The 69,940-nt window shown below is 47.5% G+C and overlaps 5 protein-coding genes, 1 long non-coding RNA gene and 1 other non-coding gene across 10 annotated transcripts; 3 read left to right on the forward strand and 4 right to left on the reverse strand.

The window, feature by feature from the left end:
• Positions 1 to 18,288: 18,288 nt before the first annotated feature.
• LOC120687746 lies at positions 18,289 to 19,778 on the forward strand. The gene has a single exon (XM_039969776.1). It carries the CDS (start codon positions 18,717 to 18,719, stop codon positions 19,545 to 19,547), a length of 831 nt encoding a protein of 276 aa, XP_039825710.1. The 5' UTR covers positions 18,289 to 18,716; the 3' UTR covers positions 19,548 to 19,778.
• Positions 19,779 to 22,539: 2,761 nt separating this feature from the next.
• Positions 22,540 to 30,406, reverse strand: LOC120687745. 2 transcript variants are annotated; one of them, XM_039969775.1, is made up of 10 exons: positions 30,148 to 30,406; positions 27,327 to 27,512; positions 27,028 to 27,120; positions 26,653 to 26,835; positions 26,444 to 26,546; positions 26,162 to 26,347; positions 24,724 to 25,775; positions 23,504 to 24,444; positions 22,914 to 22,992; positions 22,540 to 22,849 (listed from the first exon to the last, which is right to left on the reverse strand). In XM_039969775.1, the coding sequence occupies exons 1-9, from the start codon at positions 30,346 to 30,348 to the stop codon at positions 22,926 to 22,928; spliced, it is 3,012 nt and encodes a 1,003-aa protein (XP_039825709.1). In that variant the 5' UTR covers positions 30,349 to 30,406; the 3' UTR covers positions 22,540 to 22,849; positions 22,914 to 22,925. The 2 variants fall into 2 exon arrangements, with proteins under 2 accessions (XP_039825709.1, XP_039825708.1); XM_039969774.1 differs by having other exon boundaries at positions 22,624 to 22,849; positions 22,930 to 22,992.
• A 239-nt stretch (positions 30,407 to 30,645) lies between these two features.
• LOC120687747 lies at positions 30,646 to 31,291 on the forward strand. Its single transcript, XR_005680824.1, has 2 exons — positions 30,646 to 30,949; positions 31,039 to 31,291. It is a non-coding gene; the product is annotated as an uncharacterized LOC120687747 (long non-coding RNA).
• A 3,864-nt stretch (positions 31,292 to 35,155) lies between these two features.
• LOC120689818 (reticulon-like protein B16) lies at positions 35,156 to 37,611 on the forward strand. 3 transcript variants are annotated; one of them, XR_005681443.1, is made up of 6 exons: positions 35,161 to 35,493; positions 35,728 to 35,971; positions 36,508 to 36,688; positions 36,778 to 36,919; positions 36,998 to 37,067; positions 37,186 to 37,611. XR_005681443.1 is itself a non-coding variant. In XM_039972234.1 (5 exons), exons 1-5 carry the CDS (start codon positions 35,367 to 35,369, stop codon positions 37,350 to 37,352), a joined length of 687 nt encoding a protein of 228 aa, XP_039828168.1. In that variant the 5' UTR covers positions 35,157 to 35,366; the 3' UTR covers positions 37,353 to 37,611. The 3 variants fall into 3 exon arrangements, 2 of the variants coding, with proteins under 2 accessions (XP_039828169.1, XP_039828168.1); XM_039972234.1 differs by lacking the exon at positions 35,728 to 35,971 and having other exon boundaries at positions 35,157 to 35,493; XM_039972235.1 differs by lacking the exons at positions 35,728 to 35,971; positions 36,998 to 37,067 and having other exon boundaries at positions 35,156 to 35,493.
• Positions 37,612 to 37,859: 248 nt separating this feature from the next.
• On the reverse strand, positions 37,860 to 40,305 carry LOC120689817 (macro domain-containing protein VPA0103-like). The gene is made up of 7 exons (XM_039972232.1): positions 39,998 to 40,305; positions 39,206 to 39,254; positions 39,010 to 39,112; positions 38,814 to 38,909; positions 38,647 to 38,721; positions 38,462 to 38,531; positions 37,860 to 38,172 (listed from the first exon to the last, which is right to left on the reverse strand). Exons 1-7 carry the CDS (start codon positions 40,232 to 40,234, stop codon positions 38,089 to 38,091), a joined length of 714 nt encoding a protein of 237 aa, XP_039828166.1. The 5' UTR covers positions 40,235 to 40,305; the 3' UTR covers positions 37,860 to 38,088.
• A 3,970-nt stretch (positions 40,306 to 44,275) lies between these two features.
• Positions 44,276 to 44,752, reverse strand: LOC120689258 (transcription initiation factor TFIID subunit 4-like). Its single transcript, XM_039971565.1, has one exon. It carries the CDS (start codon positions 44,750 to 44,752, stop codon positions 44,276 to 44,278), a length of 477 nt encoding a protein of 158 aa, XP_039827499.1.
• Positions 44,753 to 51,488: 6,736 nt separating this feature from the next.
• LOC120693740 lies at positions 51,489 to 51,595 on the reverse strand. The gene has a single exon (XR_005683193.1). It is a non-coding gene; the product is annotated as a small nucleolar RNA R71 (small nucleolar RNA).
• Between the last annotated feature and the right edge of the window lie 18,345 nt (positions 51,596 to 69,940).

The raw sequence follows: 69,940 nt of genomic DNA on the forward strand, positions 1-69,940 counted from the left end.
GAGAGCTCCTCAAATCCTCAAACAAATGTAAAAGCAATGAACACAAGGATTTGTTTTACCGAAGTTCAGATTCACCCCGTGCACCCACATGTGAATCCTAGTCTCCGTTGAGAAAGCTTATATCGACCCCAAGGTCAAGCTATTTCCTCCTTCCACTATATGACCATGCGCCCTCGTGGCACAAGATCAGTGCTGCAACAAACATGCCGCTGCTCACCACAATCCTTGGGAGCTAACCGGCGACGCCTAGCCGTCTAGGAGGCTTCACCTCCAAGAGTAACAAATGCGAATCACACAAATCACGTCTAATCTCAAGTGCTCAAGGTTTGCTATACTCTCTAGTGCTCTCAAGCATTCACTCTCTCAACCCAACTCAAGGATATACACTAATCACACAATCTCACAAAGAGAGGTTGGGGAGAGCTCAACTATGGCTACCAAGTTTCTTGGGACGACCACCAATGAACAGAATGGAGCCTGGAACAGCAGCCCACCAAGGAGGGGGCTAAGGGGTATAAATAGCCGGTCCCAACAAAACTAGCCGTTATGTGACAGTTAGAACCCGGAACCTCCGGGTTTTCAAACCAACTAGCCGTTAGTACCACGTGTGCCAAATCTAGAACTTCCGGATTCCAAATCCGGAACTTCCGGTTTTTCGCTGGCAGTAATGTTAAAATGTGTACGTGAGACTTTTGTGTCTCTCTCAACTCACATAGGTTACTTGAGCACTGAGACTAAACCAAAGACCATTGTGATGCATCCCTCTTGATAGTACGGTATACCTAAACTCAAGATCAAAGATAAATTACATTTCAACTTCTTGAGCTTCTATTTTTCATCCTATGCCGTGTGTTGATCAATAACAATCTGAGGTGTGCATCCAACTTGGCTTCTTTACTTTGAGCACATCTTCCTTGAGCTAGTGACCTTGAACCTTTATCCTTGAATGAAATCCACTTCTAGTTCAAGTCACCGGCTTCACAACAAGATTCTAGAAAGATTGATACTTGCCAACATGAACACCACACATGACCAAGATTCTTCAAGTTGAACCCAAAGAACGTTTCGTCACCCTAGCATTGGTTCCTCGGCACAACCACAATTGCCCTTCTCCAAGCTTAGTACCTAGAAACCCATTCCCGAATTCCAACTCTTCATCCTAGCATCACATATAGCTTCATGTAGGCTTGTATCACATTTAACTTACAATGAAATCCATTTTGATCATGCCGTCCTTTCTCAACATGACTCCAGTCACAAAGAGTGGCTGACCGGACTGCTGTACATGTTCTTCTTCCTCATCATCATCATCATCGAGTCGAGCACCACCACTGCTAATCCATGGCCACCATTGCTGCTGCTGCCCCTCATTTGCCTACCACTCCTCTTTGTCCCATGGGGAGGTGATTCCTGATAGTTTGGATCACTTTCCTCCCCATCATCACTAGAGGTGTTGTTTTCTTCCTGAATCTCTGGCTCTTCTTCAATGTGCAAGGTGCCTCTGGAAAGTTGCCTCATGGATCTCCTTGTCCCAATAGGAACATTAGGATTTTTGCTCCTCCTCCTCGAAACAAACCTTTCCTCATCTTAATTATTTGTGAGAACAAAAGAGGAACCTTGGATTTAGGACAGAAATGATTTTGAGTGAAAGATTCCGACAATTTGGAAGATCAGAGCTGGATTCCAGTTTTCTGGGTAAATCCAGAACTTCTGGATTTGAAACCCGGAACCTCCGGGTTTGCCCAGAAAACCCTAACTTCGAGCACCATCAAAATCGACCATGGAAACATGATTCTTTTGCTAGGGATAACATCTATGGTCTAAATGTAGGTGTTCTACCAAAGAAATTGAACAGATCAATCCTAGGTAAAGAGATCGGGCAAAAAGATTGATTTTGTACCGTTGCTCATGGTGGGAAGGGTTTGAAATTGATTCCGGAGGATGGATCCGGAACCTCTGGATTGTAATCACCAAGAGCCGCCCTTCAATCTTTGAAATCCTTGATCAAATGGCCGAATCGCCCCAAAATCGCCTCTCCCGAACAGTGTTTGTGTCGGGCAGTGAGTGGGAGAGAGTATGAGAGGTGAAAGGGTAAGTCACGGGCTGAATAGAGATACACCGGTTGAAATCCGGAACTTCTGGGTTTCATATTACCCATCGGTCAAGACTTGATATTGGAGAATTTGTCCGAGATAAATGTGAGTTCCAACTTCTTAGATATCCATAAAAATTTTAGAACAAATATATCCATGGAAATTTCTCAGAACTTTGGTGGTGAAAAAAAAAATTACCCACTAAATCCGGAACTTCCGGGTTACAAACTCGGAACTTCCGGGTTTACTGCTGTACCTGGGTAAACTCTAGAGAATCCGGGAGAAAAGCCAGAGTATCCGGGCCACCCCAGAGAATCCGGGCTGAAACCCAGAGAATCCGGACTATTCTCAAAATTGGGCAAAATATCTCAAAAGTGTTGATAGAGTTTGTGTGGCAGCCCCGCCTAAATTAATCCGGCTTAAGTGCGCTAACCATCACCGAAACAGTAACTAGGGTTAACACGCACTTAAAACGGAGTAACCTGGCAGTGCTGTCGGGTAAAATCCTGATTAAACCACTTGAAACAGGATCGACAAAGCAGTCCAGAGAATGCGACATTCCACAAATTTTACAGTACAGAGTATGAAATTGATTTAATATTACAAACCAAGTTTGAATTTATAAAAAGACAACAAAGTTCAAGTGCAGCAGAATAATATACGATAGTCTAGCGACGAAACAAGACGTCATGATGAAGCCCGTACATGACGTCAGCCACATCCTCAGATGTACCACCTGAAAAACAAAGCCACAAGCAAGGCTGAGTATTCTAATACTCAGCAAGGCTTACCCGACTGAGGGTATACTTAGCCCTTTATCTAGACATGCAAGGCTTTTAGCTTGAGGGGTTTGTTTTGCCGAAAAGCTGTAAAGAGTAGATCCTTAATTGCAGGTTATAGTCTTCAGGTTCTAGTTCAAATACCCATTCTAGGTGAGCATCTATCCAATAGCATGCATGGTGAAAACAATTATCTTTTGTTATCCAATCAACCATGTTCATCATCCTCATCTTTCACTTCTTACTCTATGTGGTAAAAGGGCTAAGCAGTCCCAAACCGTGAGAAGCGGACGATTCGAATCGAATTTGTTAACCTGGCCAGGCAGACCTAAACACACGCATGGGAACAGAGTCACCCACACAACAGTTCTCTTCAATTCCCGATTCACGAAACAGGCCCACCACCCTCAAGTACAGCAGTACGACGACTCCGTACTCGCCATTAGCTAGATATGAACGAGTTCAAGACGGTGGGGAGTATGTTCCGGCCTCGGTTCAATCCAGTACGTAAGCTTACCGATTACCATATTCTCGGCATGTGGTTAGTGCGTTCAAAAGCTTAACCACCACTACCACACACTGCGGCCTTATCCATTTTTACTAAACAGACAGGGTATCACAAGTACCACAACCCCGCCCGTGAACCTTATAGCTGTAGTATGTAGTGGACATTCAATTCCTCTAATTCTCGCGAGTGACAGGAAATCACTCGACTTCTACCGAACCATTAGCCTAGCCAACTAGCGACCTAAACCCACTAGTATATAGAAATATAAGCAGTTGCATAAATCTACAATAGATGGGACATGCTCCGGGGCTTGCCTTGCTAAGCAAAGTTAGCCTTGGGCTCTTCCGAACTTTGGTTCGGGTCTTCGGCGGCTTCAGTTAGATTAGATTGGGCTTCACGCTGCTCACTCTCGGACTCCGACACCAGCTCGTATGTTCCGTCAGCGAGAGTAGTAGTATCTATATGAGATGCAATGCACATGGGTAAGTCGTGTGATGGTAAGAATTTATGAATTATTTCACAATAAAGGTGTAATGTAAACAAAACCCGGAGGTAAAGAGTGAAACACTTTCATTCATATTTTACTGGGCAATCGTTTATAGAGTAGTAACTCAATATATCTAACTACTCAAGACATCATGATCAACAGCACAAGAAAGTTATACTAACTTCCTAAACAAGTGGGAGTAGTTTCCTATAGCAATTAAATTATGGTTGGTTAATAAATCAACAACTCAGCACACATACAGTAGTAAATTCAACAAAAATCACATCAAACATAAGGTAAACAGAACTAGCTATCCTACAAAATTCATCCCAAAACTTGTAGCCAACCATCCAGAACAATTCATGAAATCAGACAACTCCTAGAACAAGATTGAATTATACAGGTTAGACTAGAGAATAAAAGAAGCTAAAACTTTAACAGTAGGTCTAAAAAGGGAGGAATTATCTACAGTGAATTTTTCATGATTTTATCTACAAATAAGTAATTCTGAGAAAATAAATAAAACAGACATCATATTTATAAGATTCATTTTTAGTTCCTGTTCTAGTGATTAATTGGAACTCAAACTTCATGGACAAGCTAAGATATTCCAAAAGAACACTCAGAAATATTTTCATGATTTATCATCAAGACAAACTATTTATCATAATTAAAGTCTACTAAACAAGGATTAAATAAAAGAAATAGCTACACAAATATATAATTAATGAAATTTGGATAGTGGTGTTAATTTAGTATTTTAAATACACAGAAAAAGTTTCATACATATTTCTAAAACATAACATCCAGAAATAAAAGAATATATTATTCTACTAGATCTAGCCAAGACTAGGGTTTCATCTAGTTATAGGTGTTAACTGGTGCTCATTATTTTACACAACACTAAGAATGGCATGTATTAGCTACCAACCAAAAATCACCCATAGATGCTAAGTAGAACTCCTAAAATAATTATAGTCCATGAAATCTAATCTTTTTCCAAGATTAAAATATATACAGAAAATAAATATGTGCATGTAATGAAAGTTATATATCTTGCTGCAAGGATTCCAGAACATTTGGATTTGTATTTTTCTGATTTTTATACGATTTTATATGGAATTTACAAGTTTGCTGTTTTTGAAAACAAAAGAAAAAGGAAACAAATTCTTACATCTAGGCCCCTGGAATGTTTTGGGGGCTTGCAAATATGCCCCTGGCCGGAGGAAACAGAGGAGGGCGCGCGCAGGGAGGGCGGCGCCGCTGTTTCCCGGCGACCAGGCTCGCCGGCGGCGAGGGCTAGGGGGTGGAGGAGCTAGAGGGGCTCGAGATCGACCTCGGGGTGGCTTCGGCGCAGCTCGGGGTGGCCTATGGCGGCGGTACCGCGTGCTCCGGCGGCCGGCGGCGGCGGTACGCGGAGGGGGCGGCGCTCCGGTGATCATGGGTGGCCGGCGTCGGGTCGAGGAGCTTCCTAGGCTCGAGGGGGAGCTCGGGGGGCGGGTCGGTTCGGGCCGAGAGAGGGCGGAGCAGGGGGCTCCGCGGGAGCAGGGGCGGCGGCGGCGCTAGGCCATGGCGGCGGCTCGCCGGTGAGGCAAGGAGGGGATGGCCGGGCTCGGGAGCGTCTCTGGGGCGATAGGGTTCCGTTCCCGGGGTCAATCGGAGCCGGGGGAGGGCGGAGGTGGGGGCTCGACGTGCGGCCCGGAGGGGGGCGGCAATGGCAGCGCCGGTGGTGTTGGGGGCACGAGCAGGGGCCTCGGTTGGGGTTCTGGGAAGTGAGGGAGCGAGAGGAGGAGAAATTGAAGCCGACTTCGTAGACGACTTGAGCGGCGGCGAGGACAGCTGCACGGCGACGCGTGGACGCGGACGTCGAGAAGCTGCGGCGGCGCGAGCAGAACAGGAGATGGTAGTGAGGGCAATATGGTAATTAACTCAAAGTTCAAAACTCCAGTTCGTAAACTCTATTTTTCTCCCTATTCCAAAGGTCAAATGAAAAACTTTTGAATACCAAATTTGCTTAAAATTTCGAGATCTACAACTTTCATTTTAGGCAAAAATTCATTTGAAGCTTTGTTTGAAAAATAAAATTTGAAACTTGAGTACATTTGAAAATATCATATACGCTTCGAAAATTAACTTTTTCTTCCATTTTTGTGTAGCAACTCAAAAATCTTTGAACACGAAAGTTGTTCGTCCTTCGAAAACCTATAACTTTGGTTTCGGGCAAAAGTTCGTTTGAGCAATGTTTTAGAAATTATTTTTCTAAGAATATTTCTTTAAAATTTGGAAAGAATATAGTTTAAACCTTTAAAAACCTTGATTCAAAGGACTCATCATTTCATGTGCAAAAATTCCATTTAATGCTGCATGATTTGATGTTAATAACCCTGGATTAGCTAATTAAACACCTGGGGTGTTACAGTTTGATTTCTAGATGAGAGGGCCATGACAAGAGAAATATTTTGATATTTTGGTTCCTTTGTCTTAGATATCCATTTGAAATAGGAACCTAGGCTTGAATTTGATGAGAGATAGCATTTCCAAAGAATATATCCCTTGAGTTGAGATAGGAATAGATCCTATGGACTTGAGAGAGTCTTGTTGCTTTGTGGTTAGCCAACAATCAAACAAGTGTAACTATAACCACAAGGCAACTTGACATGGTCACCAAGACCAAGAACCAAAAGTTTCCAAACAGCATACAACCTAGCATACTAGTTGGATTTTTGAAAAATCTATCCTACAACATTCATGTATCTAGTAACTCAAGTCAAGTACCATTCTTAGCATATTTGGCTCATACCTCACAACAATTTAGTTCTCTTGACACTAAGTCAATCTCAAAAGAAGGTATCAACCAAATATCTAAAGTTACACTAAATGACTTTGAATTACTTGATACAAAATATGCACACACTAGCATGTAGAGGGCCTAGATGCAAAACATAAATACTTGACCCTAATAAAACATACCTTGGCCCTTTAGGTTCCATGTCCTTCACAAGAGAAGGATCTCACATACATGGCTTCCACATAATCATTATAAACATAACTTGAACTCTTTTCTTTCGATTAATCATGAAAAGCTCAGAAGTCCAAGTAAATCACATTAGTAGTACAAACCCTAGCTTTGTGCTTGATGATTCTTTAAATGTGGAAGGCAATGAATCGTCAAGCAGTAAAGCCTCATAACATGGACTAAGTTTCTCAAGAGTGAATAATGCACACATGTATATGGAGGCAAGTATATGTGCATCTTTTGATCGATTAAGACCAAATGAGAAACTTAAGCCATATTATGGAGAGCAGCCACACAAAGTGATAATCAATCCAATTTTGAGTTTAGATACACCTTTTTCAAGTTGGATTTGTGACCTTGAAGTAAAGTGGCATACTCGTAGTGAAGCATATTACCCTTGTGATCATGTATATGTTTTCTACACACATGAAGCCTTGAAAGCGAGGTTAGTAGCAAGACACAAAATATGAAATAAGCTCCCCCCTAAATAAGTGCATCAAGGATAGGATTCTTCAGATATGCACTTGTGATCAATAAAGACACTTGAGGAGACTCATTTCATATCTTGGTCGAATTTAATCAAAGATTGTATCTAAAACATTGAGTAAGTCAAGAATGAGCTCACAGTCCTAAGAGTCAGGTCAAGACCACTGTATTTCTGCAGATATTCCTCGACTGTAATTTCTTTGGAAATCCGGAACTTCTGGTTTGCAAAATCCGGAACTTTCGGATTTAACAGACTCTCTTGACTTAGTGTAATCCATGAATTCTTAACCTTTATTGATTCTTCAACACTTGTAGATGCTCCTGAAAAACTAAAGCACTAGCTCCACCACAGAGCTTGTTAAGAGCATCACAATTGATATTTGCATAGATAACTCAACTTTACAAAGGATGCTAAACAATTCTTCTATTTGAAACCACACTAAGCAATTTCAGATATTAGAACTTGATTATCTAAGAAGAAGATACTTGTTGTCGGAGATGCATTGGATTGATGGATCGGTTTGAGTTGAACTTGGCGATTTTCTAGATGAACTTTGGACAATGATATCGAGGTGAAGCGCTTCTCATGTTCGCCAAGTCCACAATGCATCTCTGAGTACCTGCTAATTCTTTCAAGCACATTTTGGTACCCAAACCAAGTTGGGTCCATGAAGGTTAGTCAACAAAGATTTGGGAACCCAAATGGCTCTTGGGCGAGTAGTTGATGAACTCATCATCCTACCAGCACCAACACCATTTGTAGGTCTCCTATAGCATAAAGTTACATTGTTGATCAAGTTTGGCTTAGAAGAGTTACCCTTTGGACAATCCTTACCAAGATGTCCTTTTTCTCGACATGTATAGCAAACTTTGTGCTTGATGTTGCTTGATGGATTGTTCTTATTGACTTTAACTGCTTTCCTCTCCAAATATTTTTCTTGAGCCTTCTTGAAACCTTTGTTTGGCCTGAAGTGCCGTTGTGATTTCAAAACCGGAACTTCCGGGTTGTACCATCCGGAACTTCCGGGTTTGCTTGACTTGTCTGGGCAAGTTGCAATTCTGTGTCCCATTTTGCAGCAGCCAAAACATCTTCTTTTGGCAAGGCTTCTTTGTCTCTTGGAGAGAGTTTTCTGGCCTTCTTGCATATTTGAGCACATTGAAGCATAATGTCCCAATTTGGAGCACTTGAAGCATTTGACATGAGCTAAATCCTTTTTCTTTGTTTGAGACTTGCTCTTCTTTGACTTGTGTATAAGGTTGCATGAGTTTTGCACGGTGGACCCCTTCTCAAGCTTCTTCACCATGGTCTCACAGTTATCTTGAAAAGGTTGTACAACACTCTCGCCTTTCAATTTTGACAAGTCTTGTGAGAGCCTCTCAACCTCTTGCTTGAGCACTTCATTTTCTAGGGCGAGGTCATCATTGCAATCTTTCACGATCACTTGCTCATACCAAGATTGTTTCTCTTTGTTCTCATTTTGTGAGCAAGTGTTGTCAATTTGCTTGTATGATTTCACCATTGTAACTATGACCTCATGAGCAACTTCTAGATTGACAAATGAATCAACAAGTTGGTCATTGGAGCACTTGAGTTTCTGATGCATATTTTGAAGGTCCATATGCTTGCTAGTAAGCTCATCCAATTCAGTCTTGAGAGCATGATTTCTCTCTTCTACTAGAGCAAGACATTTGATTTCATCATCCTTTTTGTTGAGAGCCTTCTTTTGTTTCTTTATTTCTTGATCTTTCTTCATCACCTTTTTCATCAGCCCAAAGATTTTTTCTCTGCTCTTCTTGCTTACTTTTCTAAGTTCAAGCATTAGCTCCTCGTCGTCATCATCACTATCACAATCACTACCACTATCAATATTTGAATATGAATTGTCTTCAGCTGTGGCCATAAAGCACTGATGATGACCATAATGTGTTTGAGTAGAACAATTAGAGGGTGATTCATCATCTGATTGATATATTTCAGCATTATTCTCTAATCTGGAACTTCCGGGTTCTGAATCCGGAACTTCCGGGTTTGCTGTAATTTCTGGAGTTGAGTCACTGGTTTCTGTAACTTTGTCTTCCCAACTCTTATCAGATGATTTTTGATAAGTTGTGCAGATTACTGATGGTACTGAGCAATCTTTGTCATAAAGATTCTTGAGAAATTTCTAAATGAGATGAGCATTTTCTCGCATTTCTTCATCCTCAAGAATGATATCATTAATTTCTGCGCATACATTACTCAGCAAATAATCAGTAACTAACGCATTGAGTTGCATGCAATCCATTTCCCTTTGATTTGTTATATCAACATTTTTCCAACTAAAATTTGGAGGAAGGATGCTTGCAACTACAACCCGTTCAGCAAGCGGACCAAACTTCCGCAAATGTTTACAAACCTGAATGGACCAGGAAGCATAATTTGAGCCATCACTTACAAGTGGCTCAATGGGTACCTCATAGGACGTCGACATCATTTCTTCACGGCGGTTAAGCTTTGATGTGAAGTTAGGCTCTGATACCAATTGAAAGGACCGTGATGTCGCCTAGAGGGGGGTGAATAGGCGCACCTATAAATTTTCACTCAAATGCAGCGGATTAAATTCACTGTCTGCCAAACCCGGAACTTTCGGGTTTCAAATCCGGAACTTCCGGATTTGGGCTAGACAGTAGGTGAACTCGGAACTTCCGGGTTTATCAATCCGAAACTTCCGAGTTCACTCAGAACAGAGTGAACACAATAAGAGTAGTGCTAATAAATGAATGTAAATTCAAACCCCAATTGTAGAGTCTGCTCAGAGAAGTTCCTTGAGCAGGTTCACGCAGATCCTGCACATATGAAACAACAATATCTCCAAGATACAAGTGTCTAATGGAGAGCTCTTCAAATCCTCAAACAAATATAAAAGCAATGAACACAAGAATTTGTTTTACCGAAGTTCAGATTCACCCCGTTCACCCACGTGTGAATCCTAGTCTCTGTTGAGGAAGCTTATATCGACCCCAAGGTCAAGCTATTTCCTCCTTCCACTATATGACCATGCGCCCTCGTGGCACAAGATCGGTGCTGCAACAAACTTGCCGCTGCTCACCACAATCCTTGGGAGCTAACCGGCGACGCCTAGCCGTCTAGGAGGCTTCACCTCCAAGAGTAACAAATGCGAATCACACAAATCACGGCTAATATCAAGTGCTCAAGGTTTGCTGTGCTCTCTCACACAAATCAAGGCTTCACCTCCAAGAGTAGCCGGATGTTGTAATAAGCCTGGCCTCTCAGCGACACAGCAGCTGTGCATCCACTGCGGCACCCGACGTACAAGCTGAACAGCAACCCCAGATTGAGCCAACGGCGGTAGATGACCAGAGGTATCCAGTGAATGATGTCACCATGCCGACACCGTGCGAGCTTCATGTGCGAGCAAGGAATGTATCCATTCATGTCGCATATGGGTCAACCCTGCCCCTGAATCCTTCTACTACAATTCATGGAAGGCCGATACCCCCTGGCTACACCTCCATCACAATCGAGCAGATAGTTGGAAATAATGAGGATCTTGAGCTTGACTTCGTTGTAGGGGATGGAGAGAAGACAATGGGAGACGCAATGCAAGGGGTCATTCTATGGCGCAAGGCCGACATCAAACTTACTGCAAGCACAACGGCTCCCGTGCAGACCGATCGCCTGTCTCCGCGGCCTCCCTCACCGCCGTCCCCACAACCAGCTTCTTCACCACCGTCTCCGCCGGCGCAAAGGGCCACGAGTACTCCAACTCCTCCTGCACCAGAAAAAGGAAAGAAAAAGACAGCATCCCTCCCATCAGCTGGACCCTCAAAGAAGAAGCAGAAAACGGTCGAAAGAAAATTGACCTACGAGAAGACCGCTGAGGAGTTGGAAGAGGACACTGCTCGATATATAAAAGAACAGTCGAAGCCTAAAGTCCCCCCGCCGAGGGAAAAGGTACCTCTAGAATTAGGGAAAAAGCTTCTCGCGAGCCTAACCCACCACAACCAAAAAGCTTACCCTCGGACTATGAATGTACTCTGACAAAGGCACACAAGGTGAGGAATGTGAAGAAAAAATGTGGCAAGACCATTCCTCAGCTTGGCACACAACAAAAAGAACTCGAGCCCCTCCGGGTGCCAGGGTTGCCACTCCTACACCCGACGGACGTACAACTCCAGGCGGACCTACAAGCCATGATATTTCTTTCTGAAACTAGATTAACGCTAGAGGAGGCAACATGACAAGTGGAGGCAGAAATACCTGTCGCTCCCGTTCTTACTCCATTCCAGCATGGAAAACCTTTTGCCACTGAGGAAGAGGAGAAAAGTCTAGGCACGTTTTGCATAGATGGTACCTGCGAATATCGAATGACGAAGGGAAAATATTTGGAGTCAAGTATCGTGACCTTGATTTCTTCCGCGAGGAGGACGACTTCTAGGTGTACTTTGAAAATTTACATCACATTTACCATCGACAAGCCCTCGACGCCTCTATCATTACCATTTGGGTTTTGTAAGTATCACTTACCTCTACATTAATACTTTTTGTTAACAAAAACATAATTATATGTGTGTATTATAAAATTTCTATTGTATTGTTTAGACAGGAGACCCAAAGAAGCCTAAAACATGGATGACAGCATCAGATCGGCTTCATGTCTCCTTTGCTAGTCAACCAAAAAGTGCTCAACGAAAATTACAAGGAAACGTGTCAAAACATGTACGATTCGTTGACTAGGCAAAATTACAAATCCTATATATTCATACCATACAACTTTGGGTAAGCCTTGGTCGACTCAATCCTCTGTTATATTACTAAATAAATACTAAGTCGTCTAATGCATGTATGTATATATCCTATCTATATCTGCATTTATCATTAGATTTTACTCATACTTTCCGTAGAGACCGGCAATCTTATAGTCTTTGACTCAATGAGAAATCCAAAGTCCGCAATCCAACATATCATAGAGCCCTTGAACAGGTAAGTTCAGTTTGCCTAATCAAATCTTTTTTCTATTAATAACAATTCCTGAATATCAAACTTAACTTTGAGCGCAGGGTTTGGAAAAAATTTGTGAAAAATAACAAAGGACGTGGTCAATGAAGGCCCGAACTGAACGTTAAAATGGATTATCCGGTATGTTGATTCACAAAGATTTGTCTAGTTAAGTATATAATCACAAATTGTTCTAAATTGAGTAATTTATTTGTTTCTCCTTAAGTATGCGAGACAACAACAAGGAACTGATTGGTGCGGGTACTACGTATGCGACTACTTGCACATCATGACTCCATGCGGGAAGACTACTGATGAGGACATGAGAGTACGTCCAAACCATTCACTAGTACATTTTCATAATTGTACTAACGCACATGATATTAATCATTTTTTCTTAAATGATAGATGTCTCAAATGGGGGATGAATGTTACTCTACTGATCGTATCAATGTCGTGTGCGAGCAGCTCGCCGGATTCATTTTGAACGAGATCTTGGATCCTAGAGGTGAGTTCTACCACGACGGTCATATCCATAGAGGACTTCCATCGAGCTCCTGAGGGGACCAGTAGTTGGACTACAAACATGACTTGTATATTTGTAAATATTTCTAAACGTGATGCCTTGATGTTTATTTATTTATAAATATATTAGTTTATTTAATTAGCTTAATTATATGCTCGCATTTCACTTTTAGTTAGTTTCAAATATTCTCTGAAAACGAACACGAATGACAAATGAATATATAGTACTGTAGAGCTCGAGTGCGTTTAGCAATTATAAAAAAATAAATAGTAATAAATATAACAAACAAAATTGAATTTGGGAAAAAAAAAAGTCATTGGTACCGGTTGGAAAGACCAACCGGTATCAAAGGGGCTGCCACCTTACGTCAGCGTGGCAGCCTCATTGGTACCGGTACCAATGGAAGTCTAAGGCATCGGTTGAAAAACCTGGTGCCTTAAGGCAAGGCCATTGGTCTCGATTTGCGGGAACTGGTTGGAAAACCGGTGCCTAAGGACTTTTCCAACCGGATCTCATAGCCTGTTTTCCGGTAGTGGTACACAGGGAGGAGGCCTCCGCGCCGATCCCCTCTCGCCGTCGCACACGAGATCATCGCAAAATCAAATTCCCACACGCGCGGCGCCGGCGCGGAGCCATGGAAGCAGTCGTCTCCGTCTCGAGCAAAAATCAAACCAGCAGGAGGTAGGCGGGTAGCTAGCTAGCGCAGCAGCAGCAGAGAGGGAGGGCAGCAGCAGAGAGGGAGCAGCAGCAGAGAGAGAGGGAGCACCAGCAAGAGAAGTGCCCGCAGCTTAGCTAGCGTGCGCGCGTGGGGGGCGCGCGGGCACTGCTGGGTGCTGGCTGGTGGGTGGCGCAGCGTGGCGACGGAGCGCCATGCCGATGCCGATGCCCGGGCAAAGCGCGGCATGCGTGGGCCTCACCCGTCCGGCGCAGATCGATCTCTCCGCCTCCGACCGGCCCCAGCACCGGCACCGGCACCGTCCGGGGCCATGAACCCGGGCAGCCAGGCGTGAGAAAGCGGGCTCACTTTTCTTCTCGAAGTTCTTGGAAGTACGTACTCCTCCTCTTGACTGCAGGAACACGTTGGTCAAGCTATACACACGCTAATTGGAAGACTCTACTCGAGTATCGCTGGGCGTACGTATAAGCAACGTACCAGCAGCATGCTACATTTCCAATATATAACTGTATACGTGCACTGCGGCGCACGTGTGGCTGGAGGCGCGCACACGTGCGGCAATGCATGGAGCGCCCCGGCCCGCGACGCGAGCGCAAGACGACGGGACGACCGGGTGTAGCCGTACAGGTGTCTTGTCTTGCTCTCGCTCGGCCAGGCGAGTATGCGACAGCGGCATATGGACGGCGGACGAAAGGAGGGCGGGCCCACGCCACGGCCGCGGGCGGATCCCAGGCAGATCTCTCCGGCGGCACTGCCGCGCTGCGGGCGACGACACGGCCGCCGCTGATCGAGGAGGCGCGCGCCTCCAAGTCGTCTGCCGGTGGGGGCGCCCGCGCCGGCTGAATTCCGGGGATCGGGTCGCGTCGGCAGCCGGCCGGGCGGGCCGGCACCCGGCAGGCCGACGTGACGGATTCCGCACGGGCGCGCGGCCGGAGAGGTGAGGTGACACGACTCCGTCGACAGAACCTGCAGAGCGCAGGTACGCCAATGTGTCACGACTCGTGAGCACCGCAAACGAGCTCTTTCACCTGATATATGGCACGTCAACGTAACACCATGACTCACCCTCAGTCTCAAATTATTGATCATGTTTGCTCAACTTCAATTTTCAAGATGGTTATCCCCTATCCTGTTTAGCTCTTGGCTGGATTTAGTAAATAATGTCTAGAACTACTCGTTCAATAACTCACATGATGTATCATGTACTAGTCACTTGGAAAGGTAACACGAATGGTTCCTTTTCCACTAAATAAATATGTTTATGACTCTCTCACCAGCAATGATCGTGGCCAATCCTTCCCTCACATTTGGAAAGCCAAGATTCCTCACAGAATCAAAATCTTTATATGGCTTTTGGAAAATGATGCAGTGCTTACCAAAGACAATATGATTAGGAGAAACTGGGTGGGATCACCAACATGCTATTTCTGTTCATCCAATGAGAACATTGATCATCTCTTCTTCCTTTGCCCTGTGGCAAAAGTTTTATGGGATCTGGCTGGTACATGTATTGGGGCGACTAATTTAAAAACCGTAAGAGTGTGACTACGGCTTTCATTAGAGTTTTATGTGACTACGGCTTTCATTAGAGTTCTTACTTCAGAGTGTGTTTAATTGGTGAGAAAGTTTGGATTTTTGTATCGTAGCATATTTCGTTGTTACTTGATAAATAATGTACAATTATGGACTAATTAGACTTAAAAGATTCAGCTCGTGCTAATCAGTTAGACTGCGTAATTAGTTTTTTTCAACTGCATTTAATGCTCCATGCATGTGTTCGAAAATTCGATGTGACGGATACTGTGCAAAACTTTTTAGAAACTAAACAGTGCCTGTTTGACATCATTTAGGCCCTGTTTAGTTATCAAAATTTTTTGCATAGTATCCATCACATCGAATTTTCGGACACATGCATGGAGCATTAAATGCAGTTGGAATAAATAAATATTTATACAGTCTAACTGATTAGCACGAGGTGAATCTTTTAAGCCTAATTAGTTCATAATTAGACATTATTTGTCAAGTAACAACGAAATGTATTACAGTACTAAACCGTAAAGGTGGGAGCACCAGCACGCACAGAGGAAGCATGTGTTAGGGCCCGTTTGGTTTGTAGCGTGCTAGTGAATAGTGACATTTTGACCGCTAATTACGGTGTCAAACAAAGGCAGTTTACAAAACTAGCTTCAGAACCCCCGCGCTAGTGACCCTGAAGAATCTAATGAGACCTTTTGACCGCACGATTAGAGAATGATTACTGTGGCATTACTACAGCAAATCATCGATTAATTACCGTCATTAGATTCGTCGCGAAAAGTTACAGTAATCGCTGAAAATGTTTTGCAAACAGACTTCATTTAGTACACCATGCATGCGAGATTCTTTTGTACAATGGAATAGTACAATATGAGCTGCATGACCTCTCTTTTTTATAATAATCGTGATCAAGCTAGCTGCATGATTACTCCGGATCGACGACCAACGGCCGCTGCCGGATCTTCGTTCTGGCCATGATGGCATATTATCCGCCACTGCCTGTATAGTGAGATGCCCACACTGCCACACATCGCCTGTGCAGAACTACAGCTGACATACAGGAGTGACAGTACAGTCTTATTACGGATACACGAGTTCAGACACACACACACTACAGACTACAGTACAGAACTACTACAGATGCACGCAGCGACCGGGCTCGTCAAAACGACCATTCCGTTCAGTTCAGACTTGAGAGCTGTGAATGCAGCTACAGGCAGGCAGGCTAGCTGCGGGCGCCCCCGGGCCCCGTCCATTCGAATCTTCGATCCAGCCCGCTCGAACGGTTCGTTTCACAAGGCTCTCTTCAATCTGCCTGCCGTACAGTAGCACCCCGTGGCAGGAGCTCACGATCCGCTGGCCGGCTCGAGATCCGCCGTGAGCCCGCCGCCGCCGCCGTCCGCTGCCACGCCAATAGTCCACCGGCACCAACGACCCTCGATCGGCCTACGCGCGCCCTACGATGTGGGCGAAACGACGCGTGCCGGCGATCGGCGATCGGAGCGGCGGCGATGGGTGTGGCATTCTTTTCGCGGCGGGCTCCAAGTTTCGGGACCGCGCCGAACGGGCGCGGCGCGCACGGGCAAGGGTGCTGCCCCACCTCACCGCCGCGCGGGAAACCGGAGCTCCTGTGGGGCGCATCAGTAGCTCGCGTACAACTCTGATGCGTGCGTGCGTCCTGAGGCCGCGCGCGGCCGTGGAGCTTTTTGACCCTGCTGGCGACCTTCGACGCAGATCAAATGCAGTCGCTTCAGCGAGTGCAACTTTAAGGACTGCACGTGATCTGAGCCATCCATTTTCCCCGTGAACAGACTAGATCTGATGCTACAGTGGTAAACAGTAGTGAACAGCGCCTGGTGAGCAGTGATGAACAGTACCGCACAGTGCTCCCCTCTGCTCCCACGACTGCTTAAGTTGCAGTGGAAGTAGCGACTGCAGAGGGACTCGGTCCGGCGACCTTTGGTGTGTGCCGTGCGCAAACATGCAGAGACGACCTTTGGTGCAGGGCAGCGCGTCTCGCACGCATTTGCTGGCCGACGCGCTCAGCTGCTGGCAAAATCCAGGGCCCCCCGTGTTTGTGCTGTTCCTGCGTCTCCAAGCATCGCAGGAGGCCGGCCGCTAGCCGCTTCCCTCACGTCTCGTGTCTCCCTGTTGAAAATCCGCGTCATGTGGCCGATTTCCCCCCGCTTCTTTGCAAACAAGTGACGCGTGTACAGTTTCCAAACAGACTCCAGTTTCAAACTATTAACCACTCCTATCCATCGTTACACTTTGTTTGGCCGAGTTAGAGCAACTCCAATATACCTTTTAAACAACTTTCTATCTCAAGTTTAGAGGACTAAGGTAAAAAGATATATTCCAGCAAACTCTCTATTTGATCCTCTATTTTGGAAAGACCTCCAATTTACCCATCCACCCTCTATTTCTCGGGGGTCTCTAGGGAGCCCTCTATTATGTGTTAGCATCGAGGCCTATTGCTGGAGTTGAACTAAATTTGAAGGTCTCTAAAAACATAGATGCAACTCTTTTTTTAAGCATTCAGAGGGTCTAATTTAAAGGTTGTTGCTGGAGATGCGCTTATAAAAATAATTTTCATGTTAGAGGGTGGAACTTATTAACTGAGGGAATTTGCACGGGGTTGGAATATTAGTCATAATCCCTTGTTTGGTTTACGATGAGAATTGAAGATGAGACCTGGAGATTTCTTATCCACTGATTCGTTGATGGGTTAGGAGCAAGTGAGGACACATATTATAAGCAAGTATTACAATGGACGGTTAAGAGGAATACTCCCCTTGTTCTGAGTGGTAAAGTATTTTGGTTTGTTTTAATTTAGATTGTTTTAAGTTTGACTAAATTTATAGAAAGAATAATAATATTTTGAATGACAAACGAGAATGTTTACATCATTATGAAATATATTTTTATATTTTACTTATTTGATATGTTAGATATTAATATTATTCTCTGTAAATTTGGTCAAGTCTAGACTACTTTGACTTAGAATAAATCAAAATGCTTATATTGAGGGAGTATCAATTTTCACTTAAAACGATAATACCCACCTAGTACTGTGATACACAACTCATAGAAAGTGACTGTGGGAGCTCAATCCGTCAACTTCCATCCCCCGTCCCATTAATAAAAGAAAACTCACATTTCCATCAAACAAGCAAGAGATTTCTTATCTCCAAACTTGTATTCCTCCCTCTGCGACCAATTGCCCTGACCAAAAGCACCGGTAGCTCACACGGTCCATGCAGGCCTACACTTGTAGCGCTGCCGATCTGCAGCGGCCATCAATCTCCTTGGTTTGTTTCGTTCATCCGCTTCAGTGCCGCATTTCCTCCACTTCCCAATATAACTCCTCCCTTCAGTGTTCCTCCCAAAGCCTCAGCTACCAGCCAGCCGAGCCAGTGCACCATCATCCTCCCGGCCTTCCCCCAGTCCCGCTCGCCACCTCAACAAACGGCTGCGCTGCGCTGCCGTCCACAGGGCGCGCAGCCGCGCACGCACACCAACTCCCCTGTCTCGGCGCGGCGGCAGCCTGCCCGCGCCAGACTCCGGTCTCTGTCCCTGTCCCCCTGCTCAGCTTGCCGCCAGTGGCACCATGCCGGCGCCCAAATGGTTCCAGAAGCTCAGGAGGAGGAAGAAGGGCAAGCAGCAAGCCGCGCCATGCGGAAGCCAAGCCGCCGACGCGGCGGCGCGCGCGGACAGTCGTCCGAGCGGCCAGCGCCCGTCGCCGCTGCCGGCGGCGTGCGCCGTGTCGCCGAACAGGGCGTCCTACTACTTCGCCAGCGCGGACCGCGCGCGCCAGGACAGGGAGCTGCCCTGCGCCGCCGACATGGCGCTGGACGTCCGCGTCGACGTGGTGCACCGCCGCGCGGGGGGCCGGCGGCTCGGCTGGCTCGACGCGCCGCCGGGGACGCCCGAGCTCAAGCTGCGGCGCATTGTCACGAGGCCCGCCGTCGCCGACGTGTGGGAGAGAGGCGGCAGCGGCGGCGGCTTCAGCAGCGCCAGCGCGACGACGTCGGCCGCCACGACGCCGTCGACCAGGGCGCGCGGGTTCCACGTGAAGCCGGCCGGCGGCAGGAGGCGGCATCATCGGCGGCGGCGCGACCACGACGGCAGCGCGAGCGAGAAGGGGAAGGCAACAGCGGCGGCGGAGGAGGCGTCGCCGCTGCGGCGGCACGGGGCCGCGAGGCGGCGGCGGTGGCTGTACGAGAGCCTGGTGGTGGTGAAAGCGTCGTCCGACCCGGAGCGGGAGATGGCGGAGAGCATGGCGGAGATGGTGGTGGCCAACGGCATCCGGTCGCCGGAGGACCTGGAGGAGCTCCTGGCGTGCTACCTCGCGCTCAACGCCGCCGAGCATCACCGCGCCGTCGTCGCCGCGTTCCGCCACGTGTGGTCCCTCCTCGCCAGGCACAGGCTGCTCGTCTAGTCGTCTAGCAGCAGCACACACCGTATTGCCCGTGTGAGCTGTGACGATCGAGCGCGTTTGGCATGACAGCGTGCCCGGATCTCGCCGTGTTCATACTCCATGCCGACCGTACAGCCCCATCGTCGACCGACTACCCGTCCTGAGGACAAATTCTGTTGCTCTCCAGTCTTCACTAACTGTTCTTGCATATTCGCGCTGAAAACCGCGTCGCGCTCTAGATCTTGCACTGTACCTGCATTACGTGAGCTTGGCAGCAGAACCTGCCGTGTCGGCCGGCCGGCACGCCGCCGTGAGGTCCAAGGATGGAAGCCGCGCGCGCGACGCGAGCGGCGAGAGCAACCGGTGGCGCGCGCTGCACGCACGGCCGCCGCCCCCCACTTTGCTTGGCAAAAGCGAAGCGAATCGCGCCCTTTACAGCTCGATGCAGCAGGGGGATCGATGCCAACTGAGCTGTTGATCACCCGTCTGGCCGAACCGACCATGCGGAATTTTCCTTTGGAGACCGGCCGGCCAGGCCCTCCTGCTGGGTCTCACTCTCTCACGCCAGGCACAGGCAGAGGCAGGTAGGTGAGACGAAGGTGGTGGTGAACCGGCCGGCCTCGCGGTGCCGGACCACCAACCGACTAGCCTCGCATCGGTAGCGTTCGTACCCCGCAACCTCATGGTTCGCAATGAGGTGCCGTCTCTGTCCTCTTGATTTTAACCTTTAGGGCGGATGAGGCTGATGCCTATCGCACATGGCGAATTGGTGAGCTTAGGTTAGGCCGTCATCCATGGGAAATGGACACCCGATCGACTGCCCGAGATACCATGGGCCACAAAAAAGCTTTCTTCAGAGTGGGAGTGAAACAGCTACAACTACTGATATGCTGCCCGCAGCCTCCACTAGTTCGCTACCGCATCGATCATTCTCCAGCTGAGACGGCGGCCATGTCCGGCATCCTGCACGCAAGCATCTATTGCCACTCGCTTCTGGGCCAGCCGCGCGCGCACGAAGCCGGAGACCATCCCTACGCCGCGCAGGACCGCGCTGTCAGCCACCCCAGGGCGGATCGGAGGACGAAGCTTTCAGCTGCGATCGCGCACGCCCCTGGCCATCCTGCCAGGCGAGGAAGGCGGAAAGGCGATGGGAATTGGGATCCCTACCACCGCGGCAGCCGGCAGGGCCATCCGGCCATGCCATGCCAGTGCCACCGTCCCTTGCGCATCGCTGGTCCGCGTTGTGGCAGCGACGAGGCAAAAGGTGACCTTTTGATTCAGAGAGAAGCAGGGCATGCGAAGAAAACATTAGATAAAGCCTTGGACGAAAGCTGCACCGTGGCGCCTAGAGCGAGCTATAAAAGAAGCTTTTGATGGGGGCCCGGTGGATTGCGCTCCACTGCTTGTCCTCGCAGTAGTAACAGTGCTGAGGAAAAGCAAGGAGCTAGCTCACTGATCTGTACCGAGCTGTGATCAGTGGCACAGTGACTGTACTGGGCTTTCGGTGTTTGGATACGGGCTCCATGAGAAGAGTACATGGGGACAAGCTTCTAGTGTGCCGCCACAAGACATCCTACTTCCATTCTACTTCAATTCCTTTTGTTTTTCCTTTTCTTGAGAATCAAGCGTTAGAGCAAGCTTGGGTATCATATTGAAGCATAGGAGCAGCTTTTCTTTTTCCTCTTTGGAGAACAAGACACGAGCTCTTAGCACTAATATGAAAAAAAACAGGAGCTCTGCCAGATCAATTAAGAAGAAAAGCAAGTTTAGCCAGGCTAGATAAGGGAACCCAACGACCAAGTGGAGGTAATCTTACATCAAGTGGAGCAGCCTAAGGTCATGACTCATGAAGTTTCATAGACAAGTGCATGAAGCCGCAGTCGTTTAGGTGAGAATATCAAGTGGGAGCCACCCTAAGCTAAAGTGGCAACACCCACCCAAAAACAGAGGGTTGAGAGGGATCGGTGATGGAGGAGGCTGAGGAGAAACAACCGAGAATCTCTGCCCGTTTCCTGTAGAAGTTTGGGGGCTGGTCAGCAATTGGTTAGGTGTTGTGTCTGTCTCAGCACTTCCGATCGAGGATATGAGGAATGGTGGTGTGAAGCTATAACCCAGCAGCCAAAGCTGGGGAGAAGAAAGGGCGTGGAACCTTTGGAACGAGAGAAAGAGGAGAATTTTTGAAGGTAAAATTGCTGATCCAAGGATGGTGCTGCAACTCATCAAGGAGGAAGTAAACCTATGATCCCGGGCATGTGGTGCCCCGTTTGTATCTTAGTTTTCAATGTTAAGTAGCGCTAAGAGTTTTGAGTTAATTAACTTTTATGTAATCACAACTTTGTAAGACTTTGACTTTCTCATCTCCTTATATGATATGGTAGTCCTCCTGCCCTAGTTTTAAAAAAAACAACAGCAACCGGAAAATGTTACAATGATTTCAACGTCTGATTGGACAGACCGTCAGAGTTTCTAGATTGGTGAAACGTTGGGCTGCAGCTGCACCGCTGCTGAAACCTTTCGGTCGGCAGCTGCTGCCCGCAGGCCGATCAGACGTCCGACTGTCAGAGTGAAACGGCTCACTGCAGCTCTGCCTTTCGGCAGCTGCCACCACTACCAGTACGACCCAAGGGGAAACCGAAAACGATAGCGGCCCCGCACCCGGAGAGGGCGGAGGATTTTTTTTTGGACAAAAGATTGTTCTTGATGTCAGGGCCTCAGGGGAGAGCCAGTACGAGCAGAGTGGGCATTTCTGATGTCAGAATTTCGGACCAGCTGTTGGCATGCCTTCACATTTTATCGTCATCTTTATGGCAGGTACAAAGTGTTACATCACTGTGACCCTCCCAAAAAGAATGTTTAAGTCTCGCTCCCCGAAAAATCAAACAATTTTCAAGTTTAAGCAAATTTATATAGAATAGTAATAATATTTATATTATAAAGGATTAATCATGTAGAGATATAAATGTTAGTAATTTTTGTATAGTTTGATCAAACTTGAAATTATTTGACTCCTCAATAAACAAGAATTGCATTCTTTTTGAGAGGAGAGAGTAAGCTGAAGCAAAAAAAAAAAGTAAATGCAACAAACCAACATCACAAGTAGTGCGCTAAACCTAACTCTAAGTACTTTTACCTGATTTTTTATCCTGCTAAGCTGTACTGAGCACAACTGTATAAACGTTCTCCGGTGTAACTATTGACATAAAAGTAAGAAAAAGGGGTAGAGGGAGGGAGGGAGGGAGGGAGAGAGAAAGAGAAGGTATCAACGAAATTTTACAAGGGAGTATACTATGCCACTCGCAATCCTCTATGCTCCCATGAAAATTCTGCACAAAGCTCAACTGGTCAGCTCCTTTCGCTAACTCTATGATCAGTTGTATTCGTCTGTACCTATGTAAGTTCTCACCGGATCCCAGCACTAAGAGGTGGGAATTCATCTTCATCGCCCACTTTGCAAGATCCTGGTGGCCTGAAACAGATGCATAAGTCAAATATTCAAAGCTTCATACAGAAATGAGACCTGTACTGATTCATAACATTCTAGAGTAAAGCGCATGAACTTCAGCCTCATAGTATGGTATATTTCACTAATACACAAACCTATTGGTACTCCATGACAGAGGGTGTTTGGATCCAGGTGCTAATGTCCAAATGTGCTCAACTTTAGCACTAGCTCATCCAAATAGAATTGGTAATGGGGTGGGCTAAACTTCAACCAAGACTCAAATTTTATCATGGGATATGAGTACTAATATGTGCTAAAGTTAAGCACTCAATCTTAGCACATCCAAACAGGCCCAAAGTCTCTATACTCCCTTTCCTAAAAAGGTCCCTAACTCCCAATTAGAACATAAATACAGATACTTCACCAGTCATTTATCTTGCATTTAATGGCTAGGATACACTTGCAGCTGCAGGAATGTAATATGTAATCTGTAGTTTACATAATTCAAAGCTATGAACTACTACTACCAAATTACCTGTTTTCGGTTGTGGCAGCCCTATACCTCCGTAACACCAATGGAGGGACATCTGTAATGCCAGTTTGTGTGTTAGTAGTTCTGTTTGATTTCAATGCAAAAGGGCCCAAGGATCCAAACTCAATAGTCTCCAATGGTTGACCATTTGCAACAGGCATCTCTTGGCTATTGATGTTATGACAAGAAAGTAACACCTCTGGCAGCAGTGGCCTTAGGCGACTTCCATTTTCAACGAGATTGTTTGAATTAACCTCCCTTTCTAAACCATTTGGAGAGCTTACTGCTTTGCTACATGTCATGTCCCCTGTGCCTCCTACGAAAGGCAGGTGCTCTTTGTGGTTATAACAATTTTGTTTTCCAGCTGATATCTTCTTTGAGCAATCCCAGCCACTTCGTCTGTTTTCCAGATTCAATGGCTTGCAAATCGGTCTTTGCTTTGTCGGCCAGTCAAATATCTCATGCTCTTTGCTAGTGCCAAAGCTCTGCTTTATGGGCAAGTTCTTGCATAGGCTAGCTCCAGCACACTCTGTAGTATTTGGAATGTTAAATGATTGATGTTTTGGCATCTGATTCATTGCACTAGGAGCTCGTGTAGACTCAGTATCATATTGCTTTTGCAAAAAGCTCTTGCTCGAGCATAAATCCTGGCAGTACTTTGGTACATGCCTTGCTTCATCTTCGTGTCGGACAAATTTCTTCTGAGTATGAAAATTGAGCTTTTCAACAATTTTCCTATCCGATCGAATGTATCCTTGTATCTTCAATGCTTGACCTATTGCTAGTTCCTTGGTTCTAGCGTCTAGTGCAACTTGCTCCCTGTGAGACACAAATCTTGCACCTGTGCCTGAGCTGTGGTTGCTTTCAAACCTCACTGGTTGATTTGACAGTGTTTTCCCATTCTCTCTCATAGATGCCAATTGCTCCTTGTGAATATCACATCTCTGAAATACAACAAATGGAAAATTACATTTTAATCTTAGTATATTAACAGGTAAATTTTCTATGATAAGTGTCCAATAAATGTTTTGCAAGCTAACTGGTTCGACTGAAGTTACAATGGGCAGTAACAATGAAAATGGTCAAACTGGACCAACTTTTTTTTTTCTTGAAACTATAACAAGCTCTAATAAAAACATAACCCAGGTTGTGAAAAAAAAAGAATATCAAATTTCTAGTAGCTACACAGACGAAATATAAGATATTGGCAAGCATCTCCATACCTTTATTGAAAAGTGCATGTCTGTTCCGCTTCCATGCATCTCAGCACTATCCTCAGAGCTATAACACCATGAAACCGAAGAAACCTCTGAATCAGCATAAGGAGAAGATGGTGAGAGTCCGTTGGATGAAAAATTTGTTCCAGAGGGCAATGAAACATTCTGCTGGCAAGTCCTGTCCAACGGGTTCTCATTCTGTAAATGCTGTGAAACACATTCCGTGCTCTGAGAACAAAAAACAGGAGACGTATTCCATCCATTGCTTTTAGCAGATGAAGGCAATAGTAGCCTTGGCAGTCCTGCATCCTTGTTGAACAATATACTATGGGCAGGAATGTGAAACATATCAGCAGAAGATGCTTTGAGAACAGACTGCAAAAACCCATCAAACAAGTATTCGAGGTGGTACTGAACTTGGCGCAGGCATCTAAATTGTGAATCCAAATCCCCTGATAGATCAGGCAAGCTCAATGGCAGAGGAGGAAGATGTTGTTTTTCCACAGGAACTTGTGACTGTATTGATGGCCTATCATCCATGTGGAAGGCTTTGGCAGTACAGTGACATACCTGCTCCACTTCATGGTCGGAGTAACAATTTCTAGTGCCAGCATGACCGTTACCTTGGTAAAATGATGAATTTTGTTTGGGTGCACGATGGACAGAATTGGATGACCTTGTACCTAAACCATTACTTAATGCAGTGTTGTGGACCCTTGGAAAAGAACTATTCAAATGTGTAGGTCCATTCTTTCCAACATGTAAGTTCTTATCACCCAAGCTCTTTGAAAGATGATAAGAAGTTGTGTTCTCATGCTGTTCATTGTAAGAGATCTTCATACTATATATATCTTCTAAAAGAGCCTCACCAGTACCAAAGGAAGCATGAAATGCACCATTGCTGCTAGTATCAGGTCTTACTCCTCTTCCATTCCTTCCCAAAGTGGTTTTGAAAAAACCGTAAATTTCATCAGGAATAGCTTCTGGTGGTAACATGAGGATATGGCCAAGATTTCGAGCACCATATAAGAAAGCTGTTCGAATACGATGAAAGCTAGCTGCACAAAATCATCATTCTAAGTTAGCAGATGAGGTACTGCAAACATGAAGATAGCTATGCATGGGTTTATGCAATTATTGCATACAGACAGCAGCACAGCATATAAAATTATGATGCCCGAGCAAGCTTATGCGCTTTGTAATTTTTGAGGGCAGGAAGATGTTGAATAAGGATGCAAGTGTACCCCAATGGTATTTTTTGGGTCAGCTAATTAATTACGATGGCATTCAATTCTAGATCATTTCTCCTAATTACATGGAATGCCATTCTAATTCATTTCATCAAATTTTTGGGTCGATCCAATCACCCAGAATGATTAGGATCATCTCTAGTTGTAGAGGATTACTTATAAGAGTTATAGACATATCTTGGGTTAGTTCAGACCTCTGTTCACACTTCTGCCAAGATTGTTGCACTCCTTCAGTGGATCAATTATGTTCAGATGTTTTGGACGAAATCTTGTATAGCATGCATCAGAATTTCTTGGAGGTACAGTTGCTTTATCCACTGAGCTCCTAAGGAACTCTTTGTCAAACAGTAAGTCCTCAGTACGTGTAACTGTAGCTTCAACTGCAAGCAGGATAAATTTTAGAGTTAATTCAGATAATAGGCATCGGGTGATTACTCTGACAATGAAAGAAATGAAAAGATTGCAAGGTAGCCCACCAATTAAGTTTGGCAATGATGACAAAGCAATAGGGCCATTTAAACTTATGCAATAATTGTCCCAGTCAAACTTGCTAAAATATTCCAGAAACCTATAAAGAACCTATTAATAAAAACACAGGGAGATGGCAAACATGTGAGCTTTTTATTATCCAAAAGAGCAACTATGTCTTCAATATCTGAAACAAGTAAATTCTTCCAAGACATACCTCCAGAGGGCTGTGGAGAGATTTGTGAAATAGATTGAATATGTAAAGGATAAGTACTTCCAGCGCATATGTGGATATTAGTCCATGTTGAGCTCCTAGTAGGCGACTTTCATAATAGCACCATGCCTTGATCAATATGATGCTCCTTTTAACTAGATGGTTCTTACCAACTTTACGATCGACCTGAAGAAGGAATCATTATTTACAACGACTTGGTACGATAACAAACTTAAAGTACACCTAGACAGCATGAAAACCAATGTTGAGCAACCTACACATTCAACAAGCTAAGTGCCTAAATAACAGGAAAGGCTTTGAAGTAGAACAGTGTATATGTTTGAACTACGATTTCACACAATAAACTGCAATAATCACCAGCTCAAGGAAGCAGAGTGCGCAGATCCCGCCAGTTTGATTGAATGAGATATCAACTATAATATTTCCAATAGTGCATTTAATGAGCCTGACCTGGATGGACATACATTTCAGATAATCAGATTGGTGTGCAAAACAATAAATAACATGTCAGAGGAAGATGAACTCCACATGCATAAGAATTTATTAAATGAGAAGAAGCGGAAATGCGAAGTGATCAGACTACGACATCAGAGATTGCATAAACCATCATCCAAAATGACTAGGAATGTACAGGAAGTGTGTACAGGAGAATGAACCTCAGCATTGATTTGTTCCAAGTCCTTCACTACAAATTCAGCATCACTGTTCTGCTCCTCTGACTCAAGGATGCAGGAAACATCATTAACCAAAGTACTATCATAAGATGTATTTCCAATTACAGTTAGATCGATATCCCCATCAGGAAGATAAGTCTTAAGTGGAACCGATCCAAATGCAAGAACCTGAGCAATACAGTAAAACAGTGATAGTCAATCATAAACCAAGGTGCCAATAGGTTCGACACAGAACAGATCTACACGAGATAGAAAGACATTCTATCAATAACAAAATGGTTAATGGAAGCCAAAACCAAAACTTGCATTACTTGAGATAAAGACTATAGCTATAACTAGCATCTCCAAGAAGATAGTTTGAAAGTTGAATTATTTCCAGGTCTTCAACAAGACATTTCATGAAGAAATGATTTGCTATTAATATAAAGTTATAAACTGGCTATTCTTCAGACAACAAATATGGTAAAGAAATGGTAGAATGCCACTAGGCATCTCGTAATGTTCATTATTTGACTCTACCGAGCACACTTGTCTCCCAATAACAGTCACATATGGTAATTCAGCAAAGATTTATCTCCACAATGCCAATTTTTCTCAAGGAGCAAACCCGTAATTATTGACGTTGAGAATGCTATGAAGAAGCACCATAACATGGCTCCAAGCCTCCAAATCTAGGGCTAATGGCTGCATGCTACAGCAGCCACACATTGTGAGGAAATCCAGTTATAAAGGTGTGCATCACATACGCATTAGAAGTGATTGGCAGAATAGCAACAAATAAGGACCAGCTTTCAAGATCTACCATCTGCGGGTGAGATGCTAAGAACTTCCACATATATAAATGTGCAAACCTTAAAGTACGACTCATCAAACAGCGTACCTACTGAACTTCAATCAGGACCGGTGCTGATTTAGTATGAGAGAACAGTACTGCTGGCTGTTTGGCTGACAAGCCATGCGAACACAACGAGTAAAATAACAATGAAACTGTGTTCCAACAATGGGCTCTACAGCTCTAGGTACATGGTGCAGAATTGAAAGCAGGAAGTTGGCAGGCAGCTGTCGGTGCAAGGAAAGTCTCAGTCCGTCTGTGTCAAATCCTCTACCGCAGAGTCACCCTGCCAGGAAGATTCCACAACAGCATTCCTCAATTGCCAAACTATTCAGTAAATTCCACGTGGATGAGTCAACATGGATGGATGGGTGGTTGGATATGCACAGCTCGAAGGCGGTGTTTAGTTGGTGAAAAAGTTTGGAGGGTGTTTAGTTGGTGAAAAAGTTTGGATTGGACTACTGTAGCATATTTCGTTGTTATTTGACAATTAATATTCAATCATAAATTAATTAGTGTCATTAGATTCATCTTGTAGGAATCAGTTAGATTATGTAATTAATTATTTTTTTCAACTACATTTAATGCTCTATACATGTGTCCGAAAATTTGATGTGACGGATAGTGCGCAAACTTTTTTTTGACAACTAAACACCCCCGAAGCCGACACTGCTGCCAGCTAGTAAAGCAGACCATCACGGGCAGAAACTGAAATTAAACCATGATTACAACCATTTCTTTTTTGTTTACTTCTTTTTCTTTCTGCTAAGATAGAAAAGTTTGTTTAAACTTTCTCCCATAGGCAACTTGCCAGATAGAAATTGTTTTTCCTACAGCATATCGCGCCTTTCCGTCCGACGTAATGCTCGTGCACAGACACAAAAGGATCTTTTGGATGCTTCACGAAACCCTCTAATCAACAGCACAGAAACGTGTCCTTATTTTTGCTCAAGAAAAGGATGTCGGACAGGAACGTGTACATAAGGCACAGATCAGCTCACACCTCAGTCACAGACTGACAGAAAGGTACTCAACAATTCCAATGCTCATGACAACAGAAATGGTCCCAGTTATCAAAAAAAAAAAGATCCCGAATTCGCACCGTAAATGTCAGCACAACATAATTTATTTAAAAAAACGAAGCTGAACAATAACGACCCGCCGCGAGCAGATAGTGAATCCTGATCCGTACGAATTGAACAGAATAATCAAAGGCTAATCCCCTTGTGAACCCTATAGTAGTTGACGAGCTAATCCCGATCCGTACGAGCCAACAGAATAATCAAAGTTAATCCCCTCGTGAAAGTTATCGCGTCAAATCCCTTGGAAAGCGATGGAAGACTAAACAAACCAAAACTAAACTGGTAAGCAAGAGAAAACGAAGGTTAAACTAACAAAACGGCTCCGAATGGAGCTAAGGGTCTGTTTCATTTTGTAAAAAAAAATTGCAAAGGAATCTTGGTCATTTGAAGTACTAAATGAAGTATATTTGCAAAACTTTTTGTATAGATGGGTTGTAAATCGCGAGACGAATCTAATGATGCTAATTAATACATGTTTAATCAATAATTAGCGGGCGATTACTGTAGCATCACTGTTGCAATCATGGATTAAGTAGGCTCATTAGATTCGTCTCGCGATTTACAGGCCATCCATGCAAAAAGTTTTGTAAATAGACTTTATTTAGTGCTTCAAATTAGCAAGATTCTATTGTAAAATAATGCGTTTACGACGTTTTTACGTTTACATTTAAAGAACTAAACAGGTCAAGCAGACAAAAGGAGAATCCCGAGACATGTCAGGGTGGCATCACGGGAGAGTGTACTAATTATCCGCCAAATCAGAGCACCCACAACGAATACCCGAAAAGGCGAAAACACGAGAACAGACAAACACGGCAGGTCCGGCGCCGCGCGCGCGCACGGTGACGGCCGCAGCCGCACCGCACTGCCGGGAGGACGACGCACGCACCTCGCAGCCGAGCGCGGAGCCGACGAGCCTCCGCGCGTAGTCGACGACCTCCGCGCGGCGGCGCTCGGAGGCCTCCGTGGGCCGCACGCGGCGCACCACCTCGTCCGCCGCGGCCCCCGCCGCCGCCGCGCCGGCCGCCGGCACCGCCTCCGGCGCCGGCGCCGGCGCTTGCGCCAGAGCCCCCCTCCCTCCCGCCGCCATCCGGGGAGTCGCCGCCCGCTACCTCGCGGCGGCGGCCATCCGGAATCGTGGAAACGAAACGGAAAGGGGGGGGCAGGGAGCGCGCGGGGGGGGGGGGGGGGGGGGATTTTCCGTCGGTCCCTACCGCGTCCCTGGGGGTTTTCGCCGAGCCGTTACGAGTGCTAGGGCGGTGCTCGGGTCTCCGGGGGGTGTGGTGGGCTGGCCGGCTGGGTAGGTAGGCGAGTGCCCCGCGTCGGGCGCGCGCGGAAGGAGGGTGGGGAGGGGAAGGAACAGGAAACCTGCGGGTGTGGACGCGGAGGGGGAGGCGGTGGTGGGGCAGGCCCTGGCGGCCGTCCCTATCTGGATCCTGGATTTTATAGGCGAGAGTGGAGTGCGCGCGTCGCCGAGCCTGCCTGCGCGCGTCGCCGAGGTGGGGATGGGGCCAGAGGTGGTGCCCCGCGGAAACCGTCGTCGTGGCGGCTCGCGCGCGCCCTGACTCGGGCCGTGGGCCGCGGCTTTCCTCCCTGCGGGGTGGGCCCGGGCCGGCGTGCCGCCGCCTGAGTTATTTCAGTACCTTCCATGATGTGGTCATTGCTGGTGGTGCTACTAGTGTTCTTTACAGGTAATAAGTTCTCTAACAGAACTTGTTATATTCATGCCACGAAGATTTTTGTTCCAGGTTTACTGAGTTTTTCACTTTTCAACTTGCAGTGTTGCTGGTGTTATGAAACAATTTGGCTGTCCGTTTCTACCCAAGATCCAAGCAAGGCTGTGTCTTTTGTCGTCGTTGTTTAGATCAATAATTAGTATCTTGTGTTGCCTAAGAATTTATTTAGTACCACTGTTGTTTAATTTATTTGCTAAGACTATTGTAATGCTTATTGTTGGTGTCATGGTGATATCTGCAAGAATGGTATCTACTAGTTAATATGAACCATGTTTTCTAAATCTGATGTGTTTGATATATCCGGATGGTGCCTGGATGAGCAACTGCGGTTTTTGTATTGTGTTGTTTTATGCATGGCCACAAAGATCTTGATCACAGCAGATTGTATCTACGTACTATCATTAAATGTTTGCTCTTAAATGCTACAGCTTCTCTTAGCCAACATAATAGCCAGCCCTATTATACTAACTGGCTGCGTAGATAGCTTAATGTGACATGGCTGTAGCATTTAGCCAGCTGGCTAAACCATTAGCCATGCTGTGAGGTTGTGGGGGAGGGGGACTGGGGAGTGGGGCGGCACGCCGGGTCGCCGGCACCTCGACTGCATGGCACGCAGCGGACACTTTGACTACGGACGGGATGGTTCGGTTAAAACCGCACATGGGATTAGTGCTGCTCGGTTCCGACCGCACACAACAATTCCAGTTCCGACTTCTGGCTGGCGTGGCTGGGTGGGCCCGGTCCGAGTTCACCCTACCAAGACGCGGTGAAAACTTTGCGTGCCCAATTAGGAAGCCGGGACCAGGCCGCGGCGCTTGTGTCTAACTGAAGTCCTGGACGGCGGCGACTGCGCTTGTGACGATGATGATCGAACGCGATATCGATCCGCCACGGGACTTTGTCTTTGTCGGAACAATTGCCGAGCGCCGCTGACCGCAGGAAGGGAACTCGACGAGCGCCGCCGGCGGAAGTTGCGTGCGACGGCTCCCATCACCGACGGAACAACGTGTCCGCGGCTTGTCCGCACGTACTTCATTTCCTTTTGTTCCGCTCGGCCAAGTCGTCGCCGCGACCAGGGCAGGCCAGCCGCCATTCCGCCGCCGGCCTGCGCGCTCTGGGCGCGGCGCGCGGCCGAGAACGCCGTCCGCCTCGCGAGCCGCGATGTCCAGTCTCCCGCGCTGGCGTGTCGCGATCCCGATTCCCTCCGCCGCCGCCGGGCTGGGGAGGGAAGAGCCCGCGGCCAAAGGCATCGGAGGAAGCCAGGAAACAGTCAAGAAAGGCGTTCCCGAGTCCCGACTCCCGAGTGCCAGGAAAGGCCGCAGGGACCATCCGTCCGTCCATCCTCTGATCATTTCCCTCTCGGCGGCGGCGCGTGCGTGGCGCTCGGTGCGGCCGTCTCTTCACGCTCACGCTCACGCCCTCTTCGCGGCTCGCGGCGGCGGATGACGGCGATGCGAGAGGCGTGGACGCGCGGTGGTTTCCGTTGGAGCACTAACTGCCGAACGGCCCCGTCCTTATCAGCTCCTCCGGAGTCCGGAAACCGACAAGGGAGACAGCGAAGCAAGAATACCCGTGTCTCGCCAAATAGGCCTGCGTATTTCACACTATTTCCAGCTCACCTGTTTGCCAGAACATGGTGTGTTTTTCCTAAGGGCCTAGTTTAGTTGCAGGATATAAAGTTTTTGAAAGAGAATTTTTCTACATTTGAAATACTAAATATAAACTAATCAAAAGAGAATTTTTCAATATTTGAAATACTAAATATAAACTAATCACAAAATTAATTACAGAACTCGTATGTAAATCGCGAGACGAATCTAATAAGACTAGTTAATCCGTCATTAGAGGTTGATTACTGTAACATTACTGTAGTGATTTAGCGTCTAATTATGGCATAATTAGGTTCATTAGATTCGTCTCGCGATTTACAGGCAAATTGTGCAATGCGTTTTTTATTTCGTCTAAATTTAAGTCTTCATGCAGGTATCGGAAAAAAATTTGGAATTTTAAATTATGCAACTAAATAAGAACAAGGTCAATCAGTTTGAGCACGGTGGCGAGCTTTGTCAGAGGGCTTGTGGACTCGGATGCGCTTTCTGTCGGGGACCACGATTAGGGACACCCTAATCGGGGTACTAAAATCACTCTAAAAACGCAAATACATATTAGACAACTGAGCCCACGAAGGGCTACGGCCTTCTTCCAATCTGGAAAAAAGGAAAGGACTCAAAGAAGCTCAGCTTGCGGTCCATCCGCACCCCCCTCGGACCCGCGGGGTGATCTCCGTCTCGCTCGAGGGCTCCCATCAAGGCCCTCGACCATGCCCTGCGTCTCCGCCTCACTCGAGGGTAGCGACCCTACCCTCGGGCAGGGCGAATCGTCTCCGTTTCGCTCGAGGCCACCCCTCGACGAAAAAGACAAACGGCCCTTCCGCTCACCCGCCCGTCGTACGGAGGCATTAAATGCCAACCACTCCTCCATAGTGCCCAGGACAGATGACGTCAGGCCGCCATTGCCCACAGTGGCTGTGACCGGAGTCCCGTCCGCCAACTCCGGTCACTGCTCCGCCATCCCGGACGCTGTAGCAACACTGTGGGAACCTGCGACGCGGTACGAGACGTGCTCGGCATAGCTCTTGTCACTATTCTGCCAACTCCTGCTGTCCGGACTCCACCTCACCACACCTACGGCCCCGGACCCGTCCCCTGCTCGGAAAGGGGTCCAGTGTCGCCACGTGTCCCCCAAGTAGGGGAGCTCAGCTCTAGCAGCTGGAGGCCCGGACCTCCCCCCTCGAGGGGGTCCGGGACCTCCACGTGACCCACTACCGCTGGCGCACATATATATGCGAGACCCTGGCCTGCAGGGCCCATGGAGCGCCGCCACGCTACATTTGGAAGACGGTACACCCTACAACGACGACCACGCCGCCTGCTGGGGGGCTGGCAGGACGCCGGCGCGATCTCCGCAAGACCAAGGACGATATCCAGGACAACTGCCACGTCCGATGCCATGCCCCACAGTGTAGTTCCCACAGTGCTCGACCACTGCACCCCCGCGATTCGGGGGAAAGACGACGACTTCTACGATCCCCTGCGCATGTACACCGTCCCTCCTTGTGTCTATAAAAGGAGGAGGCGGGCTTCCTTTAAGGGGGTCGTCGCGCGCGATCAGATCCATTCGATACTACGCGACACTTAGCATCACTGAGCACCCGATATTGTCATTCGCCTCAATCAACTTCTCCTCTAGCAGAAACTTGGGAGCTTCCCTCCCTCTTCCGCCTCGCCTGTACCCCCTACTACAGGCACCTCCGGTGCAAGATAATACAGTGCCCTCGCACACCCTTTTGCTGGACGTACGGCCCCGCGGCTAGAACTAGGATAAACCCGTGCGTTACTGTGTTGCCTCTTGCATCAACATATGGGACGAGGAAACACGCGGCATCATCACTAGTTGGGTCCGGACCGCCGGGTCAGGACACCGACACTTTCCGGACTTCCGGAAGCACATCTGCACATCGACATCGGCAGTTCGACACAATCACTCTGTTCGCTGTGCTGTGATTGGTGGCTGGTGTTGATTTGTTGTGAGAGAAAAATACTATTGGCTGGCTGGTGGCTGGTGTTGGTTTGGTGTGAGAGAAAAATACTATTGACTGGATGCAGGTGAACGGTGATGGCGGACGCAGGAGGCAGAACTCTGCCAGCCTCGGGGCTCAGGCGTCGGGCGTCAGGGTGAAGAAGCCTGAATTAAATAAGATGGATTGCATCACACTTTATATGCGTATGGAATATTAATTTTGGACCGATCATTTCAAAAAAAAAAATGGACCGCGATAGCATCAAAATACTAGGTGGGCTTTAAGCTTAAGATTAGCAAATCGCCGTAGTGAATTGGGCCCTGACTTTGACCCAGCAAAATTTGTCCCGGCGGATAACATCCGGCGCAGCTTGCTGCCGGTTGGCTCACTGGGTCATCACTCCACTCATCAGTTCCTTCCCTTTTCCTCCAGGATGGCCCAGTGCGTCCAGCTAGTGAGCCAGCCGTTGGATCTCGATCCGGCCCACCACCGCGCCCCTCCGCCGAAAGGTCCATGCCCGCTAATAACCCAGCGGCACGATCAATCATGACAAAACCAGCTTAATTAACGGAAAGAAAGGGATGGAAAAATAAATAATGGCGGCGCACTCGTGCTGACCTTGTTCGGCTTCGGTCCTACCGCCGCCGCGTCGTGCGAGGAGAAGAATCGAACCGCTTCCCTTCCCCACCCCTTGACGGCCTCTCCGGAGTATTCCCTCCACTGCACCGGTCTCGCGTCGTCTCCCCTCTCTCTCTCCGTCTCCGACTCCGCCAGCGAGTCCTGGATTCCCGCATGGACGCCGGCGGAGGTGCGGAGGCCGCCGCCAACGGCGGGATCGAGGGCTCCGCCGACCCCTGCAGCTCAGGCACCGCCGGTGGGCACAGGTTCTCGGTCCACCAGATCGCCGGCGGCGGGAAAGGTCCGCTGTTCTTCCCCCAACTCCCCGTGCCACACCCGGCCGGGCTACGTTCTGCGTCCTGTTGTTATGGCCGTGCGATTAGCAGCGTCGAATTGGATATCGATGTGGATACAGTCTCGCCGTTTTGGATTAGATCAAGTGTCGTGTTTGTGCTCAACGGTGTTGGATTTACACCTGCAAATTTAAGAAATGGTGTGATACAGGCAATTTTAGGTTTTCTATTTGCAGCTGCAGGTTAGCACAGCCAAAGCATGCGCGACTACAGGCAATGGTGTGATAGCCTATTATAGGGGTTCGGAAGCTATGGTACTGTGTTGGGATGTGGATTTCAGGACTTGCAATCATGGAATATCAGAATAGCGCGCTGTTTTGATTGAAATTCTGGTTGTTATGAACTCAATCAGGTTGTTATGCACTGAATTGGACTTGATGCTTGATTGGTGAAATGGGGAACACATTCAGATGAAAGATTAGTAATGTAAGAGCACTCAACATATTGAGTTTCAGGTCCTACTAGGTTGTGAAATACATGGTGGTTGTACTTGTTCTCAGATGCCGGGCAATTTCTATCATCAGATCCTACACTCAGTTGATCATCTTAGCTTCAAGTGATCTGATATCGAATGTTTTCTTGAATTTCTTCTGCATTGAGATTTGTCCTTGCCTGTCACTACATGTTTCTAGATTGGCCAACCTTTCTTTTCTCATAGAAATGGAGAGAACCTCTAAAGAACTGAAGAAAACACTAGTTTATTCGGGGTTCTAGAGATCTTTACATTTCATTGGAAGGAATGCTAGTCTCAAAAATTAGAGTGAGCAATAATTAGTGAAGAACTGTAAATTGGCCAATGATATATAGATAAAATGTGCAAAGATGTTGATACAAATGTATATGGTTTCACTTGATTTCGGTTTGAATGTTTAAATGCTATATATACTACTTCTATGTCCTAATAAAGTGCAACAGGTGATCTGTTTGTCTAATTCATGCTAATTGTAATTCATGCTTTTCAGCTGCTGATATCATCTTATGGAGGCGAGGGCGTGTTACATTTGGTGTTATATTTGGTGCTACTTTGGCATGGTTGTTGTTTGAGAAGTCCAGACTGTCATTCTTGACTATCTGCTGTGATATATTTCTCATCTTAATAATTGTGCAGTTCCTAAGGGTTAAAATAGCTGGATTGCTAAATAGGTAAGGAACCCAAATCCATTCTTCCAGTCTGTTTCAAACTTTGATGGAATTGCCTTTCACTGGCTTTCTTACTAGTCAATTGTTTTCAGGCAGCCTAGGTCACTACCTGAGTTAGTTTTATCAGAGGAGATGGTTAGCAACGCTGCATCTTCATTCCGCGTCAAAGTCAACAACATGCTAATGATAGCGCATGACATTACTCTCGGCAAAGACTTCCGGCTCTTTTTCCAGGTTTGCTGTCATGCATGTGCTTATTCTTGTTGATTATTTGGTATTCCTGTAGTTGCTGAGACAGAATTCTCTTCACAGGTTGTGCTTGTACTTTGGCTATTATCTGTACTAGGCAATTTCTTCTCTTCTATCACTCTTGCTTATGTAGGTATGTTTGTATCCGTTTGTCTGATTACAGTATCGAAGGGGACAGGCTGAATCTTGTATGTTTGTATTCGGTTCGTCTGTCTGATTACAGTGCTAATTTTGCTATGGCTGCGTGACAGGAACCATTGCTTTGGTCACAATACCTGCATTGTACAACAAATACCAGGGGCACGTTGATAGGTATGCGGGAATGGTCCACCGGAACATATCAAGGCAGTACAAGATAGTTGACGAAAATGTGATCAGTAGACTACCGAGAAGCTTTATCAGAGATAAAGAAGACTGATACTTGAATGAAGCTAGTCAAGTAATTTTGTTACCATAAGCAGGGAGAAACTAAAGATTTAGGAAAATAGGAAAAGAAAGCCTGCTGTAGATACCGTTGCAATGTACTCTTGAGCAATAAGGTTTGTGACGAAAAGCATGCAGAAATTTGTAACTAGTTGTACAGCTTTCGGTCAGCTTTTTTGCAACAAACTGGGCAAAAGGTCGTTGTGTAACCCAAGCAGTTACCATTGGAATGTGAAATGAAGTGGTTTGCATAATCTCGTACAGAAGCAGATGGTCGCAGCGAACGATATGTCCACTTCTAAGGCGTATGATATTGTGCCATCTGACTTGTGTAACCTACTGCAAAAGTTACTTCTGTCAACAGCCAAGTTAGCCCTGAACCTTACGGCGATCCGTTCTGCCTGTGAGATAACAACGGTGTTGTAAACACACGGCAAACTTGTATCTCGCAGAACCTGGCACCTAGTTATCTGACAGGTAGTTGCTCTTTCCTTCTTCAGCATTACCAAACAAAGTGACTCACAATTGCAAGTGCTTCTCGGTATTACAAATCCGCAATCCTTATTCATTCGACATTACAGTTTACACAAGCGCACGACATGGTTAAAGATTTAAATGTCATTTAATACACTCATATTGTTAGTTGTTACATCGGTAAACGGCCTCTGGCTCTCGCATGTCAACAAGGACAGCAGCCAAGTACACAGCCGCATCAGAAACTATAGGACCACTCATTTCTGAAATTGTGACAGCATCTCCTGGGCAGTCTCGTGCCAAATCTCGTACAAATCATCCGAAAACAGAACAAAATGCACCTGCGCATATATTTCACAATGAATAACCTATATGTTTAATTAAGATAATTGAAAAGCCTTTATAGCAAAAGGGACAATGGACAATACTTTCATATTTACAGAAGCAAGTATGATCATTATGGTTTCTCCAGTTTTCCAGCACTAAAAGTCCGTGGCAATTATGGTAATGCACATTCAGTTCATTTATCAATTATTTGTTCTATAGTTTCTTGTAGCAATGGTGTTTTGACTCCCAAGTTCCACAGTAGTACCGAAATGTGAAAGGTTTAGAAGTAGAACTACAGCTAACCTCTTTGATATCCTCCGAAAATTGTTGTGCAGTAGAAACAGCTATTTTCGATGCTTCTTTGGGCGGATAACTGCACAAGATCAAGTCACGTCAAACTTTACAAATTAGATCCTGCAAAGGAGAAAGGACCCAAGTGCACAGAAGCTAGGTACATGAGTGAGTGATAACTAAAACTTGGCACTTACCGGTAAACACCACAAGATATAGCAGGGAATGCGATGTACTGAATGCCATTCTCTTTAGCAAGCTTCAAGCTATTTCTGCAATTAGCACATGCAGTCAGGATAGACTTACAATGATTCAACAGCAAGCACAGCTTTTTCATAAAAAAAAATCAAACAGGAGGACTTACTCATAGGCATTCTTCAACGACACCTCTGGATGCTTGTCCATGTCATATATGGGTCCAACAGTGTGAATCACTCGGGACACAGGAAGCTTGAAAGCTCTGCCCACGTTTAGCAGCGAGTGGAGGAATATGTAAACTTTAGAAGGGATCATTCCAATTTGATATGAAATAATCAAAATGAATAATATAAGGCACTAACGGAGTAATCCTAGCTTCTCCAGTTGGGCAACGAACTTCTGGTCTGACCTCTGGAACTTTGCGGCATGCTTGCACTAATTCTGGTCCAGCAGCTCGATGTATTGCTGAGATACGGATATGAAGTTCATGTGAGATAGCCCATCACTGATCAATGAATTATAAAAGTTGTCGAAAGCATTTTTTTTTCCACTTGTTACCTCCATCAACACCTCCACCTCCTAGCATTCGCTCATTAGCAGCATTAACCTGTGAAATAAATACCAGTCATCTTCCTCATTTTCCGATCACATACACAGATCATTGCTCCAAGAAAGTTAAGGAATACTTTAACAAGGAATTTGGCCAAGCATAGCTTCCTCCAACAAAGAAAGGCTTCTTCCGTAAGATGATAGTTGACTAGGTTAGATCCTTTTATTTTCAGAATTGAATGTATTCAGTTTAGTTAAGAAGGCTCAGAATTATAGAATCATCATCATACTCCATCTAGGTAAGCTACTGATCACATGCATACTTGGTTCAGATCCCCTTTTTTATCTGGACTATTTTCCAACTGGATCAGGCCACATAGACCAACTTAAACTAAACTGCCACAGTTTCCAGGCTGCAGCCAGGAAATGCAAACTATTTTACTATATCACAGTCATGGCACCAAGCTAAAGATAGGAAGTGGATAACACTGCAATAGAATATATGCTAGGACACCGAGATGGATGATGTATTCGTTTATCCGTGGAAGTAACTGATTCGGTGCATCTATCAACTAGTCCCTTTCACCCTGATCTAAAATTCACCACCGGACTTTATAACCGGCCTCTGGTATCAAAGTGGCATGCTAGCATAAGGTCCATAACTAAGTCGTATCAGTCAACTGATTTAGAATCTGCAAGTACGGGTATCAGCAACACCAACCCAATCGCCAAGCATGTACGGATCGCGCCCCTACCGAGAACGGGAACGACGGCAAGGGGAAGGAGGCGCGCAACACTCACGATGGCGTCCGTGGCGCCGTTGACGGACCAGAGGGTGATGTCGCCCTTGTGCAGCTTCAGCGCGCCGGCCCCCGGCGCGGCCGAGAGCCGGAACGCCTCGCCGCCGCCGAACCCCGAGGCCGCCATGGAGAAAGCCCTCGCCGCGCAAATGCTAGACCCCGGCCGCCCCTGCGACTTCGGGAGGGCAAGTGGGAGCAGCGACCGCGTCAGGAAAAATCTAGTGGCCGCACGCGACATCGGGGAATCCGAACACTGGAGGAATAGCGCTGGGCGAGCAGTCGAGAACGCACGGCGGCCGCCGCATCCATCTTTGCCTCTGGACTCTGGAGCCTGGAGCTGGCGGGCCTTCCCTATGTTCGGCCATCATCCATGCTTGCTATTCGTGTAGCTTGCTGGGCTACAATTTAGGGCCCATTAACTTTTGGAAAAAATCTATATCACCCTCTCACCTATGGGGGTCGACTACATAAGTACATAACCCCAAATTATGAAATAGTCTATATCACACCATGAACTTTCCAAAACCGGTCAAATTACCCTCTAAATCAGTTTTGAAAAATCATAGTAAATCACAGAAAAATTATAAAATAGAAAATCCAATTGTGTTAGACTCCAAATGAGTAGATCTACACAATGAACATATAATATGGTATGCTTTAGTACAATTTTTTACAGCTATAAAAAAATATAAATCTAAAACTACAACAACAAAAAATACTAAAGCATATCATATTATATGTTCATTGTGTAGATCTACTCATTTGGAGTCTAACACAATTGGATTTTTCATTTTATGATTTTTCTATGATTTTTCAAAAGTGTTTTCGGGGGTAATTTAACCAGTTTTGGAAAGTTCAAGGGGTGATATAGACTATTTCATAGTTTGGGGGTTATGTAGTCTAACCCCCATAGGTGAGGGGTTGATATAGACTTTTTCCATTAACTTTTCTGTCAGAACAGCTGCCCTTTCTGAAGAACTCCCCCCTCCTTGAACCCAAGATTCGAAATTTTGTTATCTTTGATCAAGAGTTACTCTAAGATTTTATAGATTATATCATGCATATTTAGTACCATTGGATTTTTAAGGCATTTTCATATATGAGATATTAATTGTTCATGCTATCAAACTTCACAAGTTTCCAACAGTAGAGTCAAATTACATACGTGCTTACAGTTTCTAAAAGTTGCACTAATAAAATCGTACTAAAATGCACAAGTCGTACTAATATATAACTACAACCATTGTGTTGCAAGATTGACTCTGGTGCATTTTATAGAATACCTATAGGGGCATCTGAGCTTTCATAAGTCGTGGCGGGAAGATGGTTTTGATGAAAGCATGACCTCCTGGAGCAGGAGATGCACGCCGGCAATGGATGGCTGGATGTCAAGCCGGTGCCATGTTGGGTACCTCGTGGGCTCGTGTGCTGACTCTCTTCGCTTCTGCATCTCAAGTTCTCAACACCGCACGCAAGAACCTCCTTAGGCTGCAGACCTGGCTCCATCTCCTGGAACTACTCCATTTCGAGTACATGGGCCAGGGCGATCTTCGCCTGCCTGTTCTAAAAGAAAACATTTCTAGTAGATAAAAAAAGTGCTGAAACAAATTAAGCTCACTCATATGCTACTTTGCTCCCTAATGTTGTGCGCCTTCAGTTAAGCTTTTAGAAGAAACTGAGATGGCACACTACCGATTCTAGATTTATGGAATTTAGGTAGCATGGGTTGGTCTCTGTTTGTTCGATTGGATTATTCAGTCCACTAAAATCTCTAGTATAGGCATTGATATGAGGCAGGCCCAACTTATTTTCCCCCTTATGAATCGGCCTCTGAAAATGCTCATGATTTTGCAAATCAAAGACACATTTCCATTCAGTCGCACAAGAGAAGCAGTACCCTTCCGTTCCTACATTGTAGAGGTTCCCGTACCCGCGTCAAGGTCCATCGATCAACTGCAATCTAGCTGGCCAATGAAGTTGCAGAGAGCTTGCAGTACATGTCATAACAGAGTGCAATCGGTTGAAGACCCAAGAACAGCGTGGGGGAAAGAATCGGAGCGCGAACGTGACGCAGGGTTTACCTTACCGGCCGCTCCGGCCAAACCGGCGGGGTCTGGTACCGGTATACCGGACCGGTTTGGCCAGAAACCGGTCCAAACCGGTCGAAGTCAAATTTGAATTTAAAATCCTCTGTGCAAATGGTTCGTACCGGTATACCGGTCGGTTTGATCGGTTTACCGGCCGGTTTGACTGTTAACCCGTCAAATTCAAATTTTTTTTTGGTTTAAATTCAAATGCCCGCAAAATATACTAAATGAATGTTTGTATAATATGTTTTAGCTTAAATGAACCATCTAATCCTCTTTTGTACTACTTTTACATTGTATTTGTATACTTTTGTATGCACGCTTTTTTTTTGTTTAACTTCAAATCCCCGTAAACTATACTAAATGAACGAATTTTTGAGAAAATTTGACACCATTAGATTCGTCGCACCTTGAAGTATTTTTAGAAATTTTTTGGGAAATTTTTCATTTTTTTGAATTCAAATTTGAATTTTGAATTTGGGCCGGTTTGATACCGGCCCAAACCGGAACCGGCCCGGACCGGTTTTTGTGATTCCTGACGTGATGTACCCATTGTGCCGAAGGCTTCGCCGCCGCTGTAGAACGTAACGTGATCGTATTGCAACTGGCCGAGGGCTCCTGTCGTGAGGAGTGGAGGTGCTAGGAAGAAGAGAAGGAGAGTAGCGGAGCCGGGTGGGCAAAATATCCGAAACCCGAAAACCGTACCCGAAAAACACGAGCCCGAACCCGAGAAACCCGAATCCTAATTTGGGTTCCAACCGATGGTACCCGAAATTATTACGGGTAATTCGGGTATCAAACCACGATACCCGAACTACCCGAAAAACCCGAACAGTAGAGCGGCCCAAAAAAATCATTCATTCTAGCCCACACATATTTTTAGCCCAGCCCACTAAACCCCTTCCTAACCCTAACCATGCCTAACTCCCACCCCCAACCCCCCACGCCCCAGAGGCCAGCCGCCACAGCGGCGCATCTGCGCCCTTCCCCAGCCGTCACCACTGCGGCCACCCGGCCAGTGGCCGCCGCCAGACGACCTTGTCGGCCCTCGCGCCTTGACGCCCGACGCCCCAGCCCTGCCCCGGTTGGCCGCTGGTGCAGTCGCCCTCGCCCCCGCCTCGGCCGGCCGCCGGTGTCATTGTCCCCGCCCCCACCGATCTCCGACTCTCCGTGGTGCCTCCTCGGTCCTCGCCCCAGACGCCCTCGGCTCCTTGCCCGCCGGCCGCCGGTGCAGTCGGCACCGCCGCCCTCCGACGCTCCCGCCGGTCTCCGCGGTGCGCCGGCGCCTCCTTGCCCGCCGACCGCCCGATGCCCCCACCCTGCCCCCGCCCCCGTCGATGGTGCAGTCGGCACCGACGCGCCACTGACACCCCCGCCGGTCTTCGCATCGATGCTCGAGCCGCCACCGCGAGAAGCCCTGGCCGTGCCACCACCGCCGTGTAGGCTGCAGCACTGCCGCTTCGGGTAGTTCGGGGTTACCCGAACCTAAACTCAAATTTTTGGGTACCCGAAATGTCGGGTTTTTATTTTTTCGAGCAAATTTCGGGTATCAAATCTCAAAACCTGAAAATTCAAAAACCTGAAAAGCCCGACCCGAAATTTTTGGGCTAACCGAATGCCCAGCCATACGCCACACCACACCGGTGCCTGGTGAGAGCAAGCATAATAAGCTGAGTAAGGCTATCTGCACTCGTCATACTCTAAATTCATCCTCTAAAAAGAATATTCTATCATAGTCAGCAATATTCTCTTCTCTATATCCAGTTTCACCGCAGCTATCTATACTCTATATCTTATTCTATCCCAACTACCCACTCTCCTTCTATTTTATTTACCCCAACCTCTCGTTTCTCTCTCCCCTCAACCCCTCTTCGTCCCCACAGCCACGCCCCCTCCTTTCTTCCTCCCTCCTCCTCCTTCCCCCTCACTCCCTCTCTCTCCATCGGAGCTCCTCGCAGCGGCCCTCGTCGAGCTCGGTGGTGCGCATACGCGGCGTGGCAGCGGAGGCGCTCGTACTCGCCGCGGGCGGGTGTGGCGCGGAGGGCCGCGCGCGACGGCGCCCATGGCTACGGCGAGCAGCAACGTCGTGTGGGATTTGGCTCGGCTTGCGACAGCCTACTGCGAGCTCGCCCTCCTCCCTGCCGCGGGGTATCGGGGCCGGCCAGTCATGGCTGAGATCCGGTGCCCCTCCCCTACGCTGCTCGCGGCAGTGCTGCGTGCGGCGAGGCGGGCTTCCGGCGGCGAACGCGGCTCTCCGGCGAGCAGGGGCCCGGCCCTCCCTCCTCCGTCCCCGGCGAGCGGAGTAGCTGTGCGCGGAGGCGGCCCGGCCCATAGCCGCGGCGCGCGAGGACGGCGGCGAGGGGCCCTCCTGCCTGACGTCCCAGCGGCCGCGCCCTCTCCCCAACACCGCGGTCCGCCGGTCCACCACCGCCTGGAGCTCGCCGGTCCGCCGCCGCGGGAGGAGGAGCTGCCGCGGCAAGCGGCCGGCTGGGCGCAGCTAAGGCGGGGTCGGCGCACTGCGGGGGCACCTCCTCCACTTCCCGGCCGCCTTCTTCCAGCGCCGCCGCCGTCAGCTCCCCGGTCGGCCCCTCCTCGTCTGTCCTCCCTCCCTCTCCCATGTCAGTGACGCTCCGGTCCGCCGGCCGGCTCCACCTCGGCAAGTCCGCCATGCCCCGGCCCTCTAGTCCTTCTTCCCCCTCTCAGCGCACGGCGGCCGCAGCAGCTCCGGGCCCCTCCTTCCCCTGCTCCCTCCATCACCGGCGGAGGTGGGATGGAGGGGAGTCGCGCGACGGCCGGGCCACGGTGGAGCTGGAGGCGGTGTGGCGGCACGCGGGACCGCTGCCCCTCACCTGCTCCCCCCCCGACGGCGGCAAATCGGCAAGGTCTCGTCGGAGATCTCGGAGGTGCGTGGCGGGCGAGCGCCGACCGGCGAGCTTCGAGCCGGCAGCCGAAGCACGAAGCCATGGTAAGTGGCGCGGGCGAGCTCAGGCGGAGTGCGGCGAGCGAGCGGCCCGGCTCGGCGGTTGTTGCGTGGCGCGGACGAAGGTGAGGTGGGCCCAACACGTGCGTAGCGGACGACCGCTATTCCGGTGGATTTGGCGTACCAATCAGCATCCGCTTCGATAGCGGACTCCATACAGGAGACCGCTGCAGCTCAAAAATGGCTATCTCATGCTGGAGAGTGCAGATAGCCTAAGCCTGCTAAATAGAGTCCATGTCAAAAGAAAAGATGATATGGCAGTGAGAGTAGGAGAGAGAGAATGGGTCGACGCTAAACTATTCGCCGGCTGAGAAAGGCAAAATAGGCAAAATCGTCCCTGAACTATCGAGTTTGGCTCAATTTTGTCCCTCAACTATCAAAAAGTTCAATTTAGTCCCTGACTCAGTTATTAGGACCGGACCAGTCGTTTCGGCCGGTTGAACTGGGTACCAAAGACTCCACCAGTTTGGTTCACGTAAAAGATCGGTCTGCAAGCGAACCGGGGGATATCTGGTTGAATTGGCGGTTTTTAGGTAAAACTGGACGGTTTTTATTCAATTGAACCGAAGAAAACCGGCCATGAGCCGAGCCAGGGAGAGAAACGTGAGAGAGAGGGGCGCCCGCGGGGTATTAAATGGGCAAAAGTGGGTGGACAGGGAATTCGAACCTGCATGCTTCATTTCCAACCAAGGAACTTACCACTGCATCACTTTATGCTTTGTGTTGTATGATTAAATTTAATCTATTTGAACTGGTGGTTCAACCGGTCAAACCAATGAACCAGTGAACCGAACACGCTAACGGTTCGATTGCCGGTCCGGTCCTAATAACTATGGTCCCTAAACTATACAAGTGGGTCTGTTTTCATCCTTATGCTGAGTTGGCACACCATGGTGGACTGCCTCGTCAGCGATGAGTCAACTTAGGATTGCATCTCGTAGTGAAATATCCATTTTACCCTGGACAAATGAGTATCATGTAGTTTGAAGTGCAGTTCATGGCACATATATCATTTGCATTAAACATTGGCATGGTCTGTCACTTTGAATGAACAACTATTTTATGGACATATGGTTATAATTCACCACGAGATGTCCAGGGGTAAAATGGATATTTAACTAAGAGAGATGTCCAGGGTAAAATGGATATTTCACTACGAGATGCAATCTATCATGACGTGCCAACTCAGCATAATATAAGGACAAAAATGGACTCATTTGTATAGTTCAGGGACTAAATTGACCCTTTTGATAGTTGAGGGACGAAATTGAGCCGAGCTCGATAGTTTAGGGATGATTTTGGCTATTTTGCCACTGAGAAACATACCACCTATTCCCAGCCAGTTGCAGGCGTTAAGTCGACGCTCACTCCCCAGCTCCCTCCGACTCTCGCTTCTCGATCTCAGCTAGCATTAAATACTACCATGTTTGATATAACTAAGACTGACTGCAACGGGTACGCAAGGGCGTCCGCTATCCCGTACTGAAGGATGGGGATAGCATAAAAACCCCCGCACCGGGGTACGCTAAGACCTCTGCTAAAATAGCGCACGGTTGCCAGTCCGCTAGGCTGTCCACACTGGGACACTGGATAGCTTCCTTGAGTAACATTTAGAGGAAAAAGGCGCTACAACAGGGGCGGGAAAACTCCCGCTACCGTCCCGCATCCGCCAAATGTAGCGCAATAGCGGACGCGTGCTACCAGCCACCGTGGCACTGGGCCCACCTCCCACCGTCGCGCCAGCTTCCGCTCACACGCGCGCCCTCGCCTCCACCGCCGCACCAGCTTCCGCTCACGCGCGCGCCCTCGCCTCCACCCGCCGCCGGAGCCCCGCCGCGGGAGGGTGGAGCCAGTGAGGACGCACGGGAGAGGAGCCCTGTCGAAGCCGCGCCGCCGCGGACGCCCCGCCGCAGCCGCCGCTCAGGAGCAGGAGAGCAAGCACGCCAGACCCGCCGCCGTCCGTCGGTCCGGGCGCGACCTCCCGACGGATCTGGCGAGGGAGAATGGCCCCGCGATGCCGTGGCCGGGAGGGGGAGGATGGCCGCGCAACGTCCCGCCGGAGAGGGACGGAGTGGAGGACGGCCCGTGCGCCCCGCCGTGGCCATGGAGGACGGCCGCGTGTGCGCCGCCGTGGCCGTGGCCCGCCGGGGCTGCTGTCCGGCTGTCGCCGCGCGCAAGGGAGGTCTAGGTCGCACGCCGTTGCCGCCCGCGCATGGAGCTCCGGGTCGCCGCCGTGGTCACACCGCCGCGCGCGCGAGCGCCATGGCCGCCGTGGCCCTTGTGCCATGACCACCGCGCTCGCACGCTATGGCCGCCGTCCCGGACGTGCGCCATGGCCGCTGTCCCGCACACGCGCCATGGCCGCTGTCCTGCACACGCGCCATGGCCGCCGTTGACGAGGGGGCCGTGGCCGCCGCTCAAGATGGGTCGTGGCCGCGCGCGCAGGGGACGGTGATGGAGGGCGGCCGCGCGCGCAGGGTAGGGGGAAGGCCGGTAGCGCACGCATGGGAGGGCGAAGGCCGACCGTGCATAGGGATGGCAATTTTACCCACGGGTGCGGGTACCCGACCAGATGGGTAAGAGTATGGGTATGAAATTTTCCTCGCGGGTACGGGTACGGGTACAGGTATAAAATTTTACCCGCGGGTAATGTACGGGTAAAAATTCTTACCCACAGGTAACCCATCGGGTACCCGAAATATGAAGAAGGCCCAACAAATTATATTGAAATGGCCCAGCCCAGTACAAACGCCAGCTTCCACCACCCTCCTTGCCTTATCCACCCGGCCACCCCACCAACCCTTGCTCACGCTGCCTCCCTCAGTCCCAAACCGAGACCCCAATCCCACCCCCCGCCAGAGCCTGCGTCCGGCCTCCTGCGACACCGAGTCGCCGACAGCCCCAAGCCCGACGTCGCCCGCGTGGCCTCCTCCTGGGAGCACATGCGCGCCTGTACCACTGTGCGTCCGCGCGGCCGCCACTGGGAGCTCCTACGCACCTGCCACCTGGGTGCGCGCCTGTGCGCTCGCGAGGGTGAGGTCGCAAGCCCACAACCCCAACAGGTCACCGCGCTGCCATCCTGAGCCCCGCGCGGTTCTGCCGCCGCCGCCGCATGTCCCCTGAGCCCCGATTTGGCGATCTCCCATGGTTGCTTCTATCGCCCGACGGGTACTCGATACCCGGCGGGTACCCAGCGGGTACGGGTACGGGTATGAATTTTCACCCGAAACATTTTGCGGGTACAGGTATGGCTGCAATGTTTGGGTATGCTGTCGGGCGGGTAAATGCCTTACCCGCATTATACCCGACCCGTTGCCATCCCTAACCGTGCGCCGCCTAAGCGCCATGGCCGTCACGTGCTGTCCGGGGAGAGGGAGGGGCTGGCCTGCGCAGGTAGGGAGGGGCCGCCGCCACTGCTCCGTCTACCACCCGGAGAAGGAGCTTGCCGCGGCCACTCTGCCGCATCGCCGAGGAGGGGCCAGCGCGGCGGCGCGTTCGGCTGTGGGCGCTGGCGGAGGAGAAAACAGGGGAGGAGATAGACGTGGGGAGAGAGAAGTGGATGGGGTGGGAGATAAGGTTGGGTGGTCCCACCTATCAGTGACTGGGTAAGGTAGATTTGAGTAGAAAATGTAGATGACTGGAATGTAGAGGATGAGATATAGAGTATGACGAGTGCGGGAGAAGTGAAGATAGAGAAGCGAATCTCGATAACTAGGACGAAATATTTCCTTTAGAAGATGAATATAGAGGATCACGAGTGCACACAACCCTAGATTTAGGGGAGGTAGCGGATGCCTGCCTACGCGCAGACGTCGCACCGGGCCCGCGGACGCAAGCCAGCCGAACTGCTGGAGCTTCTGCCGCCCGCACTGCAGCCTCCTCCGGCCGCCCCTGCGTGCCGCCGGTGCCGCCTCCGACGCGCCCGCGCCATAGCCCGCACCGCCGCCTGACAGAGAGAGAGGAAGGGAGGGAGGGAGGGAGGGAGAGAGAGAGAGAGAGAGGAAGGGGACCGAGCCGCCACCGCCACTTACCGGCCCCTGCTTCCCGACAGAGGGAGCTCTGTGCCGCCGCCACCGCAGCTGCCCCGCGCCACCCTGCTCGCGCTCGCCCGCCGCTTCCCCTGCCATGCGTCCGGCGACCGCAGCCGCGTGGCACGCCGCCGGGCTCGGGGTCCAACTCCGCCGCCGCGAGTAGGTGCGCCACACGCTGGGCCGCATCCACCGCGCCGAGGCCGCCACCGCCGTGATCCGCCCGCCGGCTGTTGACGGTCGTTAAGTGCGAAATATGACCGTCAACTATACTCATTTAAGAAGAAAAACTATACATCTTACTCGCATATTTCTATCACTAACTTAGGTCCACAGTTGTTTTTGAGAATTTATGATTTCAGGAGCACAAGTCCCGAATAAGACGAAAACACGATGAATACGCAGACAGAAGTCGCAGACGATCGTGTCCTGCGTAACATGAGCAAAGGAGGTCCACAAACCAGACCAAACCAACCAACCAAGCCCTGGCGCCGACCATCTGACATCAGGACCCATAGAGCGGTGAACCAGCAAAGGGGGGGTCGGCCGACCCCACCTGGCAGCCTCCGAGGCTGAGTTTTGGTGGGAAGCTCGATCTTATCCTCCTGAAGGCGGTTGACCATGTTTCCATACAAGGAGATGCCGGGAACCGACCTCAAGCACTATAAAAGGGCCTCCCACCACACTCTCAACACACACCACCTGGAAGCCTCTCTCTCTACACTCTCTTGCGACTTGTACTCCTTAGGGTAGTGGAGCTAGGCTAGTACTTCATCTCTTAGCGAATCCAGTCGTCCTCGGGGTCGGCGAGCAATCCTCGGCCTCTGGTATGGCTTTGTATTCCGACTTTCTTTATGCTAATCATTCAGAGTTTGTTCTTGGTTATCTTGCTATGTTCGTAGATTGCTTAGCCATGATCAGTGTTTATCCCAGTTATAGTAGTTGCATGCTTAGACCAGATGATCTGGGTAAGGATATCGGTTCGTTGTGCTTTCGGGCTTGCCTTAGCATCTTACCTGTCCATCCAAAGGGTGGGGGACCCGGGGGTTCTAGGGTAGTGACCTCATATGTGGGCATGGTGCCCGGGTATGCGGGATCCTTCGGATATGATGGTGCTCCATGGTGTGACTGGGGTAGACCGCAGGTGGTGACAGCCCTGTCGGTCCGTTGGGAAGCTGCTTCTCCGTTAGCGTACTCCCCGAGGTTCGGGTACGGTGTAGGAGTTCATGCAAAGATGAAACGGGACTGGATGTTCTCCAGTGCGGGTCATTCTCCCCGATGTCCCTAATTTCCCGGCACCTGCAGCTCTAAGCAATGCAGCTAACGTAACTTATCCGCTAACATGATTAGTATAACAGAAATCTTTACCAATGCTCCCACTAACCTTAGGTGTGCTTGTTTATTATTTATTCATGAGAGTTGGTTGTTATGTGTGTGTCACATTACCCCTGATTATCCTTATTTTATATCACTTACCCCTGTATAGTCAGTGGTCTTCTTCTTGCTCATACGTGTCATGGTTATGTAACTAAGTAAATACACTTTACACAACCTAGCCATCTCTTGGGAAAATATAAATAACGATACCCTGAATACTTCTGGGTGAAATGCTACAACGGTATATCTGTGCGCTTGCGGATCCTTCTGTAAACATTAAGACATACCACACGGCATCTTCGAGGCGCCGTTGCTAGGAACTAACCACTCCTAGTGACGACGCTAAGAAATGCCAACAAGCATTTCTGGCGCCGTTGCCGGGGATGGCACTAGGTGTAAAGTTATTTACTAAAGTACATAAACATGACAATATATGTAAGAGGTAGCTACTGCTTATACAGGCTAATATGTTTATCTTTTTGTTTTCTCCTGATTGGATGAAAACAGGGTAGTGTATGTCCGGTTTCTCCTTGCCGACAAATTTTGTTGAAAATCTCGAGATGCTCGTGAGAAGGGTCCGACCTCGTGTCGTTCCCCCTCCGATCTCGTAGTCGACAAGTGAACCAGCTTCCCAAGCACCATCAATCACTGAACTCATGGCTGAGAAGACTCTCCGCGACTTCTCCGTCCCCTCAGCTGCCAATGTGGCAACTGGACCCAGCGTTGATGTTGGGGACGTGAACTTTGAGCTGAAGTCCAGCCTCATATATGGTGCAGGCTAGCCCATTCTGTGGCAAGCCGAATGACGACGCCAACGCCCATCTCCAGAACTTTCTGGAGCTTTGCAAGACCGTAACCATACGGGGCGTTACGGCTGATGCCATCAGGCTCCGCCTATTTCCTTTCTTCCTCTTGGGGAAGGCGAAACAATGGTTTTATCAGAACAAGGAAGCCGTCAGCACATGGGACAAGTGTTCCATGGCGTTCCTCGCTAAGTTCTTCCCGTTAGGCAAAACCAATGCCCTACATGGAAGAATTTCAAGTTTCCAGCAGACGGGGATGGAATCCATCCCAGAAGCTTGGGAAAGACTGCAAGAATACATACTCGCCTGTCCTCATCATGGGATAGACGAGTGGCTCGTTCTCTAAAGCTTCTACAATGGGCTAACGACAACATCCAGAGCCCACCTTGATGCCGCTGCTGGAGGAGCCTATCTTGATCTCACCATTGCCAAGGCTACGGCCTTAATCGAGAAGATGGTCTCCAACCAGGGCTGGAATGAGGAACGTTCCCAGCACAGAACCAAAGGCGGAATGCACACCGTCAAGGAGACGGATATGCTCGCCGCCAAGTTGGACCTCCTACTGAAGAAGATTGATGAAGGGAACTGGCCACATACGCTTGTTCCCGTCCATGCCATGAACTCGTACTTTACGTGCGAGGTTTGTGGTGACGGTGGACACTCGGGGAACGGCTGCCTCGAGACCCGTGAAGATGCAGCTTACATCAACAACAACAACAACACCGGGTTCCGTCCACAAGGAGGCCAGGGGTGGGGTCAGACACGCCCACCATTCCAAGGAGGAGGTAACAATTTCAATTCAAATTTCAATTCGAATTTCAATTCGAATCAATCCTCCTTGAGAGACCTTGTGTTTGGCCAAGCTAAAATCAATGAATCTTTAAACAGAAAGCTTGCTGCCAATGATAAAATTTTGGAAAGCATACATGCTAAAGTTGAAACTCTTTCTTTTGCTAATAAAAATCAATTAAGTTTCAACAAAAAGATAGAAAGTCAACTTGTGCAAATAGCTGCTGCTGTCCCATTTTTAGAAAAGATAAATGCGGTGACCACAAGGGGCGGTAAGTCTACTCGTGATCTACCGCATCCTAACCATGCAGAGAAAGCAGCAAGGCCACAAGCAGAGGAGGATGTTGCAGAACAAGATGACCTCGAAGAACCCAAGGAAGAAAATCCACGGAAAACTTTTGACACAAGCTTCCTCCCGTTTGCCTCCTGGAAAAAAAAGATTACTGTGGACGAGCAGTTCGCTCGTTTTGTTGAGATGATCCAGAAGATACATGTCAACGTCCCATTGCTGGACGTGATGCATGTACCAACTTACGCCCGCTATATCAAGGACATCATCAACAACAAGCGACCGCTGCCCACAACGGAGGTTGTTAAATTCACAGAAGAATGTAGCGCTGCTATACTCAACCAACCTCCAAAGAAGAAGGAAGACCCGGGATGCCCAACGATTAATTGCTCAATTGGCACTCAACATTTCGGCAATGCCTTGTGTGACCTTGGGGCTAGCATCAGCGTAATGCCCAAGGTCGTCTTCGACAGACTCAACTTCACGCATCTGACGCCTACACCGATGCACCTCCAGCTAGCAGACTCTTCGGTCCGCTATACAGAGGGGATCACTGAAGACGTTACAGTCATAGTTCGAGACTACTTCATCCCAGTTGACTTCGTAGTGCTAGATATGGAAATAGCAAAAGAGACACCACTCATCCTTGGGCAGCCATTCTTGAGCACTGCCGGAGCACACATCGATGTGGGAGCAGGAGAAATCCGCTTCAACATCAATGGGAAAGAAGAAAAATTCCCGTTTCGGCCCAAGAAGGAACAATGCTCAATGGTTAACATTAAATCTGGGCCAAGCACACAAGAAAAAGCCGAAGCAACATCTCCAAATCAAGATCCTACAACCACCTGATTGACAAAGACAACCAAAAAGGTGTGGCGTAAGGTTGCAAGCTCGTCCTCGTCCAATTCTCCAGGACGAGCCGAGCAATGGTGAACACAGCAGGAGAAAGGTCCTGCTCGTCAGACTCAAAACGATGAGCCCTTGCCGAAGGTAAATCGGTACGTATCTCATTTTCACCCTCCATCATTTTGCTTTTCTCGATTTTTTTCGATTTTTCCCACTGCATATTTGAATTTTCAAAACATCCTTGCATGCTAGAAACTTTTATAGCACTTTTTCTTTCTTTCACAAAAATCCAAAAATATTTCCGAGCATGAAAATCCCTTGAAAAATAAATTTGAACATCTTTTCGAAGCAAAGTTTGGCCGGCACCAAAGTTTTAAAATTTTTTGACCGTTAGAAGGGCAATGGGCCCTGGCTGTCAGCAGGGTGGCCCACCTAAGGTTCGGCCGAACCCTAGGGTCAGCCGGCCCCCTGCCAACGGCTAGTGGGCCCAGCCTTTTCCAACGGTCACTAGCTGTTGTGCCTGGCTTCTCCCAACGGTGCTCGGCCATTCTCCCTTTAAATAGAGGCCGAGGGGTGGGTGTTGAGCTCTCACACACAACTCTCATTCACTCACTCTCTCTCAAACTCTCTCAAACTTTGCTCTCGGGTTTTCATTGGATTTTTGCTCAAGATTTGAATGCAAGAGACCTCTCTCTCTCTCTCTCATTTCTTTGCTGCAAGAAAGAAGGAGCAACTCACGAGTAAGAACATTCAATTCGGTTTCACTAACGTAACCTGTTTCGAGTTGCACTTATTTTTGTTCCATCATGAAAGGCTTAGGGCGGAAGGTTTCCGGCGCGCTCAAGAAGATGACGGGTGGAAGCTCATCCTGTTCGCAGGGTGGCTCAAGCTCGTACACACCCGAACCTATGCCTACACCAAGCACGATGGACTACGAAGAAGAAGAACAATACGAGGAGATGCAAGCCGAACCGCAAGCCGGAGTCATAGAGATTGATGCGGAAGATGCACCGTACCTCGACTTGCGAGATGATCGTGAACGACAAGGCTATGCCATCCTCAAGAACAGAAGCTTCGTCCACACCCGAGCATTCAATCCGGACCTCCTCATCAAAATAGGTATGTACGAAGACTTCTCTAACATTTGGCATGCAATTGGATGGGATAACTTCGTTCCCGTTGAGGAGTATGGTTCTCGACTCCTCACCATCCAATTTCTTTGCAGTCTTCGAGAGGTGGGAAACAGGGTTTATTTTCGACTTTTCAGGAAAAAATATTTGCTTTTTTGGAAAACTTTTGCCGGCCACCTTGATTTCAACAAACCCTGGCATTTTTCTTTGAACCAAGGTCGCCGAGGTTTTAATCGTCATGAGTTTTGGGGCCGGATTTCGGGTCAAGTTGTCCATGGCAAGTTTGTACCTCGGTGCAGCAATATTCATAATCCAACTCTTCAGTTGATGCACAAATGTTTGACCATCACTCTCTTTCCAAGAGATGATGTCCGACCCGTGCGCAACGATGAGTTGCTCATTCTCTATGCCATGGTCAATAAGATCAAAATCTCCCCCGCGCAAGCTTTGGTTAGGCAATGGCTTTCGAATTTCAAGATGACGGGTCCTACTGAGTGCACTTCTTTGATTACTCGTATCGCTACACGTATCGGTGCCATAGAGGGGAATTTTATTCCTTTCATTGAGGGCGACCGTGTGTATATCGAGAAACACCCGAATGACTCTTTGATTTTCTTTTACATGGGCTATACAAATGAGATTCCGCTGCCCAATGTAGAGTTCTATTTGTATAATTGCCATTTGCTAACCATCCCTCTTGTTCCACGAGAAGGGGGTCGTAGGCATAGATCTTCTGGTTTGCCTAGCAGGATGACAAGAAGCAGGACCAGAAGGGAAGCAGAGCCGACACCACCGCCTCAGCAGCCACATCACTCATATCAGCATGAGGCCGGTAGTTCGTCATGGCACAGTGCCAGCACTGAGGAGTGGACACGGCAGGCACCAGGCCGCCGGTCCACTAGTTCCAGCTCCGGTGGAGCCCCGAACCTCATCAGACGGACGTCTTCGTCCCGAGGTTTCGGTGCCATCATCCAGCAGCTAGGTGAGCTGCGGGTGCAGAGAGATAACATACAAGAGACGCTGAACCAACACATCGACAGTACCCAAGCATGTCAGCGTCACACTGGCGAGAGACTCCATGACGTGGAGCAGTCGCAGTTGCAGCGACAGGAGAAGTGGAGGGCGTACTGCGGCTGGACGGGTTTCAACCCCGAACAGCCATAGTGAGCCTGAAGCTAGCTTCGGGGAGGACCCCCACAAGAGGTAACTTGCATCATTTCTCTTTACTGCTTTCATGACCTTGCATGAAACCCATAAAAATTTGCAAAATCAGAAAATCCATAAATTTTTTTTGCATAACTAAAAACAAATAAAAATTTGCAAAACTTAGAAAATACCAAAAATATTCCCTTTTAATATGTGTAGTAAGCATGGTGTAAGTTTTCCTTGTTGAGATGATAAATAGTTGTTATGTTAATTTCCTTCATATGCTTAGTTATAACTTTATGCTCTACCTAGTTTTGAGTTTGGTGTCTTAAAATGTTCATACCTTAAACTTAAAACTTGTGGGTAGCGAAAAGCATGATCCAAATCTAAGTTGTTGTGAGCTATGATATGGTTAAGTAGAGTTGCTATGATCTTCTCTTATGTGATACTTGACATCCGGAGTATTTAATTTTGAAAACACAAAAATATAATAAAGTTCCTCGATGATATGAAATTCCCATCCAAAGCCATATGTTGATTTTATTGCAAAACCATCCACATATGCAGCTTGCTATCTCATTGAGTGAAGCGTCCCCTCATAAGAGGTGACTTGAATGTGATACAAATATCAATCCCAGGAGGCTGATACACATTTATTACATCATATGGTACATCACCGTACAATCCTCCGAGGAGGTGGACACTCGAGACAGACAATAACAAGAAGTAAAAAGGCTACGGTGATATACCAAAGCACGACCCACATGGGATCTAGCTCGGGCTCAGAGTATCGCGTCAGCGGAAGCATCCTAAACAGGGCCAACACCATAGGCAGAGTTGGGTGCGGACGCAACCGCTACTCAACATCTCCCACCACGAAGTCCGGATCTTCCTCTGAAGCAACAACATATATCGGGGTGAGTACAAACGTACTCAGCAAGTCCAACCACACCCACGGAGGGGGTATAAACAGAGTATATGCACAGGATTAATCAAGGATAAGGCTATCGGTTAATTTGCGGTAAAGCTAATTTTATGCACGGGTTTATTTGAAAGAACAGGATTTTTAAAGCAATTATTTTGACATGTAGGGTTGATCCACATAGGATTCAAGTTTTAAATTGCTACCGGACTCCTCATCCGCCGTAGCACACGGCACAGCTGCCGAACACTTTACCAAAACAACACACGCCATCCCAACCATTCCCAGAAGAAACCCTAGTTATGTGACCAAACCGTAACCCGCTCAATGCCGTGAGCACGGCTATTCGAATAGTTTTTAACTCTGCAGAGGTGTACACTTTACCAACAAGCGGGGTACCACAGCACGATCACCTTAGTGTCGGTGCAGATCCCATCGAAGTCATTACCCACCTTAGCTAGACCTGAGTAGCCAACTGTTGGCGCTCCTTAAGTACCCATTTTACTATATGATTAGGAGTTGTTTTGGTAAATTCTTCGGGATGATTCATGTACTAACCCGCCACTTGGCCCCCGAACTTGACAGTTTTCGATTTTGTCCTGGATTTTGGAGCATGTTGCATTTTGACAGGAAATTGGATATTTTCGAAGATGTTTTGACGCATGGTTACAACTGGGCTAAGATGAGGAATAAGAGGAAGAGGCCACACGCGAAAGATGGGACCGAAAGGGGCCAGAAAGGGCCAAGGCCGGCCGGCTGGCCTAGCCCATTTCGGAGCCCAATCGGTCTCAGTTTTCTTCAGCACGAAGTACGCGTCAACCCTAATCTATGTTTAACCAAAACCACCGACCATATCTGCCTATAAATACCCCGAAGCCGCCATCAAAGGAGGGGGAGAATCGCAGAAGGATCGCGAAGTCATCCAGAGAGCATCCAGAGACGAGTTTGAGAGATCCATTCGAGTTAGACACAAGAGAAAGGCGACACCGGAGGCCTCATCGTCCCTCGGCGCCACTGCAAGTTGGTGGATAGCAAGGGATCCATCCCTTGCCGGAGATTTCGTCACCATGATCGACTACGCTTCGCTTAGCTTCATGGGGTAAAGTTCTCATTTATTCATGGGGTTGTAAGGAGATCTTGAGTTGTAATTAATCCTTTATGAGATTGATCTATCGCGATTCTTGTTGATGATGCTTTGATGCCTAATAGTTCGCGACTTGGCTTTGGGTTTGCTTTGCTCTTGCATGGTTTACTTAGATTACATCAACTATCGTGTTCTTGTTGATTTGTTACCAATTATCCTTGTGTAGTGACAGTATGCGGGAGGGAAAGGTTTTGATCTTGGAACACACCCTTGGTAGATTAGATCCGTTCTTCGTTGCTTGGCGATTACATCTCTAGTGATCCTAGACCCTATGGACAAATGCTCTTCATATCTTGTGCACACATCTATCATTGCTCACTAGTCTAGATTAGATTAGATTGGTTAGATTAGATATATTTCACACTCAATCATTCAATATAGATCTTTTACCAACGTCATTAGTGCTTAGTTAAGCATAGTAATACACTTGTTCCGTGGATTGCTAAACCTTGGGGGAATACTCTAAGGGAAAATCTACACGATCCGTGCGCTTGCGGTATGTAAATTGGCGCTTTAAGAAGCGTCAACAAGCTTTTCTGGCGCCATTGCCGGGGAACAAGCAATTTTGCTACGTTTAACTTTGTATTAATTTTGTTGGTTACTAACACCTAACCTTTTCTCTAGAAATTTTTTGTTTTTGTTTTTGTTTTGATTGTCTAGATGGCCCATCTCATTCAACACGTGGAGGAAGGAGAAAAATCACTAAGGGATTATGCAAGCCCGCGATCGGAGGACTTTGACCTGCAAAAATCAGATTCGGTGTTGCGAGCCACCGAGTACGAGATCAAGCCTCAAATCATCAAGATGGCGGCGGCAAACCCCTTTAGAGGAGATGAGACGGACAACCCATATAGACATATCAAGTGGTTCACAATGCTATGCAACACGGTACAACAAGACGGAGTTCCGCTAGCTTGGTTTAGATGGAATCTTTTCCCATACTCACTTGTGGAAGAAGCGAGAAGATGGTTTGCACTTGCATCCTTCGAGGTAAAAGGAAATTGGGATGACTTGATGAAGAAATTTTGCGAGCAGTTATTTCCGTTAAACAAGGTTCAACATATTCGGAAGCAAGTGATCAACTTCGCGCAAGGAGAAGAAGGGATAGATCAAGCATGGGATAGATTCAATGGATTGATTGAACAAGGACCGAAGCTCGGATTTTCCGGTGAAGTACTCTTGCATACCTTTTATTTTTCCCTAACCCTCGAGTGCATGCAGTTTGTTCAAATGTGTGCAGGAGGAGATCTCATGGATAAAACACTCACGGAAGCCGCCCAAATCCTACAAAAAATCAGCAAGGGTGCGGCCATGCGAAGAGATTGGGAAAAACGATGTTTGGCAAGCTCCGAGGAAGAATCTCAAGTGCGGGTGCTTGCTGGAATTTTCAGAAAAGAGACATCGAAAGTGAAGGAAAACAACCGAAGCATGGGAAAGTCATAGAGACAAACCACGATGAAGAAACATCGATCCGGAGTGCAACGAAAGATGACCCGGAAAAGAAAGGAGGAACCATGGGCACCGCCAAATCGCTAGGGGAATTCGAGCAAATGGATTGGATACCAATTGACTTCGGAAGATTGTTCGACAAAGCAAGACCACATCCAAATCAGCGAGGAATGGCGAAGGTGATAGCGGAAGACTTCCCGCCGGATAATCACACGGGATATACATTTGGCAAGGAATCAGCCGGTGATATTATTCGGAAACTCTTTGAAGAAAAAGAAGAAGAGATTGACTTGGACGAAGTGCTGGAGGTCAAAAGGATCATGGGAGTAAAATCGGAATCATCACCCTACGTGCACATAGCCCAAGTATATGCGATTGGAAGCGATCAAGGCGAAGGTAATCCATCACCCACACCTCGTGTTGATTGCATGATAGACGGAATAAAATATTGCAATGTTTTATGTGACGTTGGCGCCCTTGTTAGTGTGATGAGTTCCAAGGTTTATGTTGAGCTTTTTAACGAAACATCGAACCTAGATGCCACAATCATTAAATTGATCATGGGAGATGGTAGATTAATCAAACCGCTAGGAGTGCTTAGAAATCTAAATGTTGCTATAGCGGGTAAAAAAATTCCTACCGACTTTTTTGTGATTAATGCTAGTGATGATGAGCATGAAGGCATAATCCTTGGAAAACCCTTTCTCAAATTAGTAAATATTGTTCTAGATGTTGGAAAAGGGATTGTCACTTTTGATCTAGATGGAGAGAAGCGCACATTCGAATTTCATTCGAAACCGTCTTTTGCTTCACCTCTACCTTTTGATAACGAAGAGGTAGAGAGCATTCGTTCCATTGATTCTTTCAGGGATCATCTCCAATGCGCTTTGGAGAATGGAGACGCTCAAGATGATCAAGATGGAGAACTAGTGGAAACAATGGAAGAGTTGAAGCCGCAACACGGGAATTTGGAGGAAGAAAAATTTGAAGACATTGGAGAGTTAGATCAAGAAGAGGATGGTGCGCCCGATGTTGAGATGAAGCCACTCCCCAAGGGATTGAAATATGAATTTTTGGGAGACGGCAAGACTTTTCCGGTGATTATTAGCGACGAATTGAGCCGGGAAGAGACAGAGAAGTTGCTGAATTTATTGAAGAAGCACAAAAAGGTGATCGGCTACTCGATTAATGACTTGAAAGGTATTAGCCCCAGCTTTTTGCACACATCGTATACAACTCGAGGAGCAATACAAGCCAGTCGTAGAGCATCAAAGAAGGTTGAGCCATGCTATGTGTGATGTGGTGAAGAAGGAGGTTATCAAATTGTTAAATGCCGGAATAATATACCCCGTACCACATAGTGAATGGGTAAGCCCCGTTCATTGCGTTCCAAAGAAAGGAGGACTCACGGTTGTGAAAAATGAGAAGGAGCAATTGATACCGCAAAGAACCATCACGGGATGGAGGATGTGCATCGATTATAGAAAATCGAATAAGGCAACGAGGAAAGATCATTTTCCACTACCATTCATCGACGAGATGCTAGAAAGGTTGGCAAATCATTCACACTTTTGTTACCTTGATGGATACTCGGGATTCTTCCAAATACCTATTCATCCGGATGATCAACATAAGACCACATTTACTTGCCCGTATGGAACTTTTGCATATCGGAGGATGCCTTTTGGATTGTGCAATGCGCCCGCTTCTTTTCAAAGGTGCATAATGGCTATATTTTCAGATTTCATAGAAGAGATTATGGAGGTATTCATGGATGATTTTTCGGTGCATGGTACTAGCTTCGAAAATTGCTTGGCAAATTTGGAGAAAGTTCTTAAAAGATGTGGAGAGGTTGATCTTGTGCTTAATTGGGAGAAGTGTCATTTCATGGTGAAAGAAGGAATTGTCCTCGGTCATGTTATCTCCGAGAGTGGGATAGAGGTGGACAGAGCAAAGATAGAAACCGTGGAGAAATTGCCACCACCTATGGACATCAAATCTTTGAGGAGCTTCCTCGGTCATGCCGGATTCTATAGGAGGTTCATAAAGGATTTTTCAAAAATCACCAAGCCATTGACACAACTTCTCCAAAAAGATGTGGAGTACATTTTCGATAGTGATTGTCTTCACGCATTTTGAACACTCAAGCAATCCCTCATAAGTGCTCCTATAATGCAACCTCCGGATTGGAATCTACCTTTTGAAATCATGTGTGATGCAAGCGACTACGCCGTAGGAGCCGTTCTTGGACAAAGGAAAGAGGGGAAGGTAAATGCTATCTACTACGCAAGCAAGACCCTCAATGAAGCCCAAGTTAATTATGCAACAACGGAGAAAGAATTGCTTGCCGTGGTATTCGCCTTCGAAAAATTCAGATCATACATAGTAAATTCAAAGGTTATAGTTTATACCGACCATGCGGCAATCAAGTATCTCTTGTCCAAGAAGGATGCTAAACCACGCTTAATTCGATAGATCCTATTGCTACAAGAATTCGATGTAGAGATAAGGGACAAGAAAGGGGCATAAAATGTTGTGGCCGACCACCTATCAAGGATGAACCATGGAGATGATGGAAAAGAACCTATCGAGGATCAAATGAGAGATGATCACCTATATAGAATTCTCGACAAAGATAGTTGGATGAATGAAATAATAAGAGCAATAAAAGGGGTGCCCTTGGATCACTTGGACAAGAATGCAAGGAGAAGAGTGATCGCGGAGAGAAGAAAATACTATTGGGATCCACCATACTTATATAGATATGGAGAAGATGGAGTCCTAAGAAGATGCATACCGAGGGAGGAACGTGAAGAAGTTCTAAGAAAGTGTCACTCGTCGGGATATGGAGGACATTATGGGCACTTTAGAACTCAAGTTAAGGTATGTGCTAGTAGATTGTATTGGCCCGAGATGCATGAAGATGCGAAAAGATTTGTTTCGACTTGTCCGAAATGCCAAAGGACGGGGAATATCTCGCAAAGGAATGCCATGCCATTGAACTACAATTTGCAAATAGATCTATTTGATGTCTGGGGAATCGATTTCATGGGACCATTCGTGAACTCACATGGGTTTGAGCATATATTGGTGATGGTGGACTATGTTTCTAAGTGGGTTGAAGCTATGCCATGTCGGAAGGCATCAACGGAGGAGTCCATACACATGATTAAATCGGTTATCTTCCCTCAATATGGCGTCCCGAGAATCTTGATAAGCGATGGAGGAACACACTTCACGGGCAAAGACTTTGGTAAATGCTTGAAGAAATTGGGAATTGAACATAGAGTGTCCACGGCTTATCACCCCCAAACAAACGGACAAGCAGAAACTTCGAACAAGCAATTGAAGGATATCTTAAAGAAGACCGTGGTAAAAGGAGGAAAAGATTGGTTGAAGAGACTAGATGATGCACTATGGGCATATCGTACGGCACACAAAACCCCGATTGGTATGACTCCTTATCAATTTGTTTATGGAAAAACATGCCACTTGCCGGTTGAGCTAGAACATAAGGCGTATTGGGCGATGAAGGAGATGAACTTTGATGTGGAAGCCGCTGAAATTAAAAGGAGAATCCAAATAAGCGAATTGGAGGAGTTAAGATTGAAGGCGTACAATAGTGCATCAATTTACAAAGAAAGGATGAAGAGGTGGTACGACAAGCGATTACAAAACAAGGAATTCAAAGAAGGAGACAAGGTCCTACTCTACAATTCAAGATTCAAACTCTTTGGCAAAGGAAAATTGCAAAGCAAATGGGATGGACCATACGTCGTACACTCAGATTCACCCACGGGAGCGGTGACAATCATGGATGTGAAAGGCGACCAATATGTGGTGAACGGACAGCGACTAAAGGTATTCTTGGAGCCCGATGTCGTGCCCCTTCATTACATCGACATATACACCATGGAGGAGGAACCGGAACATCAAGCCTAACGACGTTAAGCAAGGTAAGTTTGTAAATATTCTCTTTTAGATTTTGTTTTCATAGTTTTATTTTTATTTTGGACGAACTTTGAGTAAAACATAGGCTTCTAATTTATTGGTGAGCACCTCGGAAAAAGTTGGAGTCCAGGGGGCCGAAAAACCCCCTGGGCCGGCCGGCCCAACACCCCTAGGCCGGCTGGCCTGAGGCTCCTCGTGTGCGATTCGGTCTCGATTTTTGGTAGGTACGAGATAAGGAAATTTCAAACCTGTGCCTTATAGATTTTGCATGCCAAAACCGAAGAGATTTTGGACTTCTCGTCCAAGTCTTCTCGGGACTTAAATAGAGGCGCGGGTTAGATCTATTCTCTCATACTTTTCAATATACACCACCACCTCGTGAGAGACGTCGACAATGGCCGGTCCAGCGAGCGCAAGAGCTATGATTGAAGCGATGGAGATCAATGAGAGGGGCATGACGCCCGACACCCCCACGCCAAGGACGCCTAGCCCCATCTCGGCAACCGGTGCACAGCCCCTCCTTGTCGAAGCAAAGCGATGTGAAGCGAAGGCCCCTCCGAAGAAATTCAATACTCAAGCAAGGATGAGCGTCGGAGGGAAGGGCCTTCAATGGTGCAACGAGAAGCTAGCTCAAGCCCAAAGGGTGGTCATCGTCATCAGCAGCGATGAAGACGAAGGCGAGAAGCGACAAGACAAAAAGCCACCCGCACCTAGGCGTTCCTTGCGCCTTCTCGGAGTTAAAAGGAAAAACTACGTCGAGCACACCCCGAAGCCGAAGGATTATGCGGGGGACAGCAATTGGGAGAGCATCATGAGCCCTAGTTCATGGGGCGCCACCGGTCGTGACTACGATGATGATTGGCCGGGGTGGGCCGAAGAGGAGAGAAGGGAGGAAGACGACCTCTCCGGAGGTGACAGTGGCAAGAAGAAGAAGGACGACGACGAGCCCGAGGATGACAGCCCCAACCGCAGCGGGCATCACTCCGGGTGCTATTTCAAGTGCCGCAATGAAATCCGGGTGCTATTTCAAGTGCCGCAATAACATACAAGAGACGCTGAACCAACACATCGACAGTACCCAAGCATGTCAGCGTCACACTGGCGAGAGACTCCATGACGTGGAGCAGTCGCAGTTGCAGCGACAGGAGAAGTGGAGGGCGTACTGCGGCTGGACGGGTTTCAACCCCGAACAGCCATAGTGAGCCTGAAGCTAGCTTGGGGGAGGACCCCCACGAGAGGTAACTTGCATCATTTCTCTTTACTGCTTTCATGACCTTGCATGAAACCCATAAAAATTTGCAAAATCAGAAAATCCATAAATTTTTTTTGCATAACTAAAAACAAATAAAAATTTGCAAAACTTAGAAAATACCAAAAATATTCCCTTTTAATATGTGTAGTAAGCATGGTGTAAGTTTTCCTTGTTGAGATGATAAATAGTTGCTCTGTTAATTTCCTTCATATGCTTAGTTATAACTTTATGCTCTACCTAGTTTTGAGTTTGGTGTCTTAAAATGTTCATACCTTAAACTTAAAACTTGTGGGTAGCGAAAAGCATGATCCAAATCTAAGTTGTTGTGAGCTATGATATGGTTAAGTAGAGTTGCTATGATCTTCTCTTATGTGATACTTGACATCCGGAGTATTTAATTTTGAAAACACAAAAATATAATAAAGTTCCTCGATGATATCATTGCGACGAGGATGCCGCATAATCTAAGCATGGGAGGAAAGGTGTGATGGCTCGTAGATTGAATTTCGTTAGTCTTTGTTTAGTCGAAAGTTCGTCGTGTGCATGTCTTTAATTTTGCATGTGTGAGAGTCATAGTCTAGCGTTGTGTGCTTTATTTTTCGCTTGTGTTTGAGTGAGTCTTAAATTAGTATTGAGTCATGAAAACAAAATAAAAAGAGTCTTTGTTTTTTGTTTTTTTGTTGGATCATGCAATTTTATTTATGCATTAAGTTTTACTTTATTTTCTTTAAAGCAATTGTTCACGAGCGTTGTCATGAAAATTAATTCGTATTTATGGAGCTTAGTAAATTATTCGTCCATGTTAATACCCACACTTGAGCTTTGATCTAGCGCTTGGTTTTGATTACGCTTGCGAGTAAGGCATGATTTGGAGGACTTTAATTTCATAAAAATAATAAAACCCCTACAAACATAAGGTTGATCAAGTTCTTGACAAGTCGAGAGTAAAAATCCTATCATCCAAAAGCTATATTCGTTCCACCATAAGCATTGGATGTGCATTGAGTTGAGTTAGGATTTCTTTCTCTTGGGAGTTTTAATTTCGAGCAATGATCATGTCCGTATTTTTCATCTCTGAATTTCTAGCCACGTCAATATTCAGTAATGAGAATTCCTCATCAGAACAACTCATGAGATCTACCGGATTCCAAAACCCGAACCTGAGATTATCTTGTTTATTATCCTTTTCCTTGACCACAACCCAATTATGAGGATACGTTCTGTTTCTGCGCATGATTTGTATAAAACATAATTTTGGGATGAAGAAAGGAAGGAGTACTAGAAAAACGGACCGAAGCCGACCTGGGAAAGCCCCAGGCCGGCCGGCCTACACCCCTTGGGCCGGCCGGCCTAGGCCCCTCTGGCCTCGGCTCGGGCTCCAAAAACTCAGGGAGCCACTTTGGAGATTTGCCTATCTATGTTTTATAGAAAGTGTCCTATGAAAAGGTTCGGAAAAGAGAAAGAAAATTCGGGAAAAAGAAAGAAAGAAAAAAAATGTATGAGAAGAAAAGAATAAATGAAGGGATTCTATGGTTAGAGAAGTGCAAAGAGATATCACCTTGTTGTTTGAGAACAATATCCTCAATTCCAACCATGTGCAATCCGAGAACGAGGACGATGCTTGTGCCTTGAAGTCAATCTTTTTGTATGCCTTTGCACATGTCCACCATTCAAAATCTTCTTACCCTTGAACCCTTTACATTATGGAGAAACTCTCATGATCATTGGCTCGGAAGGTAAGCAATCATTAGAAGGTTTTCTTAATTTGACAATATATGTATATACTTTGCTAAGCCTCACCTATAGCCCCACTTTATACTTGAGAGACTTTTGGGAGATGAGAGCTTGCAAATAAAAATAGGATAGCCACTTATATTGAGAGACATGAAAGGACTTGTGCAAGAATTTTTGGTCTAACCTTTGTTGCAGGGTATTTTGTTTCTTAATAAAAAAAAGAGAGAAAAACCTTCAAGGATGGCAAGAAAAGCAAGTGTTGTCGATATTCGAGTTGCTGGCTAAAGGTAAGAGTCGTGGAGTAATATTGGATGAGTTTTTAAACGCCCATGATATGATTATCCTCGCTGCTCCTCTGACCTTTGTTTGAAGAAATATTGTTAGACTTGTTTGCATAAGTAAATTTTGCAGTTCGAGAACTCTAGAGCAACCCTTGGAAGGATTTGATGATTTGATTTGCTCGAGGATGAGCAAAAGCTAAGCAGGGGGGGAATGTTGGCGCTCCTTAAGTACCCATTTTACTATATGATTAGGAGCTGTTTTGGTAAATTCTTTGGGATGATTCATGTACTAACCCGCCACATGGCACCCGAACTTGACCGTTTTCGATTTTGTCCTGGATTTTGGAGCATGTTGCATTTCGACAGGAAATTGGACATTTTCGGAGATGTTTTGACGCATGGTTACAACTGGGCTAAGATGAGGAATAAGTGGAAGAGGCCACATGCGAAAGATGGGACCGAAAGGGGCCAGAAAGGGCCCAGGCCGGCCGGCCTGGAGCCCTTGGGCCGGCCGGCCTAGCCCATTTCGGAGCCCAATCGGTCTCAGTTTTCTTTAGCACGAAGTACACGTCAACACTAATCTATGTTTTACCAAAACTACCGACCATATCTGCCTATAAATACCCCAAAGCCGCCGTCAAAGGAGGGGGAGAATTGCAAAAGGATCGCGGAGTCATCCAGAGAGCATCCAGAGACGAGTTTGAGAGATCCATTCGAGTTAGACACAAGAGAAAGGCGACACCGGAGGCCTCATCGTCCCTCGGCGCCGCTGCAAGTTGGTGGACAGCAAGGGATCCATCCCTTGCCGGAGATTTCATCACCATGATCGACTACGCTTCGCTTAGCTTCATGGGGTAAAGTTCTCATTTGTTCATGGGGTTGTAAGGAGATCTTGAGTTGTAATTGCCGAATCCTTTATGAGATTGATCTATCGCAATTCTTGTTGATGATGCTTTGATGCCTAATAGTTCGCGACTTGGCTTTGGGTTTGCTTTGCTCTTGCATGGTTTACTTAGATTACATCAACTATCATGTTCTTGTTGATTCGTTACCAATTATCCTCGTGTAGTGACAGTATGCGGGAGGGAAAGGTTTTGATCTTGGAACACACCCTTGGTAGATTAGATCCGTTCTTTGTTGCTTGGCGATTACATCTCTAGTGATCCTAGACCCTATGGACAAATGCTCTTCATATCTTGTGCACACATCTATCATTGCTCACTAGTCTAGATTAGATTAGATTGGTTAGATTAGATCTATTTCACACTCAATCATTCAATATAGATCTTTTACCAACGTCATTAGTGCTTAGTTAAGCATAGTAATACACTTATTCCGTGGATTGACAAACCTTGGGGGAATACTCTAAGGGAAAAGCTACACGATCCGTGCGCTTGCGGTACATAAATTGGCACTTTAAGAAGCGTGAACACCAACACGGGATCCACCAAGGGGTCGTTGACCTCCCAACGAGGCCCAACCGGGGTATAATTCACAAAGATCTTATCCTGTCTCCTTGATCACCCGCTGCTCACCAGCTCTTCTGAAGACTAACAGACTAACTAGTGGGGTTTATGCTAAGCCGTTGCCACACACAACGGTCGAGTGGTTGTACGATAAGTTGAGTTAGGTGAGATGACACATCAACTCAGTCCTTAATTGCAGTACTAGTCCTCGCACACCTGCTCGTGGTACTACTCGTCGATGGGTTCCCCCTTGTTCACACCATGATCTACGTCGCACACAAACAAACACACAATAAAGAAAAAGAAATAAGATTGTATCGTTGAGCTCGAATCGGAAGAAATTAAGATATGGAGATGGGAGTAATATTTTTGGGTGTTTCTCTAATGGCATGGCCGAAATTATGTTAGAAATGGCGAGATAAAGTTTCGGGGAAAACGGGGGATTTTTGGCGCATGAAATGATAGGCCGAAGAGGCGTTTAGGGCTAAATAAGGATCCGGGGGCCTATTTGTAATTATTTCTGGGAGTGATAAGACTTGCACAGAATTTTGGAAAAGGTTCGGGCTACTCTGGAAATTAGACAGGGACCTACTCATAAATATTTTATATAGTGGAGGGGCTTATTCATTAAAAGAAATAAGAGGGGGGCTTCTTTGTAATTATTTTTGGGATGGCAAGGGCTTGATTGGAATTTTAGAAAATATCCGGGCTACTCTAAAAATGGGCAGGGGTCTATCTGGAATTATTTATATGGTGCAGGGGTTCATTTGTAAATCTGTTTGCATAGTGGAGGGGCTCATTCTTTAAAAAGGGAAACAGGAAGGGTATTTTTGAAAGACGTGAACATAGAGAGGGGGGTCTTTTGGGGAAAAGGAAAGATGGGAGGGGGGTTTTGGGCAATTTGCCCTTTCTTCAACCTCCCTCCCATTCATCTCCCGTGAAACAGAGGAGGGGAGGGGCAGGGCGCTGGCGGCGCTCGGCGGCGGCCCTCCGGGGCATGGTGGCGGCGGGGAGGAGGGGAAAAAGGGGGAGGGCGATGAGGGAAAGTGATTCCCCCTCTCACCTTGGGCGGGGGCGGTGCGAGGAGGCGGGGCGATGGTGGCCGGCGGAGGCGGGAGGAGCTGCACGTGGCGGCGGCACTGCAGGGCCGGGAAGGGGGCTAAGGGCGGCGGTGGTGCTTGCGGTGATGGAGAGTGGCGTGGGGGAGGCCTATTTATATGCTGGCGAGGGCGGGGAGGAGGGGGCTGCGCGATGGCCGGCGGCCGGCAAACTTGGCAGGCGATTAATGGCGGTGGGGTCCGTTTCGGCGTCGCGGAGCGTCACGGTGGCGCTCGGAGGCGACGGCGAGAGGACGGCCGTGCAGAGAACGACAAGCAAGTGGGGAGGGGGTGGCGCAAGTGGAGGGGCGGCGGCCAATGGCGGGTCGACGTGCGGCAGCCGCGTGAGCTTGGTTCGCGGCGAGCGCGAGCGTCGAGGCGGCAAGGGCAAGGTGCGTGCAGAGGAGGTCGCGCAATTGGGGGAGGCGGCACCCAGGGGAGGGGGCGCTGCACAGGGGAGGGGAGGGGCGCGTGGGAAAGGAGGAGAAGGAAGAAGGAGAAAGGAAAGGAGGGGGAAAAGAAAAGGAAAAAAAGAAAAAAAGGGAAAAAGAAAAATGGAGAGAGAGAGAGAGAAAGAGAGAGGGCTGCCTGCGGGATTTGCGGCGACGGTCGGCCATGCGCGCGCTGCGGCAATCCGCCGGTCAGCGACAAGCACGCGGAACGAGAGAAAGGGAAAGGGGATAGGTCGGCGATTGGTACTGGTGTCGGGACGGCGGATCACCGGAAAAAAAAATTCAGGGGAATCAGGAGCTCGGACAAGAAAGAATTTGGAATGATTTGAGCTCAGCGACGAAAAAGATTTTGGAAAATGAAATTTTTAGCGAGTGATTTAATTGGGCGTATTTTCGGGATGTTACAAACCTACCCCACTTAAAATGAATCTCGTCCTCGAGATTCGACTGAGTTCTGAACAGATGAGGAAATTCCTTCTTTATCGCATCTTCGCGTTCCCATGTAGCTTCTTCTACTCCATGTAGCTTCTGAGTTCCTTGTTCTTTTTGTGACAGTGTCCAGAATTTTGACAGGCACTTCTTGATAACGAAGATCCTTTTGCAGATCAATTATTTCTACTGGTACTATTTCTTCTTCAGGTACCCTCAAGCACTTTCTGAGCTGAGACACATGATATACTGGATGTATATCCGACATTTCTTCAGGCAATTGAATACGGTA

The sequence above is a fragment of the Panicum virgatum genome, chromosome 9N (assembly GCF_016808335.1).
Source record: "Panicum virgatum strain AP13 chromosome 9N, P.virgatum_v5, whole genome shotgun sequence".
Lineage (NCBI taxonomy): Eukaryota > Viridiplantae > Streptophyta > Magnoliopsida > Poales > Poaceae > Panicum > Panicum virgatum.

Bases quoted from the DNA above. Each gene is read 5' to 3' on its own strand.
- LOC120687746 (XM_039969776.1), top strand. From the start codon at position 18,717: ATGCCGGCGCCCAAATGGTTCCAGAAGCTCAGGAGGAGGAAGAAGGGC.
- LOC120687745 (XM_039969774.1), bottom strand. From the start codon at position 30,348: ATGGCGGCGGGAGGGAGGGGGGCTCTGGCGCAAGCGCCGGCGCCGGCG. The intron at 26,547-26,652 runs GTATGTCTTGGA...TTTTATTAATAG, and splicing joins CTCTCCACAGCCCTCTGGAG to GTTCTTTATAGGTTTCTGGA. The intron at 22,993-23,503 runs GTAATTTGGTAG...CATCTGTTTCAG, and splicing joins GCTGCCACAACCGAAAACAG to GCCACCAGGATCTTGCAAAG.
- LOC120689818 (XM_039972234.1), top strand. From the start codon at position 35,367: ATGGACGCCGGCGGAGGTGCGGAGGCCGCCGCCAACGGCGGGATCGAG. The intron at 35,494-36,507 runs GTCCGCTGTTCT...CATGCTTTTCAG, and splicing joins GATCGCCGGCGGCGGGAAAG to CTGCTGATATCATCTTATGG. The intron at 37,068-37,185 runs GTATGTTTGTAT...GCTGCGTGACAG, and splicing joins TATCACTCTTGCTTATGTAG to GAACCATTGCTTTGGTCACA.
- LOC120689817 (XM_039972232.1), bottom strand. From the start codon at position 40,234: ATGTCGCGTGCGGCCACTAGATTTTTCCTGACGCGGTCGCTGCTCCCA. The intron at 39,113-39,205 runs GTAACAAGTGGA...TCCGTATCTCAG, and splicing joins AGGTGGAGGTGTTGATGGAG to CAATACATCGAGCTGCTGGA. The intron at 38,532-38,646 runs GTAAGTGCCAAG...GATCTTGTGCAG, and splicing joins ATATCTTGTGGTGTTTACCG to TTATCCGCCCAAAGAAGCAT.
- LOC120689258 (XM_039971565.1), bottom strand. From the start codon at position 44,752: ATGGCGGACTTGCCGAGGTGGAGCCGGCCGGCGGACCGGAGCGTCACT.